General features: G+C 46.8%; 1 pseudogene; it reads right to left on the bottom strand.

Annotated features, from left to right (window-relative positions):
- Positions 1-23,650: 23,650 nt before the first annotated feature.
- On the bottom strand, positions 23,651-50,094 carry LOC144143401 (uncharacterized; annotated as a pseudogene).
- Between the last annotated feature and the right edge of the window lie 21,995 nt (positions 50,095-72,089).

A 72,089-nucleotide genomic window follows, 5' to 3' on the forward strand; every position in this document is an offset into this window, starting at 1 on the left:
CGCACTTTAGAGGTTTCAACACCAGACCGTGCTCCTCGAGACGCTGAAAGAGCTGGCGGAGGGGCTGTTCGTGCTCGATAGGAGTTCTGCTGGGCACAAAAATGTCATCCCGGTAGAGAAAGACAAAAGGAAGACCCCCGGTGATTTCATCCATGAACCTTTGAAAGGTCTTTACTGCATTTTTCAAGCCGTAGGGCATGCGGACAAACTCAAACAGGCTGAATAGAGTTATTATGGCTGTTTTTGGTATGTTCTCCAATTCGGCGGGGATTTGGTGGTATGCCGCTACGAGGTAGATCTTGCTGTATATTTTTGTACGTGCCAGCCGTGCACTAAAATAATGAATGTGTGGAAGAGGATACTGGTTCAGCGTTTATGATGTGTTCAAGGCTCTGTAGTCAACACACGGGCGCCAGTCGTCCCCGTCTTCCTAAGGCACCATGTGCAGAAGCGATGAATGGTTGTTACACGAAGGGCGAACAATTCCCAGCTGCAGCATATGCTCGAACTCACTGCGTGTAGCTTCAAGCGTGTTGCTTCACAGCCGTCGTGGCCGGGCGGTGACTGGCGGCCCGGGGGTGACGATGTGGTGAGTCACTTTATGTTTCACCGGCTGTTCCGTGTTGCGGGGCTTGGTGAGGGAAGGGAATTCGGCCAGGACGTGATGGTAGGCAGATACTGGCTGGGAGGCGCAGATTCCAGATGAGCAGATGTTTGACTCCAAACCACGTACTTTGAGGGATGTGTTGTTATCCTTGAGGCAACGGTCATGTACGCTCACATCCAGATATAAGTAGCTCCGAAAGTCTTCTCAGAGTATGGCGAAATTAACGTCCGCCACCAAGAAGACCCAGCGAAACAGGCGCCTGAGTCCGACGTCTATTGTCAGCGAGCGGAAGCCGGTCGTAGCGATGGCAGTGTTGTTCACCGCCTGCAACGACGATATGTTCTTGCTATGTCGCCGATCGTCGGAGTTTCCGGGAGAATAGAGATTTCGGCTGCTGGGTCGACTAGCCGGTGGTAGTTGCTTACGCGGTCGACTACGAAGAACAGGCGGCTGGGTGGAGGGCGGATGTCGAAAGCCGCTGTTAACGACTGACCAGAGCGTTTCCCGGAAACGAGCAAGGTTGAGTGCAGCGGCTCGCCCGCGTGCCGAAACGATGGTGGTACCAGCAAACTCCGTACTGTATATCTCGTGACTGGCTTATCTGGGAAGAGCTTGGCTGTCTTGAAGGGGATCGGTTGCGTCGTCGCTCTTCCTGTTGGGGAACGCCAGACAGCAAAAGCATGGTCTCGGTAAGTTGTTTCACTTTCTCCTCAAGGTGCGACAACCGATCTGGTTGTTCCTGTGTTCTTGCAGCAGCTATGGGAGCGAAGGTTGGAGTAGAATATTCTCTATTGCGATCGGCAAGTTGCACCAGTCGATCAAGGGACGTCTCATCTGAACCCGCTAGAACCAGACGCACCTACTGGGGCAGCCATTGCAGGAAACGTTCACGAAGAAGGGGGAGCTGGCCGTCCTAACTCGCGTGCACACCGAGTAGTTTCCGCATCCGGTGCAGCAGTTGGGAAGGTCGTTTGTCGCCCAGCTCTTGTCAACATAAGAGCTGCTGAAGTCTGCTTTTTTCAGGCACCAAGAAGCGTCCAGCACCGTCTTCTTGGTGGGTGTCGTATTCCCCTTGTGTGGGGGGTGAAACAAAAATGTCGTCGATAGCGTCGGCGATTTCTGGGTGTAGGGCTGCGACAACGTGAAGGTACTTCGTCGACTGCGAGGTGATGTGCCGGAGCTGAAAACGGGCCTTCACTTGGCTGAACTCTTGGAACCCTTAGATTTTTGGGCAAAACTTTGGTAGCTTCAGTTCTGTGGCAAAACCTGCAGGCGTGGAGGCAGCAGTGTTGCCGTCGGAGCTCATCGCGACGTGTTTGTTGAAGCGTTGTTCGGATCACCAATTTTGTAGCAGCCCGGAATATCGACTTCTGAAGGAGGCGAGAAAGCAGTCGTGGAGCTGCTTTGCAGTTTCAAGACAAGTCTGTTAATTTTCAAAAGATGCGTACGCTGAGATCGTCCCCCGACGAGGGAAAGAAGGAGAACCCCGCGTCCCTCAAGAGAAAGGAAAAGGCCCCCAAGCGAGCACTTGACAATGGCGCGAGGACTAATGCCGGGACTCGGCCAGACAACAAGTTATGCCTCCCTCGACGCCGACCGTTGAAGAGCGCGGTCTAATGACCCAAGTAGTAAGCCATTGGCGACGTCGCCAATACGCGTCTTCCACAAAAGCGCACTCTCGTCAAGCCGGCGGCCGACCGTAGAGAAAGGAAAAGTCCCGTTTCGCGGAAGCCGCTTGTGCTGGAGGGCTGAGCGGCTTCCGCTACATCTGCTCTATATTCGACGCACATCAAAACTTCTCAGGTAGCCATGCATCGCCTGTTCCAAGTCAGGCTTCACTTACCTATGGTAGAGCCTCCTAGTTTCTATGTAATACAATCGTCTCTAAGCATCCTGTCTCCCCCTACAGAACTCCTATTGGGATCGGTTGTCTGCTGATGTGCAATTTTTTCACGTTTTATCTTTCTGTCGTGCTCTATCGATTCGGTGTCATGCGTACTTCATGTGTCGTTGTTGTCTCTACGGGGGACATCTCCAGGTTTTCGGCGAAAGTTATACGGCGCTTCATCTTTCAAGGTCAAGCTTAGCATCGGATGTAACCTACAGACGCCGGCGCGCAAGGTGCACTTTTCTTTTTATGGCGCAGCCCTTTGGCGGCCGTCTCTGGGCTGAGCCGTTTCGCCGTGGTAATCGAGTGAGCGATGGCAAGACCGAATAGTGAAAGAAGGTAAAGGAGGAGAGTGTCGCCTAATTGTGAGGAGAGGGCAGGTCGCCGTGCCAGCGCGAGCTCACTGCGAAGGTGTGCGGTAGGGAAGGAAAGGGGGCAGTATGCTGTTCCCGCACGAAACGCTCGTCTGCGCGACGCTGGCAAAAACGTGAGAGGGGAGTGCGCGTGATGATGGTGTGCGTTCCCTGCCTAATACGCGGGTCCCGGTAGCTTCCTAAGACGCACTTCGCGCCGCCGATGCAGAGGCTCATCATCGCAGCCGTCGAGCGAACCGACGAGTAAGTGCTGTCTCAGCGCACTGCTGCTGCGCTCAAGTATCGCATGAGGAAGTATTGTAATCACCATCCCAGTTTTTAAATGCAGAGCATTTCTTAGCCTCGCCTCTTCCTGCGTCGGACGGCGTCCACAGCTCCGCGTCCGCAGCAGGTGCGCTTCTCCTCCTTCCCTCCTCTCTCTCAACAGCAGCTGGCGCGCGCATGCGTCGTAGTCAGCCCGTTCGCTCCGTCGTGGTATCGGCGTAACAGGTGCGTGATAGCAGTACGGTGGGGCGTGGAAGGGCGCGCGCTGCTTGCGCATGCGCGCTATCCCCCCCCCCGTACTGCTGTCCCTCTACTGCGCGCGCTGCAAATATAAAGCGGCTAGCGGTCGCTCGTGCTTCAGTCAGTGCGTTGCTCCTTCCTTCCTTGGTTGACGCTCGCTCCACCCTAACGCGACTTTACTCTCCTCTCTCTACCCCAAACCAACACCAACGCAACTACGACCAAACTACCCACCCTAACGCGACTTTACGAGGCGTTAACGACCCCCAATGCTCTGCATTTACTCGTGTTCCCCTTGCGGGAAGGCCCGGCAATTTTGTTTCTCGCTTCGCCCACTTGGAGCCGTGCCGCTGCGGTATCACGTGATAGGTGAGGTGAAATGGCTGCTGCGCTTGATCCCTCAGCGCCGGCTGGGCCATCAGTGCTTGTACTTCAGCACAAGCGAACATCCTGACTAGGCGAGTGTTTCGCTCTGCTTAGCTGGCGCTCGGTCTCTCAATATCGCCATCAAGTGGCACGCCGTCTAGGCTCTCAGTGCGTGCCCTTGAGCACACGAAAATTATAAATTCAATCATCCAAAAGGTAGATCTCCACGGCAGGCTACAAAATTTCTAGCAAAGCCAAACTATCACGCGAAACTGTGTGCAAAGTGGATGATTACGCATGTGATGAGTATGTATACAAGTATGTTTAATTTTTATTAGGAGAATAAAGGCGACAACGCTACACAGGCGATGAGGTGCGCCGCAGTGGAGAGCTCTGGATTAGTTTTGACTATCTAGATATTTTAAAAATGCGAGGAAATTTTGTACACGCGGACGTTCCCGCTTTTCGCCTCCAACTGAAAAACGGGCGCCGCGGCTTGGAATCGAAAGTTTGCAATTGTTGAACATGAGACAGTTTTTTTCCTATAACGCGTTGTTCTCAATAAAAAACTTCTTCTCCTTGGTCATCCCGGTTTTTGTACCCACACTCCTTCTTGAACGCTGGCTGGCAATAACTTGTAAACAACAACAACAAAAAGGAGACGAGCCTGAAGCAAGATCTTGGCGTGCTACAACGGCACTGGCAGCTTAGATAGGTCTTGCTCGGGCCGGCCTATATAAGCAAGTATAAATATCTTGCTAGCATTCGTGCAACGTAGTTACTTGTCTCTTCAATCATGCCTTATTGATATAACGATATCTCCATGCAGATCGTTAAGATAAGGATTCTGCATCAGTTTTGGGATTACTTCTCGCTCATGGCGTCAAGTAAGGTGGAGATTTTTAATAATATGTCCCATAAACTGCTGTGATTTTACTCAACTTCCACATTGAAACTAAGTATTTATTCAAACTCTGTTTTTCGGCAACTGTGAAGTTTGCCAGTCGCGAAAACTGGGTTACTTGCTTAGTGTTTGGCTTTATCGGGTACCGATACTAAATTGCGGGTAAAAAATACTCCATATTTGTGCAGAAGCACTTTAAGCCCTGGAATATAAGGTAAATTAGGAGATCTTTTTGAGAAGACAAGTTGTGGTGACTAGCCAATAAACGGTATCGCTAACGCGAGTGAAAATGCCGCGATATTTCCAAAGAAAATGAAAGCAGTATTTATGGACGGCAACGAAGCAAGTCAATAACAACGTTTTCGATGATAACGAACTCGTTGTGAGCTCAGCTTACTGCCGTCACAGCGGGAATACTTTCTTATTTTGGTGGGTTTCAAAACTACGCATGCGTTAGAACTCGACGGGGATTTTGGAAAGGCCTTCGGTTACCTGGCATTCACTTCCAAATATTTTTCATGTTGTTGCAGGGCTGCAGGATTTCAATTTCTCTGAGGAGAAATAAGTGCAATAAATATGAATTTCTACCATATATTATTGATCTTCTTGTCATTCGAAATGGTTCAACATGATTGCTCAGCTTGCAGTAACATCCCTGGTAAGCTCTTCGTGTGTGCTTATGGAAGTCGTTCTGCGTATAGCTTGATCGTAAAAGAAGATTTTCACAGTTTTTGATTTATCACAAGCCTTCGCTTATGCTTCCACGGCTACCGAACAAAGGAACATTCCCCCGCGCTTGTCAGCTGGTGTATTGCCTCACTCTCTTGCTCGCTCGACGCTGAAAAAACCTATCTAACGCGGAACCAAGAAACAAAATGGCCGCGCATCGGCTCGCGTCGCTACAAATGTCGTCGCTGTGAATGATACTTGAAAGCGTTGCTGATTGTTTCGACAAAAACTATCTTCTTTTTCGCCTAATGAAAGTTCTGGGACTTTTAGTAACTGCTGCATACAATTTGTTGCAGCCTTCGTTTGTGAAAAACAAAAGTTCGAAGCCAAATATTTTCGTGAATGTGCTTGAGTGACGAAACGTTTACCCAAATTTCAGTTATGTAGACGCAAGTGTAATGATCTATTTTGGTAACGTAAAAGAGATGTTTCTTACGGAGACGTTTTACTCCTAGGACGTGGGTAAAAATTTTGTTAGAATACATAGTTCTAATGAAGGTGCCCTTACAATGGTATTCATAAATAGAATGCCCCCAAAAACATTTACAAAGGTTTTGTTGAAATATATGTTTCTCTTCTAAGTTGCCCTTATAGCGGTATCCTTAACTAGGTTGCTCCCCAAAACATTTACAAACAGCATTTAGCAGGAATTCCAAATAAAACCATGCCTCCCCTGTTAGTAATAGAGGAGCCGCCTAGATTCAATGTGACGGTATTTTTAATAGAAAAAATCCATCACGATGATAACCAAAGCAAAAGCGAGGCAGCAAGTTTTGAACAACCCCCTCAGAAAGTCACAATTTAGAATTTTTCATATATGGCCTTTTTTCGTACCACGTTTGCTCTTCCACGGCAATCTCAATTATATTCAGGAGATTAAAAACAGTCCTCAGCTGAAATTGAAATAATCTTCCACATTTACGACCTGCACTACACTTTACGGGGGGCTTAAAATTTGATGAGAAATGGAACGTACCAAAATAAGGCTTCCATTTCTGTCTACCGTTCTCTACCACGAGCTGAAGTTAACCCTTTCCTAATCCGAACAATAGACACAGAAGCTTGCTCACTTCGTGGCGTGCTGACGAATATAGTGATTAATTTGACAGCAAACCTGAAATCGTACTTGTGTATTCATTATTGTACACGGTCGTGCTCTTTCAGGATACTTTTGTAAGGTATTTGAAGTATACATATTGGTTGTAGCTTTTTGTTTGCAGAACCACCTCTCTGGTAACTGCCATAGGGGTTATCTAAGTTACCATTTATATTTTTATCAAAATCCCACATCTCAAAACCATGCCTTTATGTGTGTTTTAACCTTGTGGAACACAAACACAAAAGCGCAATCACTCTTCTCTAGTTTTGGGTGTTTACATACCTGTTCTGCCAAATTTATATGACAGCTACTTTCAGGCTTGATATAAACACCACGTATTCGCTAATACGCCATCCATACCACAAAATTGGTTTATGTGGTCAAACCCTACTCCCCGTGGCATTTGTGGTTTGTTTTGTATTTGAGAGTCGCCATTTGCTTCCTGAAATGGCAACGGAAGCCTGAAGTCATCGCTGTAATAATCCTATCTTTTGCCACTGGCCACTTTAAGGCCGACGTTAAGAAATAAAAAGAAAGCTTCAAAGTATCATTGCTGCATATCTGTATTCTTTGCGGACAGCATCAGAAATGTCTCTGCCTATGATATTGCGTATATAAGTGCAACATGTCATAAACTTCGTCAGTCGCGCGGAGCACACGGTGGTGTTAATGTGCCCTAGTTTGTTTCGACCGTGATAGCGCCTTCTGCTTCACGACAACACTGTTACCCTGCTAAAGTCAATTGTAAATAGCTTAGGCTGATCGGAGTACAAAATAATTAAGGCACTGTGAAGAACTGTGTCATGCGAATAACTTTTCAGTTCGTGGACGCCGACTTCTCAGCGCAAAGGCGCTCTTTGGAGATGGCATGCGCAAATGCCACAAGGAATTACTGGCTCAGGTAGTGTTAATGCCTGCCGACAAAGTACGAAAGGTCAGAACATTTTCGTTGTCTTCTTTATGGCCTGCTTCAGTGAACACATAAAGTAAAAACACGCATGCCTAAAGCTCTAAAAGGTTGCTCGTAGTTAAGGCGGAGCTCTCGGTGCAGACTGAAAAAAAAGTAAATAAAACTTTTCGAATCCCACGAACAGTGGAAATCCACACAACGTGAGGGTTTCGTAGTTCCACCTTCGAGTTAAAAAAAAACTTGCGTATGGCATTTGTTAGAGTATTCGTCTTCTTCGGGTGTTTTCTGGTATTTATGAATGGTAAGCAGTGGCGAATGTGTCGCGATATCCAACACACAACGAGAAACGTTCGACGTCTTTCTAAAACGCCATCAGCTCTAAGCACAGAGAGCGTAATACACGCAGAAACCTACGTTTCATCAGCCGCACCCTTGGCCGCGTTACGGGAGTCCAGCGTTATCTCGTGTAACTTCGCGTGCGCCTACGAGTGGCTTTCTGGGGACCGTGAGTCCACTACACGGAGGCCAAGCGTTATCTGGTGTAAGATAAAATCGTCCGCCTCCTGCAACAACAATTTGAGCAGCAACAGCCCCCATACTTTGAGGAAAGAGCCGGGAAACCTCTGCATTAGAGCAGCTCTCAGGTGTGGTCATGGTACACACTGTAGGCAAACCTAGACCTCTCTACAAGAACAAAATGTCTATCCACAAAATTAGTAAATTCGTACGTTTCCCAACAGAACAGAAATTACGGTAAAAAAACATGGTTTTCCTCTTCGCCTGCCTGATGCGAATGTATTTAGGCATTTAGAAGGAGAAAAATGCAATCACACTTTTTCAGTACGTTAATGTTATGGACTACTAACCAACTTTTGTAGCGCATTCTAACTTCGGTTTGTGAAGGAAATGACAGCCTTAAGAAAACCCGAACAAACTCATTTTTTTATAAGTCAGTTTTATGCATTATCATCTACCTCACCCGTCTCAAGATGCTCACGACGCCCTTACATGGCGCGGACTGCAAACCGTAACTTACTTCAACGCCCCCATTCTACACCAGTGCCCTCCGAGCCAACACCCCTGCAACTGCCCTTTATGTGAAACTCCGTGCCTGACATACCACCTCGTGAGGGAAAGCCCTTATTATCCAACGCCCCTCCTTTCCACAAGTCCGGAGCGTTACTCGTGCGACTCACAACAACACGGAGTGAACTTCAATACCAGCTTGTCACACCGGCCGGACAAGAACGACGGATGGCGGCTTTTTAGAACGAGGAAACGCCATCTTCCTGGCTTTTTTTTTTGTTTTATTCGGCTTATATACAGTTTTTTCTCCCTTCCAAAAATATTTGCAAAACGAAATGCCTAAAAGGTGATAGTAATTTATTTATTAGGCAGCATATCACGCAAAAGTTGATTCCAGTGATTGATTTACTATGGAGCACTCGTCAATTCGCCGAAATACCGCAAGTGGCGATTGTATTGCGCATGTGGGTGTTTGTGTTTAATCTACTGCTTTGTAAGTCAACCAAAGCTACTATGACGATGTAGAGCGCACTTGATCTCAACTCAGATCGCCCCACAGAGGAGAATTTGGCACTTGAAGTGGTAGCCAAATAAGGGCTTCGCATTAAAAAGGAGTTCAATTGACTGCTGTGAATTGGTTATTTTGAACGTTAAAGAGGTACCGACACCAAGTTTTCAAGGCGAGATAACTTCGGAGATAGATTGCTGGAAACACGCATACTTCCTATGCAAAATATCAGTGGCAAATACAGCATAGAGCATATTTAAAAACAATTTTAAATTGTGCGAAACGCAACCGAGCCTCATCGGAGGACCTCGCGCAATCGACATCCCCAGGATTTGTAGTAAATAAACAACATCCAAACACGTCACGATTTTGTGCTCGCCGCTTTCGAGTGCCGACGCTTTTTGCCTGCTCACCGCTATAATAGGGCATCGGAGACTCTGCTCTAGAGCAGCGAACGATCCGATCGACGGTGGTAAAGCACCTTCATCGGCTTTTAGCTAGGCCGATGAAGGGGCTTTAGTTGGCGGTAGAGGTGCCGGAATTTTCTTTGCTCATCGGGTAACTGGCCGCGACTTAAGTTCTACAGCGACTCCAGGCGCTCTAGTTTAATTGTTTTCTATAATACTAGAAGCAAAAACGCGCCTCGGACACCAAAAGCACCGTGATAGAGCCGCACAGTCACTCCGCTGGCGGCAGCCACGGCAGCGAAGGTGTGCATACCGGAGCAGGTAGCTCGAGCGATGGCTTGTTACCTGGTAGCTGCATGAAATGAGACTTAACTCCCAAACCAGGCAGCACATACGAGAAAGTAGTTAATGATGGGACGGCGGTTCGCATTCAAAATTAGAAGCGGCTTAGCTCGGCTATGCAAGGATATACGTAGCGTGAGCTATGGTTCAGCTGGTTGAGCCCAGCTCAGCCACTGCTTATTCTTTTAATTAGGCGGCTGACCAGATCAGTACGTACGGGTATTCGAAAAAAACTGCTGGCGATGCGGATTCAACAGTGCAATGGCAGCTATGCCCTGTGCTATCCGTCCGACGGTCACGTGGACAGCTTTGTTTATACAAAATCTCACGTTTCCCGGCACCTCCAGAAACCGAAACTGAGACTGGCGGCATTAAAACCGCCTCTATTTAAACAACCGTCACACGCTGATGCAAATGCCTTTTCCACACAACATAAGTATGTCATTAGCTACTTATCTCAACAAAAACATACAAGATGCAACATTTTTGTGTCAGTGCCCCTATAAGAATATTGCCGTGTAAACAAGACGGTTCGAGAGATCAGCACTGATGTAAAAGATCGTGAAAGATCAATGAATACTTTTAGTCTGCACGGACACCCCGGTATCTGACCAAACAGGGTTTTCGGAACTTACAGGTTTTCGATTCAAAATAAATGTTTTCAAGGTCAACAGCCGCCATCAGAGCTGCAGTCATGCCGCTATATATTTTTTTTTCTACAGAGCAGAGAGGACGCGTGAATACGGTATTTCCTCTCACTCACTGAAAGTGAACACTACAGTAAACTGGACGCGTGGTGGCGCTGCTCTGTTCTAAAGGCCGGTTCACATCACTACTGCAAAAGATGCCTCTCTCCGAGTCCAAATCGTCGTCGGACGTCTGAAAGGAACCCTACTTGTGGATTTTTCGCCCTCGGAAACCCCTGGACCAGACTTACGTCAGAGTGAGAACGTTTTCATACTTTACCACCGGTGCGCTCAGCGCCCACCACGCTAGGCTGCATGCCTATGCCTAATAGAACAACCCCAGCCCCCTCTCTACGGCGCCGCGCGGCGGCCAGCCGACGGCAACTACGTCGGCAACCAACGCAAATCAACGCATGGCGCCCGCGTCGAACTCGGATGAAGCGACCCCGACCTCCGACATAGACACCTCGACGGCACCGTGAGACGACATCTGCCCCTCCGAAGTGACCGAAGGACGAGGCTGAATGGTCTGCTACCGTAACCGCAGTCTGCAAAAGCTTTAAGTCCTACGCGCGGTGAATCCCTCGCAGAGAACGCTGAGCCCCTCTCCGATTAAGCGAGGAACTGCTAAGCATGCACTACGTCTACCCCCCCTACCACGGCAGCACGTGAAAGTCGTTTTCCGCCCGCAAGAAGGACTCGATGTCACCAATCTAAGCGCCGCCATCCTACGCCCGGTTATCCTTGTGGCTGCTGGGCTCACCAAACCACAAGCCGCAGAAGACAGCCTCCGTCCCAACGCGGCTAGAAACATTTTTGTTATGAGTACCCCAAGCATAGAGAGGGCGAAAACATACATCATGGTGCGTCAGAGAAGCATTGCGAATCGGGCCTACAGCACCCTCGCTTATGTGGCCTCCCCGGAAGACACCTGTAAAGGAGTTGTACACAGAATTCCACCCGAGGATACACGTCAAGACATCATTGATAGCATTGTAAATTCTGCTAACCACCAGGCAATACACGCCAATGTATGCGGACGACAAACACCGCTCTCATCGCATTTGCGGACCTAAAGTTCTCCTCCTTATATACTACGGAGGAGCGGAATTTCGCTGCGACATACACAAGCAAAAATCGGAAGCATGCCTTGCAGGCGGAGCAGTGGGGCATAGGGCTGACGTGTGCCCGAATCCGACATCCAGCCGCTGCCAGGGATGTGGGCAGCCTACCTCAGAAGACCACCCACACTGGTGCACGCCTAAATTCCCCCTCTGCAAAAGAGGCCACCGTTTTGGCGACAAAAGCTGCACGCGACGCTTCAAGCCACTGCCTTTTCCAAGCAAGCCATCCAACATCCACGTACCAACTTCAAGGAAAGACGATTCCCAGCACCCATCCGCGCCCCGTTGGAAGACAACGCCGCCAGGATCCCGCAAGCGTAGGGCCGCGGCTGATCCACCTGCTAGCACGGAGGAGCCACCTGGCGCTACCCGTGCACAGGGCCCTGCGTGCGGACCTAAGCATTCCTCCCAGAAGATCAACAATTCAACATCCGCAAAGGTGAGCTGGGCGGAGATGGTAGCTTCCCGAACATCACCAGAATCACATATAGTGAGGTAGCTGAACTTAAACAGCTCCTATTTAACACCCTGGAAGAAAACGAAAAGCGTAGCGCCAAGGTAGCTGAACTACAAAAACAGATAGCCACCCTCACCGACGCAAACGGGGCCGATACCAATGGCCCCATAGATAGCGATGCCAACTCCCCCATGGAAAGCGAATTCGCTCTTCATTCAGATTCCCTCCGTAGGCCTCCCAAAGAGGAATCGGACTGTAGGTTCATCTACGTCCGAAAAGTGAAATTCATGGCAGCCAAGAGAAAATTTCTAAGGAGGTAAGGAGGCCATCAGCCCTAGCTACAAAACAATTCCAGCCCGGCTGATCTTATCTTTTCTAAATTGTCAGCCTTGGAAGCACGACAGGCAGAAATAGAATCTCGACCCTCTCTTAAGACAGCATCCAAATCATACAATTTCCCTTCATTATTCGACGAAAAAGACCATGGCGCTGAATAACATCATTATTTAACAGTGAAACTGTAGAGGATACCGCCGAAAGAGGGGCATCCTTCAGCAGGCCTTAGAAAACAAACTTGTGGGTTCGATCCCTCACGTAATTTGCCTCCAAGAAGTTGGCGCAGTAGCCAAATTAGACAGCTACAAAACTTTCATGCCTAAGTCCCAAAATCCACCTGCAACCTCCATACTTACCGTAATTGGATTGCCCAAGAACATGAGATAGACAGCGAGGTGGATCACACATTTATCGAAATTCTTACAAACGTAAATCGGAGAAACACCCTATTTGCTCTAAATATTTACAGCAGTGCGAAGGAAAAGGACTCTTGCCCTCGTCTTTCCCTAATTCATGCAGCTCTGCGTACACCGGTTAAGCTACCCATAGTCATCCTGGGCGATTTTAACGCGCAGCATTCCGCTTGGGGCTACTCAAGGGCCATAACTAAAGGGCGCCGGCTGTGGGAAGCTGCACAAAATGAACACCTAACATAACATACCGACCCCCTGTTTCCCACACGTCAAGGAAACAGCGTCTGTGCAGATACGACACCTGACCTATCATTCACCATAAACACAACAGGGGAGGTTAAATGGGCTAACACTGGGCAGGACTTTGGCAGTGATCATAGGCTCATCCAACTCGAGGTACCCGCGTACCTAAAATATTCCCAAAAAAGAAACAACACGTTCATCGACTGCGACCTCTTTCTTAAAACAACACAAGACACTACACCTACACTCGAAACTTTTTCAGAATGGGAGGAGGAGGTACGCAGCAGGGTCGCAAAAAGCCACCAAAATCATACAATCACACCTCAGCCTACCGCCGCTAAACTCGCGTCTGTCGAACCTAATCCAGGCTAGAGACAGCCTCAAAAACAGACTGATCCGCAGCAAACACAGCCGTGGCCTACGCGCAAAAATAGCTTACATCAATTGGGAGACTGAGAATCACGCATGCAGACTGGTGTCCCGAAAACTGGTATTCAGTATGGGATTCGCTAAATTACACTTTCAGTTCCAAAAAACGTGTAATATCTTACGCCACCTTCTTGATCCGACGTCTACCAAGTCGTCCCACAACCAAGCCGTGTCCCTTCTGATACACAACTATTCGGGGATGCGACACGCACTCATCACATTTTTACAGAAGTACATACCACATGGCTTTCCAACAGAACACCCGCCGTACGCCTGAGAGGCCAACGCCGCCTTAGATGTACCTTTTACAGAAGCCCAGGTCAAGGCTGTCATTTATAATCTAAACATTAGTTCGGCCCCTGGCCCTGACCAGATTACTAATGCGATTCTTCGGCAGTTGGATGACTGATCCATCACTGGAATCACGGCACTTTTTAATGAATGTTGGTCCAAGGGTGTAATTTCGGAAAAATGGTGAACGGCCAGGACCATACTCATTCTGAAGCATGGGAAACCGCCACATATCAATCATCTCAGACCAATATCCCTAACATCGTGCCTAGGGAAACTACTAGAGCATGTTGTTTTGACCCGAATCACGCAACACGCCGAAGAGACTCAGCTGTTCCTCACAAAATGCTAAATTTAGCCCTCATCTATGCACTCAGGATCTTATGTTGCAACTACATCATCACATTTTGGATTCGGCATACGCGCCAAAGCACACAACTAAGGTTATTCTGGGTTTAAATATCTCCAAAGCCTCGGACATTGTGCGACACTCGGCAATAGTAGAGATGGAGAACAAGAATGGCTTTCGAGAGCGCACGTACAACTACATCAAATCGTTCCTCTCATCTCGTATACTCACCCTTCATTTCGGAAACATCCACTTGGACCCCATTGAACTTGGTAGCCTTGAAACGCCCCAACGATCGGTACTGTCACCTTTCTTGTTTAACCTCGCCATAAGGAAACTTCCTCGCCCTTCTCTCGGACATACCCTACCTACATCATTCCTTCTATGCAGACGACATCACCCTGTGGATGCTCGAGACTCGGATGGCCAAATACAAGAAGCCCTGCAACGGGCAACTCAACCATTGAGGAGTACGCCGCCATGCGCGGCTTATCGTGTTCCCCCCAAAAATCGGACCATTTCATCTACAAACCAAATCATAAAAACCCAGCGATATTTACCTTAACCACATCCTCAGGAGCCAACATTTCCATAGTTCACACCATAAACGTTTTGGGACTCCCCCTAAATGATATTGTCCGGCATACGGATGCAATGAGGGAGATCGAGAAGGGGGTATATCAAACCACCCGACTCATCTCCAGGGTTTCGACGAGGCACGAGGGCATCGAGGAGTCCAACCTCATAAAGATGGTGCAGGCCTTCGCCATCTCGCGCGTTACAAACGCATTGCCGTTTCTCACCTTGCGGAAGACGGAGCATGAGAAAGTTGTTAGCCTCCTCCGCACGGCACACAAGCGAACGCTCCACCTCTCCCACACACATCAACTGCCAACCTACTGCACCTTGGGATACACAATACCCTCTCCGAACTTGTAGAGGCACAGCCAACCGCACAGCTAGATAGGCTCTCTCGCAGCTCTTCTGGTCGGTGTATCCTGAGGTCTTTGGGCCTGGTACCACAAACACCACACTACACGCTACTGGTTGCCATTCCCCCTCCTCTGAGGAATGTCATCAGAGTGCCTCCAATGCCTAGGCGAATGAGCCCCATCCACAAAAAGGAACGCCATGAGGCAAGAGCGAAGGCCCTGGCCAAACAACACCCACCGGGTCTCGTGTGGTACACACCGATGCCACCCGATATCAAGACAGGAACGCATCAGTAATAGCGGTGGTTGACTCCAAGGGGAGCCCCATCGCTACAGCATCTGTAAGCTGCACTTCGTGCACAGACGCAGAGGAAATCGTAATCGGTTTAGCCATAGCCTACAGCCAGTCTCCGCATCTTAGCATCATAACTGATTCTAAATCAGTCGTACTAAATTTTTAAATGGCAGGGTATCACCGAGAACCTTGGCAACCCAGTCGCAATGGCCCACACCTCATAGCCGGACCTTCCACATCATCTGGTTGCCGGCATATTCTGTCCTGATGTGGAATGAGAGAGCCAGTGAGACTGCTCGGGATATGGTTCTCCAAGAGCCTCACGAGACCCCTGAAGATATCCCGCAACCTTTCTGCTATAAGGACCGCCTCCATACTTTTGCCCATATCCTTGAACGTTTCCACCAGAATCGGGCAGTTTTTCCAGCACCGCATCCATCGCTCAGTCAAAGGCATGCAGTCCTTTTCAGGCAGTTCCAAAGATTATCATTCCCCACTCCACACCTCATGTCCATCATATATCCTGGCGAATATAAAGAAGCTTGCCCCTGCTGTTCTGTGAACGAGCATCACTTCACCACATCATTTGGTCATGTTCATTAATACCCGCATCACGTAGAAGCAATCATCCCATCCTTAATAACATATCATCCTTAACAGAGTGGGAGACTGCCATCTCTAGCCCTGCTCCCCACGTGCAAGAAGCCCTCGCCCAGTTCGCTGAAGACACCGAGCTCCGAAAATACCGGGAGCCCCGCTGTCTGGGTGACTGTGTGAACAGCTCAGTGGTGCAATCACTACAACTTTTGAGTAAAATAAAGTTACTACTACTACTGCTACTACAGTAAATTATTTGATTCCACACAGCATCTCAAAAACAGAGTAACAAAGGCGGCCCTCAAATAACTTTCATTGAAGTGAGACTTTATATGGCTTGGCGAAGGGAAATCCAGGTCGCGAGCGTACGCAAAAACCTCCTCAAACACAGCCCCATCCCCATGCGGAAAAAACCAGGTTTTAGAGGGACTAGGCTTAAGGGCAAGGAGGTTGCCTTGGTTTATTGATGGACTAGCAGCACTCTCGCAACTTCCGACGCTGGTAAGTCACAACGGCGCATCGGAGAGACCGAAAGAGTCTCCCTAGCACCAGAGGGCGCGCTCGGTGAGCTACTACGTCAAGCACTGCTGAAGTAACAATCGCGGGCTGCGGTGGTTACGGTGCTGGCGGAGCATTGTCAACGTCCATGGACAACGTTCGCTTGCAATCCTTCTTCAAGGAGAGGAATGGAAAAGTTTTTAATTTTGGAAGAAAAAAGTGTGTACTCACTTTCAATGTAGCCGAATTGACTGCCTTCGGTATTTCAGGCTTTTATCTAACTCTTCCAGCTAAATATCAGCGGACGTGTATTCGACTTTATTACCCACAGCGGTATTGCTTACGGCAGTGTAGAGATTAATGATTTGAAGTGAAGGTTTCGTAAGAAAATGGATTTGTTGCTTGAATTTGTTGCAGACGGTGTCAAGTATGCCTTGCCCAATCTTCCATTTCTAAGAGTTTCTTTAAGTCGCATTCTTTTTTGATGCGTTGAAATGAAAGCTTTAACGGAGCATATAACTTTTTTCTAGTTCTTTATTTTTTTCTGCAAGGCGGTGAATGCCTGCAAGGACGCTATCCCTGAATTGACTACCCCTATGGTGAGTTAATTTCTTTCTTCATACGTATCACTGTCTGCATGCAAACATTAAGGCAATTTTCAACTCAACATGCAATCTTCTACTCACACTCTGTATGGTTGTTTCCTCCACATCTTCCAGTTTTTTTTTTTTCAGCCATGTTTAGAAATGTACAATGTTTCGAAACAATATTGTTGAACCATGTATTTTCCCTGGACTTTTTTTTCTAAATATACCCTCCCTCTACGTATAAAGGATAACGTCTCGTAATCATCTTTCCCGCAATACTATGGACTTTTTTTTCTAAATATACCCTCCCTCTACGTATAAAGGATAACGTCTCCTAATCATCTTTCCCGCAATACTATTTGCCCGATCACTCGCAGTCCCTTTTACTGTGTAAAAAGTGCTGTCCAATTTGTATTCTCATTTTGCATAGCAGTACGTAAACAATGTCTCAGAATAAATGAATTTCAAATGTTTTTGAAACTAAGAGAAATCCCAATGAAACAAAAAATTCTAGGAAAACTAAGCCCCCTTTCTGATGCAATGAAGGCGAACGCGTTTGTATCGAATTTTCGAACGGCTCTACCGGAACATTGTCGGCCCCCATTAATAACAAGTTCTCTTGATGTAAACGGTTGAGAGTCTATCGCAACATTGACTACACCAATTAAATATGTGGAGTAAGCGTGGCGTGGATGGTTCCTGCAGTGGTTCCTGCAGTGGCGAGTGACCGGTGACATGCATTTGACCTCTCATTATCATCACCGTAATAATTTTGCCTTCGCGACGTTCTCTTCCTCTTTCGGCAACTACCACTGCGAGCTTTGAACAAACAGGCAAGTGGCGGCAACGTCCTTGCTACTCACAGGAAAGCTGCTTATGTATTTACCATGGTAACATACCGCGTGCGGGTAAATGTCGCTTAAACAAGTTATTTTCGATTCAAGATGAAACAGGCCGCTTCCCCCTTCTGCGCTCTTTGTGACGTGTGCGAGGACTTGAACCACGTTATATGGGAGTGTACGCGGCATAGAGCAGCTAAAATGAGCCTTTTAGTGTCCTTGGGTCGTCCGCTTTCTAGAGGACTAACTCTAAGTGACATGCTAGGCCCTTGGTCAAACGCTAAACGAGCATATCGAGCAACAAAAGCTCTATTGTCTTTCCTGCGAAGCGCAGGTCTTGATCCGACTCTTAAAACAGGACTCTCTTAAAGGGACACTGAAGTGATATGTAAACATTGCGGGATTACTAGCGCAAATTGTAGTCCGGAGTCCCCAGGCCATGTTTCGACCACTCTAGGCGCGTTTACGCGATTTTATTTAGTAGAAAAACTAATTCCAAAATGCTGTCCTCCTCTCTTTACGCTCGCCCATTTTCTGTGGCGTTTTCGTGTGACGTCAGGAGGGGATGAGCTGGCAATTGGCTGCGCTACTGCACGGCTCCCCGGCCTTCAGACAGAGTCAGTCGGCCCAGCGTTTCGTCCGCCGGCCGCCGGCGGGTCGTCGCAATCAAGGAGGTTAAAAAAAATTGCTTGGTCGCAATTCGTTCGCTTAGTTGAAACGAAGCCAGGACACGTTGAGGAATGAAAGAATGTGCCTTTCTTTACTTGGTTTGTTTGTACACTGTATCTAGCTCCAAGTCAAGGTCGCTTCACACAAGCGCTGCACAAGCGCACATGCGACGCTTCGCTGACTGGTACGCCAGTAGGAAAATATAAGGCCTCTTGAAGGCGGCAGAAGAGTCAGCGAAGTCAATATAGGTACTAAGGAAATAAAATCAACTGATATTTTTACTGAACAGCGTAAAACTAGGGCGCCGGAAGCACTTTTTGGCGCTGGGCGAACAAGCACAGCGGTCAGCAGCACGACTACGCATCTGCGAACGCTTTTCCGTCTACGAAATGCAATTGCTAGACGTGAGCTACTGTGGAAACTCGGGCGACGCTTACTGCACGAGCGCAGTACACCTAAGCTGCTTGAAATGACAAAACTAAATAAAAGTGTAAACTGGTTGTACAATATACACCCTATATTAGCAAAGCCTTCGCATCTCGCTGGTCTGGGGCGCTAGGTATGCCAGCGCAAGTGTTTTGCAAGTCACGAGTTCGAATCCCCGCGGGTACGTGCTTTTTCTTTTGCCAGTTAACTTTTTTGTTTTCCGCCGATGTTTTCTATATTGAGTTCACCTTTTTTTGGGCCGCAACGTTTATGGCTACACGAACTAGTTCACAAAAACGCGCGCAGGCTGGCACTGGCGCGCTAGCGAGTTCTCGTTGGCGTGCTGTTGCCATAAGCACCGACTGCTTGCAGGCAGTGGGCACAGGCCAGAATGAACAGACCCTTGGCCTGGTGCGAACACGCTTTTTACGATACAGGCATGAGGGAGGCAAGCTCCAAATATGGGGAAAAAGCGCATGACATTTGGGCGTCTGCGGGTACGCGGAGGGCGTTCATGCACTGCGTAGGTCTCGGCTAGTGAATGCTACGACTACAAGCCGTCCTGGGAGGCTTATCTTGTGCATTTTACAGCCGACAACATGGCAGAAGCGCGGTACGATGATTACTGAGATATTCAGAATGCCCATCCAACAACGCCATTGGTTATGTTTTACAGAACCGAAACCGAAACCGAAACTTGTTTGATTGCTAACCTTGGGCATCGTCCAATCACGGCGCCCCTCCTCCCAACGTCACAGCCTTAGTTGGTGCGGCCGCCGCAAACCGCGCATGGTAGTTTTTCTTCTTTCGCGCTTTGTAAAATAATTAGCGATTTGTCAACCGGATAAACGATGAAAAGTGTGCTAATTTGAGCCAGTCTACGCAGTGCAAGCAAAAACGGGAGCTTGACAAGTTCACTTGAGTGTCCCTTTAATGAGCGCGTTATCTTAATCACAGTCATTATCATCATGTGTTCATTGATTTCATTTTTTCATACATCTGGTGTAGCAAGCTAGGCGCCTCGGCCAGGCTAACCTCACCAGTACCATTAAAGACTATTCTCTCTACCTCTTTAGCCCACGCCGTTTGGCGGCCGTCTCTAGGCTGAACCGCGTTTTCAGGGTAACCGAGTGAATGATGGCACGACCAATGAGTAAAAAAAGGCGAACGATGAAAGAAAGCACAGAAGAAAAGTGTCACAAAATTGGGAGGGGAGGCCGTAGCGGCGTGGGCCACCGCTATCCGAAAGTGGGCGGTGGGGGAGAGGAGGGCATGTCTGCTGTGCCCGCACGAGGCGCTCGACGGAGCGACGCTTGGCGAAAACGTGAGGGCGGCGTGCATGTGACTACGATGTGTGTTCGCTTCAGACGCGGGTCGCGGTCCCTTCCTGAGAAGCACTTCGCGCGCCAACGCAGAGGCTCATCATCAGTGCAGTCGAGAGTACCCACGAGTGAGTGCTGCCTCAGCGCACTGCTGCTGTGCCCAAATATCGCATTAGGGAGCATCGTAATCGCCAGCCAATTTTTCGGCTGGGAGGCTGGCCAAATGAAACCCAAAAAATGGCGGCGGCTGAGCTCAGCTAACCTTGGATATGCAAAGAAACAGCTTGGCTTGGTCTGGTTTAGTCTTGGTTCCGTTGGTTAATCTTTGATTTACCTGTATTGCCGACCTTGTATCAAAGCCGTTCGTTTCCGTGCAACGCTCGCAGAACGGGACCGGGCGAACGCAGCGTTCGACGGGCGCGAGACGTGTCACGTTGCCCAAGAAAACGAAGCGCCGCATTCATGGTAGGCTTAGAGGGTGGCTGGCTGCCTCGGCCTCCGCTTCGGCGGCGACCTCTACCCGTTCGGCGCAGAACGACTGAAAACGTGGCTGTGTGCGCAGCTCCGACGACGGGCCGAACTAATCACGCGATGCGCTTCGTGGGGTGTGTCGTCGGGGGTGTCTCCGGTCCAAAGGTGACCTTGCGCATCGCTGGACGTCAATAGTAAAGCTTTGCTTTAATATCCACATGCGCGTGCTGCGGCAGGCGCACGTGCCGGCGAGTGCGTTGAACAGGTTCACGCGGAGGATATCTGTTAGTGTACGAAAGCTGCAGCGTTAGGTTTAGCCAGTGAGGGTGTGAAACACTTTACTAAACCGAGAAGACATCATTGCTATGTACAGTAAAGCAATTTATGTTAACTGCTAAGTGTTGGCCTAGAAACAACGTAGGGAAAATGAAGTGAGCGAGGATATTTTGTCATGATTTCCTTTACTAGTTTTCGAAAACAAGAACATCGAACTCCCTGTTTGGCCTTTCGTGGATAAATTGGCCTAGGCGCATAGCGGCTTACCTGGATACCATCTTATGTGTTCCTGGCGACACGCAAGACCACTGCGTCGGCGCTTGATTGCCGTTTAGGGAACCTAGCTTGGATGAATCCCGCATCTCGGATTTCGTAATTGGTAGATGTCCCAGTTGCGCAGCCTTTATTAGAAGGCTCAAAGTCATGACACACGTTAGTTCATGCACAATAAAAATCTCACCTCCTTATAAGAGTTAATACTTGAAGGCTTGTGCCGGCGTTGCAGAGAGTTCCGGACAAATAAGCGCGTCATTAGTTTTCTACCCACTTTGCCCAGAAAAAGGTGTGTGCATAATGCATCGAAAACACCCTCGGTGAGCAAGGCGCTCACCAAGGGATCTACGCTTTCGTGCTCCAAACAAAAGCGTAGAACTGTTAGCATCAGCTAGACGAGGGCTCAAAGAGGCATTTGCAGGAATCGTAGCTATCGTGTACTCCTCCATAGCACGTCATGTGCAGGAGTAATTTTTCAGGTGCTGAGGATGTTTGTTCGCAAGCCTGCGAAAACAAAACGAGTCGTTAGATGCTTTCCGAGGCTCTGAATGCAGATGGAGGTGTCGTCTTTATTTGGGGCAGCTTAAGTCGTTTGTGGTAGTTTTCAGAAAGCCCACCATCATGATGGGCGTGTATAGACCGAGGTGCGCAAATTTAAACATTTTCGACATGAAATCTGCCGTGTAAGTTCTAATCATTTATCACTTCTCTTTCACGAAAGTCCAGAGCACCTTTGTACGGAATTTGCACCTTCTAGCACCAATAGTTTTGGAGATACAGTCTAGTCCACTTATAACAATATCCAAGTGCCAAGAAAATCCCATCGTTATAACCGATAATCGTTATAAGCGGGTCGAGAAAAAAAAAGCCACAAGAGAGATCAAAATATTTTATTAGCATGCAAGTGAGGTAGTGCAACTACTCGTTTGCAGAAAAGCCATAGTCAGTCAGCTTTGACTGCTTCACGCGAAGCTGACGCACATCTTTTTCGAGAGCATCTAATTGCTCCACATAGCTGAGCGGGAGGTCCTTCGCGAAAATGAAGTCCCGTAGGGACTGTATCATTCGTTGGGCCTCGTGCGATGACGGTACCTGGGTAGGCTGCTCAGCCGCGTCGTCGTTGTCGTCGCTCTCACCGCTGTCCGCTGCACCACGCACACTCGCAACGATCGCCTCGTCACTGAGGCACTCGGACGTTTCCACACCATCGTCGGCATGGAGAAAATCGTCGAGACCCGACGCGTCTTCGTGAAGCGCCGGCCATAACTGTGGCGCCCCTTCATCGTCGGGTGCTTCCGTGGCCTCCCCTGGGATCGCTTCCTCCTCGTTTTCTGAGGGGTGGACGGGATGCAAGGCGCGTCGCGTGCTGTCGGCGCCGAGTGCCGGCGCCAGCGCCGGCGGCAGCTCGCATTTTCGACGCGCGCCGGGTAAGCGGATTCAATCGCTATATCCGATATCGCGGCTCGGGAGCATCGTAATAAGCGGGTTATTTTACCATAGAAAGCATACAAAATTGGACGGTGCAATCGTTGTCCATCGTTATATCCGATATATTGTTATAAGCGGTATCGTTATAAGTGGATTCGACTGTATAAATATATTCTTTTTTTCACAGGCGCGGGCAGGGGGCGGGGGCACGTTCCCTAGAGTCACACCTGGTCTCAAGGCAAATTAAACAGAACTACTTGGAACATTGCTGGTGCTAGGCGGGACAAGGACGAGGATTTACACACACCATAGCCTCCTTTATACTTTCTGTGCCTGCGACGTCAGTGGGAGAACAATAGGAGGGATCCGTCGCTCGAGTTGCGGAGAACCGCCGCTCGCTTTGGTGGGGGCGCAACTTACGTAGAGTACCTAGGCTGCCGAGGGCGTCGGCGCGCCGTTGGCGAGCACGCAGCAGTGCCGGCGTGCGCCCGTTAACGCACAGTTATAGAGCTCTCTTGCTTGCAGGTTGCGTGTTTTCTAACAAAAGCTGTACTTGTGGGAATACAGGAAGAGGTACAGCCATTATTCAAAGGATTCTAGTGGTGCTAAACGTAAGAGTAATATTTAACAAACACTTGGAACACTTATACGGCCGAGAATCGAAGAAACATCATGCGTAGCAGCACAACGCCTTCACAGACTGCGGTGGGCAATGTGCGGAGTTAAATTACGATTACCACGACCCAAAAAAACTATGAAAGAAGGAAAACTATCAAGTGCATATAAACGTGCTGTTACAAACAGCATCGCATTTTTTGCTGGAGAAGCCTGTGATGGATGTCGTGACGCAGATGTCTTTTTTTTCTCCAGCTAGCGGTATACTAAGTGAACCAAACGAAACCGACTGGAAAGCATTTTAAGTTAAAATGGGGTGCAAACCCAGTGGGCAGGAAACAAGACCAGGCAACTCATTCAGTGGAAACGTCCCAAAAAGCACTCAAACATTTTATTCTGGAGAATAACAGACATTGAATATAGGCTTCTTTTACAGCTTTACATACTTTCTGGAAAGAGGCTTTTTTGAAAATGACTTGTACACGTCATTTTTGTCAGTGGCTGCAGAGGCATGGTTCACAAGTAGTGGCCTGATACATTTCAGGCAGATCAGCTGTGCCAGCTCCTCGTGGTGCAGCCTTTCGCTGTGGGGGCAGCTGAGGAGGGCAGAATCAACAATGGCAGGTACAGCCGCTTCCTGAAGTGTCCTCAATGGCTTCTTTAGCTTCGGATCCTCTTTCAGGGCAGTTTCCACGAAGAGGCGCAGGATATCCAATACATAGACATGCTTATCAGAAGGGTACATTAGTCCACCTCTGTCTTGGTTCCGTGTTAATTGCTGGAGTGGCTGATCGCACAGTGGCTTCGTAGTCAGTGAACAGCCGCTGTCGCACATCACATGTTTCTTGATGACGCGGGCAATGTAGCCACCCACGTACACTGTTGCTGAAAGCTGCAGCGTTGGCAAACTTGCAGGCACCCTGGCCACCTTGAGCCGCTTGAGCACATGTGCAGCTTCAAGTGGCAGCTCACCTGAGCTGTTGCAGGCTTCGGTCGCAGTGAGCAAAAGCCCCTTGTTGGGCTCAGGCTGTTCAGTGTGCAGCACATTACTTCCTTTCGACGCTGCAGCAATCCCAGTTTTCAACAGTTTTTCCAACCCAGACATGGCCAAACGAACATCTAACTGGTCATTGCAACCCAGTGATCTTCGCAGAGTGCCGAACATAGATTCTATGGGATCACTGCTGAACGTTCTGGTGATGACAAAAAAAACTTCTCTGTAACAAGTAGGTAACGCACACACGCAGCTGTCGAGTATGTCGTCACGAGTAGAGCTTCGTATGTCTCTGTTGTCAGGAAGCCTTCTGGGGAAGCTGCGTTCTTCTTTAGCTTCTCAATGTACATCGGGAATGTCACATTGAGCCACTCTAGACGATCATCTTCGGGGCTGTCATAATGACGAGCATCAGGAAAACGCTGCTGAATATGTTGTACTTTGCTGCTGGTGTTATGCAGCGTAAACCAGGGAAAAATGTTCTTCATGAACGCAATTGTTGGCCCTGCGAATGCGAAGGAGGGGTGGCTGCCGTGCCCTGCTTGGTCCTTCAGGAATTCCAGCGCTGCGGTGACATCTGGGGAGAAAACCTCCACTGCTCTCTTCACGTTCATTTTTTCCATATTGTTCAGGTAGACATGTTTCCTTGTCAAGCTTCGCACTGGCTTAACAATCCACCCGTTCTGCAAATCGTACAGCTTCTTCACGTAGGTGGAGGACACTTCACCTTTTTGTCCTAGTTCCCGGGCAAGGAACTGGTATCGAATGTTTTTAAGCACGTGACAGTAGTCGAAGCTTAACAAAAGGAGCCTCTCAGGGTCACAAGGGTGCTCTATGCGGTAAGTGAGGAATCCACCACACAGGTGTGTCATAGCACTCACATTGACTTTGTGCTTGTCGCTAACAAAGTGCAATATGGTGAAGCCAGCTTCTTCCACTTTGTTCATTACATGGCGAGTGAGTGTAGACAAGTGTTTCCCATTTAGCCCCTTGGTAAAAAAGCAGGCAACTGGGATCCTGTACGCTGTAGAGAGGCCATTTATAATGAAGCACAGCAAGGAATTTGCACAGACAGACTCAGCCCCTGCCTCATTAGCAACACCCATGTCCACATGACCAACAAAGCAATCTCGCTGCTTATTGTATTGAAACTTAGGCTGTATCCTCATTTCATCAACCATCAGAGAGCAAACCCTCCACTGTGGCACCTTAAGCTTTTCGAGCTCTACTTTCAAGCGAGCTTGATTCAAGTCATTAAAACCAGTCTCAAAAGAACTGCTTCCAATGTAGTTCTGCAGGGTAGTTCTTCATGGCAGCTTGAGAAGCATTTAAGTTCGCACAAGCTCGTACGCTTTTGTAGAAAGGTGTCGAAGTATAATGCAGTGACAAACCACATCTTCAGACCATGCTGGCTTCTTTCGCTTGAAGTTGACGATTTCGTCCCACAAGAAAACTGCTGCGATGTGCTTCTCTTCAGCTTGTTCCCGTATGTACTGCAAGTCACCAAAATGCAGTCAGCATTCATTTTGTTCAGTTCTTCTTTGTAATGATCGACTGTTTGACGAAGCCTGTCGATTTGTTTTTTTTCAAATCTCGCTCCTTCCGTTTCCACTTGGCTCTTTCTCTTGCAAGCAAGCTGGACAGGCCAACACTAACCTGAGTTGCTTTGTCGACGACATCTTTTCGAGGGCAGTGTTGTGGGGGGTCATTTCTGATAGCCAAAATTTCGACAGCTTCTTGATCAACTCCGAATGTGCTTGAAGAACTGCTGTCTTGTATTGGCTCTTCAGCACAGCACGGTTGGTCGATGTCTCGCGTCTCCTCTTGACGGCCATCACCTTCGCAGCGCTTCCTCCGTTTCTGTGATGGCGCATTTTCCTTGTCACTGTGTTGTGGAGACGACCTTTTCCGAATGTTCTCAGAGGCCCTTTTTTTCAAAGGCTGTGGCCTCACGTACGCTGGATATTTGGGAAATACCGTCGGCACAACACCTTTTTTGAGACGGCGCCGCTTACCCTCCGTGAACTCTATCTCTGCAAAATGCCTACTGCACACTCTCGAGTAATTGGAGTTGGTGTTTGGCTCCTAGTCGTCCCTTCGTATGGCCTTTATCCACTGCTGCCGCAGTGCTTCATTGGCGGGAATGTCATGGAATGATATTCCAGAAAGCTTGCTTCTTGAATCCGACCGGCAACACGCTACACAACAGTAGGCCATGAGGACCTGCGCAGAAACAGTCCGAAAAGTAAGAACAATTCATATTAGATGTTTTAACAGATAGTCCGACAACTACGCGCGGTTTTCAACTCGGGTTAAAGTTGGCACATTATATTCACCCTCCCTATTAAATGCATCCTTGATCATACATGACCAAAATATTTACACTTGGAAACACAAAGGGCTATCAGCTTACAGTTGAAATAAAGCGTGCAGGACGTGTTGCTAGTCGACTTCTACTCTTTTCTTCCACATCCCTTCGGCGTCCGCAACGAAAGAACAATGAACTCAACAATGCAGGAACTCAACACTGCACGTGGAGGAGAAGCGACGTGCGAATCCGCAATAGAACTGGTTGCAAGCGCAGCACGCCAGCCCGCTCGGAACGGCTCGTGCGGGAACGGAGATCGGCAGTGGCAGTTGGGCAGCGCCAGCAGCGCGGCGGCAGCCCCGGCAGCCCTACGTGACTAGCGCCGCCACTCGGCGGCCGGTGGCAGTCGGCGAGCGGAGCGCCGACGGTCACTGGCGGGTCACGTCGCAGGAACAGAAATTATAAAGGAGGCTATGCAAACACAAATGAAGCGCACATCAACACGAGGCTGTACACCCGCGAAGTTAGGCGAGGAGAAACCGCTGAGAGTACAAGCTCGCCTTTCGATTTTCTTTTAGTAACTAAAGAAGAAGCTGGAAGGCTCTCAAAGCCATGAAAATAGGGAACAGTGCCAGTAACGACGACATAACGGCGGATCTTTTGAAGGAGGGAGAAGATAACGTACTGTAAAAGCTCGCTGTGCTATTTTTGAAATGCTTGAACACTCAAAAAGTACCCATAGACTGTAAAAACGTCAACTTTATTGCGATTCATAAGAAGGGGGATTCCAAGGGCCCCAAGAATTACAGAGCCAGCCACCTACTCTCAGTTGTTTACAAGCTGTTTACGAAAGTTTTATTTACCCGTTTAGGTGTTAGCCTGAATTCCCAACAATACAGAGAGCCTGCTGGGTTTAGGGAAGGGTACTCAAACATGGATCACATCTAATTCGTGAATCAAGTTATTGAAAAATCCGCAGAGTACACTGCACCCCTTTGCATGGAATTTATAGATTATGAGAAACGTTTGATTCCATACTCACTGAGGTAGTGCTAGAAGCACAAAAAGACCAGGCAATACAGGAAACGTACATAAGACTTGAAGAAGACATATATAAGGAATAGAAGGGCAGGTTAACCCTCCACAAGCAACGTACTAAATCTCCGACCCGAAAGGGAGTAGTACAGGGAGATACTATCTCGCCAAAACATTTCACAGCACACCTGGAGGGGGTATCTAGATAGCTTGACTCGGAAAACATAGCATTAGCGATAAACAGAGATAACTTGGCCATGTGATATTTGCAGACGACATGGTCTTACAGAGGGAGGCTGCAGAACATATGCATACAATTCTTGAAAACTAGGAGCAGAAATCACGGCCGTCGGACTACAAGTAAATATAATAACTCTGAAGGTATGAAGCATAAGGATGTCAAAAAATTGGCCGCGTATCGGCTCCTTTCGTTGCAAATGTCGACAAAAGACGATAGTCTCTATCGACTTTTGCCAAGTAAATGCCCCCCTTCGCTTTCCCGCTCACCTCTCATGTTGTTCCTCTTGCGTCGCGCTCCTCCCAAGGTAAAGACGCCAAAGGTTTGCTTAAATCATTTTAAATTTCCCGCCATCCACTGCTCCAAACCGGGTGGCTCGATGCCAACGCTGCCGTACGGCGAAGACGCGCGTGAATCGAGGCGCCCTACTTCAACGTTTATAGAACCGTGTTTCCCTACTCCACGGGCGTTGCAAGAAGAAAGTGGAACCTATATAGTGGAACTCCCAAACAATGAAAAGTAAGCTACCTCAGTCACTGAAAAGAAAAATCTACAAACAGCGCATACTGCCGATGATGACATTCGGAGCTGAAACTTGGCACCTTGCTATGCATCTAAAAAGCAAACTTAGGTCGGTTTTACGGGACATGAAATGAACAAATATAGGAATAACACTCAGAGCCAGGAAACAAGCTACCTGTATCAGAATACAACCTAGAATAGAAGATACAATTGTTCAAATAAAGAAAAAGAAATGGACTTCAGCTGGCCATGTAGTGAGACGAGCCGAGAACTGGAGGTCAATGAGGTGACAAAGTGAACATGAGATGGGCCTAGAAGGAGGGGAAGGCCATTAGCCCTTCAAGGCGAAAGGTGGACTCGAGCAGTGCAGGAAAGGAGCGCTTCGAGGTGAAAAATAGGCCTTCATCCTGGAGTGGCGCTGAGTAGGCTGCTGATGATGATAAAGTCGTTAGAAGTTTGGCACGGCAGGAATTATGCCACCGTCATTCTGGGTGCCGGAGTGTTCTTTGGGGTTGTTACGCCGGGTGTGGCCTGCCTAGTTTATGCCCCGAAGGAAGCATACAATGCCGAGAAAGAGAGATAAAGCACCACATGCTGCAAATATTTTTTCTCACAACAGGGCTCCACAAATCTCCGCTGCTGAAAGCTTCCGTTATTAATGTTATTAATGGTGGCAGGATATAACAGCGAAGTATGTTGGCCCTGTGCCGTGGGTGCTACTGCACTGCTTTCTGTGAAAGATTTTCCTGGTGTCTTGGTCGCCTCGTCTAGCTTGCACTAGTCCATGAGCACTGTTCAGCAGGAACTTAAAAATTGCGTTACCATCAATGCGAACTTCGCCTACCTTAGGAAGTAGGCAGTGAAACTAGTACATTTCTAGGGTACATACATTGTCGTCAAGAGTTTTCTTAAATATTGTGACGCCACATGCGGCTGCTGTCTTCATTGTCTTTGATGGCAGGACCCCGCCACTTCTTCGTCGTCCTCGTCGTCTACTGTGATGAGCTATGATTGGGCATTGGCCGCAATATCACCTTAGCCATGTCCGGAGAATGTTGTACTGCTCGGCTAGCAATTCTTTGTTCTACCCAAACTGAAATATGCATCCCTTCTAGACCTCACACCAGGCATATCTTATCGACTCGTTAGAGCCCGTTCAAAATCGTGAAGCAAGATTCATTCATTCGTCACAATATGTTACGTCAGCGTACATTTCCTAAATTAAATATCCCTCTTCCTAGCCTTCTTCTGCGTCGCAGCATTGCCCCTCGCGGCCTGTTTCTAAATTTTACCATGGTTCGCTTTGTCACCCGCCTTACACTGTTCCCCCTGCAAGTTACAAGTAGCCCGCCGCTTTTTTCACGCTTATACTTTTGCCACTTCTTTCATTACTCTAAAAGCTCCTTACTGGGATCTCCCTCTCCAAGATCTAGTATCTTTCTTCAATACAATGCAATCTACAGAATAACTAAATGCTCACCTTTCCTAAATTAAATATCCCTCTTCCTAGCCTTCTTCTGCGTCGCAGCATTGCCCCTCGCGGCCTGTTTCTAAATTTTACCATGGTTCGCTTTGTCACCCGCCTTACACTGTTCCCCCTGCAAGTTACAAGTAGCCCGCCGCTTTTTTCACGCTTATACTTTTGCCACTTCTTTCATTACTCTAAAAGCTCCTTACTGGGATCTCCCTCTCCAAGATCTCGTATCTTTCTTCAATACAATGCAATCTACAGAATAACTAAATGCTCACCTTTCAAATTGTTAACTTGTTTGCAACAGATGTATTTCTGACTGAACCCCTTTTGTAATATTCCCTAGCGGGAGCCTTTAGGGAAACAAAACTGAACTGACCTGACCTGAGCAGAACAGAGACACGTACTCGTTAACTCATTTATGAAGGGCGACGTAGATTCCTTCACGGCAGGCAACACCTGTCACTATGATGAGCATGCAGCACACCTGAACCATTTGCTCTACCCCATGAATGCATTCCAGGCGTGTTCGTGTACGTAATACTCAGGCGTTGCGACCATTATAACAGCTGCACCCTCAGAGCTCACATAAATACCAGGTGCCTGAAAGTCTGTCGTTCTACACCGTCATTGGAGCTGCGCTGGCATCGTGGCGATCACTCGTAGCCAATTCTGGTCTACGTAACAAACTACCTAAGCCTATTCATTTAAATTACTATATTGCCATGACAACAGATAAACACTCCAAGATAGCAGGCTTATTCCTGAGAATAAAAGCGTGTATATCATGCACAGCTTATGATACAAAACCTTTAATTAAAAAAAGAGTTGTTGCGTTTTCGCAGCAGCCCCTTTCCACAGGGGCGATGTCCCGTGCAAGCCCAGTGAACTTCCCAAGCGTTGTAGTCCCACACAAGGGCCGAGCGCCAGGCCTGCGAGTCGCTTGTGCTGTGGGCTAGATGGGCCTACGTACGGGATAGCAGAGGAACACGGCTAGCTTTGCTAGAGACGTTGGGCGCCAATGTTTTCTGCATGAGCACATACGGGCCTAAGTGGGATACAGGGTGTTTCCCCAGGCCTGGAAATTACCTATCCAAAATGCTCCAGAGAGGTTCGCGGCATCCACGAGGGAGACGCCGTGACGGGTTCGACTCACCGACATAGGCGACGACAGGCTCCAAAGGGCCAGGACGAACAAGGGGGTTTATTGGCCGAGTGGTACAGCACATAGTAAACGCCAAGACAAGGTTAAGAACTACACTGTGCCGACGCCCGTCCTACGGCCCCGCCCGAACGGGCACGCATGGCCGTGGTTGTAGGAAGGCCGCACGCAAGGTAGGGAGAGGCCTACCCTGCGCGTCCGAGCAAGGCCAAAAGCCGCTCCGGACGAACGACTAGGCGGGGAGGAGACGAGTTAACGTGGGACAAGCAGTGCCCCGGTTATCCGGCTCCGATCTCCTCCATTCTCCATCTCACCTATCTATGGGACAAGAGCAAGAGAGGGCGACGCAGTGGGCGCGCCACGCTTATAAGCCGCGGGGAGAGGAGGCAGGTTCCCGGTTGAGGAGGAGCAAGAGCGGCGACAGCACACGTCGGCGCGTCGGCCCGGCGCTGGCCACCATACCGGCGCGTCGCCGGCACGTCCGCCCGCGAGGTGACGTCACAGCGACGCGCTCGCGCTCGCTGTGACGTCACGCGGGAGGAGGAAAGGGGATCTAGCGGATTCCCACAGTACCTATTTTACCGGTAGGTGCCCAGCCCCATCAAGGCACACGAATGCAAATGGTACGTTCCGCAGCAACGACGGACGCTCAACTCGCAACCGCCTGTGTCAGGACATGCCGCCAGACTCCTTCACCACCGCCAATGCGGCAACGCGGCATGATGGCCGGTGGCCCCGCGAGTTGGACAATGGTCAGGGGTTCCTCTGCAAGGGTAAAGACAGCTTTCCAGGCGTGCATTCCCCTTTCAAAGGTTCGTGCTCGACCAGGGACGCCTGTGCCCATTAAAGAAGCCGGTTAGCGCCGGGCGGCACGCGGATTCGAACCTGGTACCTCCTGCATACGAGGAGAGTGCTGTACCTCTGAGCTATCGCTCCTGAGCCATTCGTGTTCGTGGATGTAGCAAGTATTATCCTTGTCACATATAACGAGTGCTTAGCACACCCTTCTAGTAGTTATTCCTACATATAACACTACCTCCAAATATAGACACCTGGTTTCACTCTCTTGGGGGTCTATTTCGCAAGCTGCGGCAGCAAGGGGGTTCTGTTTATGGTGTAACATGCCGCCTTTCCTTCTTACCTGCCTTCTCCTTTACATGTTCTATCTCGCCACATACACTGTGAGGGAAGGAAAAGCTCGAATGGAAGACTAGTTTTAGAAATAGAGTGTGGCTTGATACACGGGCTACAGTAGGAGTGTGGGTCCAGTGAGAGTTAAGTGGTTTAGGGCAGAGCGCCTGGCTCTCTTTATAATTACTCCATCACAGAATTGTAAACAGGACCTTACTGAAGAAGCCAAAACGGATTAAAAAAACCACATCCGACACCAGCGCAATCGCCGGAAAGGCACTTCTGCCCAGGGTGTCGAACCGGAACCAGAACTGAACCGGAACCGTATTTATCCCCTATTTTGTAACTCAACCCGAACCAGAGCGATTCGATGGAACCGTTCCGAACCGGTTCCGCTGCTTCAAAACTGTGATTTCTAGTTTTTCATTTCGGTACCCTACCTTGCGTCTGAAGGTATTTTTACCACTCCCCACACAGCACCACGAAACATTCTGTATTGTCTGCAGTTCCCAAGGCCCATAGGCTATCTTATTATTTCCCTCAATTTAATGTAAAGTTGTTCATATAAAGACTCAGTTTGCTTTAAGTACTGTCCATCTCACACAATCTTTTCAATTTGAAATAACTTGTAGAACGCATATTCCGAGGCAACATGGAATATTCTTCATTGTTTCCTTAGGCATGGTGTTTAAAATCCTGTAAAATTTTCAGTGTGTGTAAATTGGAACGCCTCCCTGACCGCTTGTGAAGGCCTTCAGGGACACCATCAACAAGAAATCCACATCTTCACTTACTTTAGTTTGAATGGGCAGTTATGCAGAAACAGCACTGGGATACAAACACTCACAGTACTCTAGGTCACCGCCCCTTTTTCTTGTACACTGCCGTTGTGCCCTTTGGTTACGGCTGTGAGAGAACTTGAGAATTGAAAAAAAATTGGGGACTTCTAATTTCCACATTTAACGTCGACGTGATACCATTTTCATGTTATCGTGAATCTGCCCAACCTCAAAAGTAAGGGGTTGATGGATTAAAGTCGATTAATGCGGATTAGTGGGTAAACTCCGGTGGATTAGTGAGATGAGTGAAGAGCTAATTAATCTGAATTGGTGGCACGAGTGTGTTGATTAATTTGGATCAGAGAAATTAGCGTTTCAGTTAAGAAGGATTGCAGGGTCGGAACAAACATAATATCTTAGGGGTACTTGGTGTTTGGAAATTTTGTAGCGTTCTCCTGCTCGACCAATCGGGAGATTTTGTTATTCACAAAATAGCCAGAAAGGTATGTGACGACCACCTGAATGCTATAAAAGGGCTTTCCTTATACGCCTATTGGGCTGTTATGTTGTTTTTAGTCTAAGATTGACACCTCAAACTGAAGTTAATAACTAATTTCCTAATGCACATGCTATATTCATCAAAGGGTTTTCAAAAACATGTTTATATATGAGGTAAGACAGTTGCAAGAAACTAAACTGAAAGAAAACAAACGAGAAACAATCAACTGGTTTGATGCGAAGGACACTGGATAGCGTTCTTCAATATCTTCTCTTTCTTTCTGCCATCGTTCTGCAGCCTTCCACAGGTGTAGCATCTCAACCTCGAACACACCCGCCTCCAAGCTGAGGAAGTGCTGATAGGCCGTGCGCTTAGCCAAAGCGTGGCCAAAACTTTTATAGAAGACTCTTAGAATTCGTGGCGAAACTTTGCAAATGGTCGATTGCATGTTACAACACTGCGAATGATCAATCAGAGACCACCAACGAGACGAGCCTGGATTGTATGGCCGTTAGCTCATACTGGCATCCCCGCCAAACAAGATTACCAACCTCGAGGCTTAAGATTTGACCCTCCTATTTAGCGCTGATGAAGCCGAGCCCGAGCGCATGCATACTGTAGTCACATGCGAGGAAATTACTCCGCACTAGAGGCTGTCCCGTAGAACGTATTTCTGCCAGCACAAATTGCTACCGATAAACCAGGAAATATCATTTCGCGCCCTGGGGGTTAGCACCTTCCCACACCCCATAGTAAGTTCGGGCTTCTCATTTAATAATTAAAACCGCCCGGCCACTAGATTTTCTTCGCTTGCGTTAGCTTCTTTACCTGTATGGTGTTTGTTTTCACGCCGGTCGAGCTGACTTTGGCGTGAGGGGCGTAAGGAGAAACCGCGGAGGCTTTTGATATTCGCCAAGTTTTTGTGTCTACCCGACGAGCACGCCCGCACACGACGCATACAAACGCAAGGTCGCCCCTTATTATCCGAAAGCGATGTAATCTTTCGAAGGTGGATTTCTTTGCGTTCGTTGGAGAAGCCGGCGGAAGGCGACCGTTGACATTTTAACGACCGCGATTACCGCCACAAGAATCCCCGAAGTGGACAGTAGCTGAAGGTTGGTCAAGGGGTCAAACCTTGGGTGAAACATAGGAAGAGGTCACCAGACATTCCGTCTGTGACAGTTGCATTTCTGAAAGTTACTGGGTGAAATTTCAGTTCGTCACACGTCTGAACCTGGTGACTTGGCCTTTGGGATGCGCCATTAGGTAGGCGACCAGTCTTTGTTATCCGCTCCACATGTTGACAAAGGAAAGGAATTTTGGCGGCTGGAGCACAATGATAGGCCGCACGCTATAAGCAGCCCGACAACCGATGGACGGCGAAACGTTTGCTATTGGTTGGTGGGTATTTATTTATGCTATATTTGTGTTTGGCTGAATACCTCCGGGTTTCTGTATGAGAGTTAGAGAGGTGGGTCACGTGGCTATTTTGCAGCCCCCTAGCATTGTTTGTCACGGTTGCTAATCAGTTGCCTAGTGCAGTTTAATCGATGAGCTATCCTCACTCTCAAGTTGCTACTGCCCTTTCGTGGGCAGGGTTTTGGTGGTAAAACCGAAGATTTTGATGTTTTGGGAGGATTGAACAGATTCAGGACGTTAAGTGGGAGAGCAGCGAGCCCCGCTCCCCGCGGGCCTTGCCCGACTTCTTATATGCGACAGGTGTAAATGCGTAGTGTAAATAAAGTGGGTAATAAAGCGGGCCTTGCCCGACTTCTTATATGCGAAACGTGTAAATGCGTAGTGTAAATAAAGTGGGTAATAAAGCGGGCCTTGCCCGACTTCTTATATGCGAAAGGTGTAAATGCGTTTTGTAAATAAAGTGGGTACTAAAGCGGGCCTTGCCCTACTTCTTATATGCGAAAGGTGTAAATCCGTAGTGTAAACAATCCTGCAAGTCGGCGTGGCTTCAACTGGCCACGTGTGAGGCATCTGCGGCTGCGCACAAGAGGACAAGCGGCGACAGGCGACTACAAAAGGGCATGCCGAACCGGGGAGCCGGCACTACAACGAGCGATCCAAGCTAGGAAGCACCGCTGCGGACAGCGCTAATCACTCTCCTACTCTCTTGCAGGTTTGTGAAGCACGGTTTTTTTTTTAATTTATTTATTTAGACAAGCTTGGATCGCTGGTTGTTGTAATGGCGGAGAAGGCACCCTCGTCGATAAAAGAGCTGTTGAAATTTGTTATCGACGCAAATGCGGCTTTAAGAAAAGAAATGCAAGACGAGAACGCTTCCGTCAAAAAAGAACTTGATGACGTAGTACGGGGTATGGAAAACATGAACAAGACTTTTGAAGAACTGCGCAAAACGAAGCAGGAGCTTGATTCACTGAAAAAAGAGCACGCCACACTCAAAATAGAAAAGGAAGAACTTGAGCGATACGTGAGCGACATGCAAACAGAAATGACGCAACTGAAGCAGTTCACTAGGAAGCAAAACATTGAAATAAAGGGCATCCCACAGGAACCTAAGGAATCGCTAGTAGAAATCATCCAGAGAATAGCAGACAAAGTGGAAGCGAAGCTGGAGCCGTCAGACATAGACGTAGTTCACCGCGTGCCCACGAAAGAGCCGACCAAGACTAACATAATTGTTAGGTTTGGGTCACGGTCAGCCAGAGATAAGCTACTGCAGGCCGCAAGGAAGAAAAGGCTAACGACTAGCGATATTGGTTTCTCCGAAACATGTCCAATATATGTGAACGAGCACCTGTGTCCCGAATACAAAGTTCTGCTCGGCATGGCCATCGCCAAAAAGAAAGAAAAGAAATGGAAGTTCGTATGGGTGGCTGAATCTGAGATACTTGCCAGGAAGACAGAAAACTCCAGTGTAGTTCACATTGCTACTCGGGCCGACTTAGCCAAAATAGTGTGAACACTCATTTAGCGTTAAAGGCAAACCGACAACTGCTATGGCGAACATTAGCTGCAGCACTTTAAACCTTCTTCATTGCAATGCTAGAAGCCTTAACAAAAATTTTGATTATTTAGTAACCTTAGTGTCTCGGATCACGTTTCCATGCAACATAATAGCCATAACGGAAACATGGTTGAAAGAAAAAGAATTTATCAATATGCCTAATTATAATTTCCTTTCACTACCTAGAACAGCCGATTCGAGAGGAGGTGGTGTTGCACTTTACTTGACTAATGCAATAACATTTAAGGAACTAAATGACATAACGGAAACAAAAAGTGAATACGAAATGATGTTTGTCGAGCTCGATGCAGAGATTACAATCGGTGTGATCTACAGGCCACCTGGCTCACGAATACAGGTTTTTCTAAAACGGTTTGAAGAAATATTGCAACACTTTGCTACCATGAACACAAAGGTGATAATTTGCGGTGATTTCAACATTAACACAGCAGATTGTTCAAGTACTGATTATCAAAACTTGCTCTACTCATACGGCTTTAAAAACCACATTACACGCCCTACTAGAGTGACTGACGTCTCTTCCTCGATCATCGATCACATTCTGTCTAATTTTTGTCCGGATTCAACTGAAGCGGGTGTTATTGCGGAAAATGTCGCGGACCATTATCCTACCTACATCATTGCCCCAAACAGTCGAATTTCGAGAGTTAAATCTAAAATACATAAATCACAACGATGGGACTATGTAAAAACAAGAACAATAATAGAACAAAGAAGTTTTAACGAAGATATCGATACTGATATTAACTTATTGTATGAACGTTTTTCTAAAACATTACAACAAAGCTGCATCAAAACAGCGAACAGCTCGCGTAGAGCATTGCACTTCTCAACTCCCATTTGTCCTTGGATGACAACTGACTTACTTAAAGTGATTAAAAAGAGAGATCACTGGTTGAGTAAAATGAAACAACACAATGATAATAATTATTATAAAGAACAATATAGAATTCTGCGTAACCTGTCTCTTTCACTGATACGCAAGCAGAAAAAAGATTATTATAGTAAATTAATACTAAAAAATAGCGGCAACTCAAAAGAAATCTGGGGCATCATAAACTCTGTTATAAAGCCTTCACACAAGCTTAGCACACTTCCTGATTTGAGCGTTTTAAACTGCGACCATGCTACCCTTGCTACGCAGTTCAATGATTTCTTTGTTAATATAAGCAACCAGATAACTAATACCTTCAGCGATGAACAAACCGCCATGTTACCTCCGCCGATTATTAACAGCTTCGCTTTCAGAGAGATAACCGCCTCAGAAATAATCGATGTGAGTAGAAATATGCAATCAAACAAGGCAATGGGTCATGACGAAATATCGATTAACATATTAAAACAAAACATTGACATTTTGTGCTACCCACTGGAAAAAATATTTAATAAATCTTTTTTGACTGGAGCGTACCCCGAGCAGCTAAAAATTGGGAGAGTAGTGCCCCTATATAAAGGAGGTGATCGAAACTTAATTGAAAACTACCGTCCTATAACAATTTTATCGTGTATTAATATGCTGTTTGAGAAGCTAATAGCAAAGCGGGTAATGGAATTCATTGAAAAATACAATATCTTAACAACGAAACAACACGGCTTCCGAAAAAATTACTCATCCACAACAGCAGTTAGGGAAGTTACAGAAGTAATTAACCAAGCCCTAAATAATAATCGTGTTACAATAGGCATATTTCTTGATATTAGAAAGGCTTTCGATTCCGTTGACCACAACCTTCTTTTGCAAAAACTCGACCGTTATGGGTTTCGAGGGCCAGCATTATACTTTTTTCGCAGCTACATGACGAACCGGAAACAGTTCGTGCAGATAGCTGACAGCAAATCTGACTTAAAAGCTGTCAAAGCTGGTGTACCCCAGGGGTCTGTACTCGGTCCCATATTATTTTCTCTGTTTATCAATGACTTTCCAAATTCGCTAAGACACGCCGAAACCACTATCTACGCCGATGATACAGCTTTACTCATCTCTGATCGCAATTTAAAAGAAGCCGAAACTTTAGCCAACCTAGAATTACGTAATATATTGAAGTGGTTTACCAGTAATAAGTTAGCTCTCAACATTACAAAAACAAATTTTATAGTCTTCTGCTCTAATCGAAAAAACGTAACAGTAGATTGCAAATTATTCTTGGGAAATACCGCACTTAGAAAGGTTGAGCAACATAAATATTTAGGAGTAATAATTGACAAGTCGCTAAACTGGGCACCCCATATAGAAGCACTTAGCAAAAAGTTGTCGTTTGGTTGCTACACATTAATTCAAGCACGGAAACACTTTGACAGTAAAACACTACGATTATTGTACCATAGTATTTTCCACTCTCACCTTACGTACTGTATAGAATCTTGGGGATTCACATATGCGTCATATAGTGACATTATTGCGAAACTCCAAAAGAGAGCGATTAGAATATTGACGTACGCACCTACCACTGCACCATCACCCCCGATCTTTTCAAAACTTAAAATCATGCCATTTATTGTAGCAAGAGACTTCAAGACAACATTACTGGCCCAAAAAATGCTAAACACACCTAACCGGTCATTCAATTTCATACAACCCAAATTAGATACCAGACACGCCCACCAATGCAACTTAAATTTACCAAAAATACACAATGTATATGGTCGCCGTACCATTTCCTTCTTGGGAGCCAAACTATTAAATAATATACCAGTCGAATTAAAACGAAACAGACATAGTACTCCTTCGTTAAAAAAATACTTCATGTCTGAGCTTTATGCTTCACCGTGTTAAATTTGCCCAATATATTTTTCTCGTGCACATTGTATTTTATCTTTGTAATATTGTGTTGGATTGTGTTTTTTGTGTATATTATGTTATGGATCCATTACTAGCCATGTCGGCTATGGATCCAGATGACTTCTCACCTATTTTTTGTATCTGATTTTCTTCATGAAATAAAGATTTTCTGATTCTGATTCTGAAAGTGGGCAATAAAGCCGGCCTTGCCCGACTTCTTATATGCGAAAGGTGTAAATACGTAGTGTAAATAAACTGGGTAATAAAGCGGGCATTGCCCCACTTCTTATATGCGACAGGTGTAAATGCGTAGTGTAAATAAAGTGGGTAATAAAGCGGGCCTTGTCCGACTTCTTATATGCGAAAGGTGTAAATGCGTAGTGTAAATAAAGTGTACATATTGTACATTTTGAGTTTGCTTGGAGTAGACCATCGTCGGCTATTGGCCGTCGGCCAACGAGCCAGCTAGTCGTGGTTCATCGCATCATCGCTTCAATAATCGACATATGCCGACCGATTCACTTTGAAGTTAATCTCCCCACCACACTTCACCTCTTTAACGGGACACAATTCTCTCTAGTTCGTCACTTCTGTGGAGAGCCTGGGAAATTCATGCACATAGTAGGTTGCTGCAACAGGTCTACCTTACATGCACCTACATCTACGTTTCCATAAAAATTTAGGAGAGAGCCTTGGCCAGCTCCATCATGGAAGACCAGCTGCTCTTGATGGAAACGCCTGTGGACTCGGCCCCTTGAATAGGAGTGCCTCTCTGAAACTTTTCCTTGATTTTAATTACCATTCATTTTCTCTCTCTCTACGAGTGATCATTACTGTTGCTTCTGACTTCACTAAGCTGTTGTCTTTCCTTGAGCCAAATCGCTGTCACCTGTCACTGAAGTGCCATTATCAAGTTCCCATCTCCAGTGGTTCCCTATCCAATGCCATCCTCTACACGCCGTCCCTTGAGTCATTATATCCGTTCTCTATTTCTAATGGCTCTGTTAGCAGATAAAATTGCCGACGGAAATCGCTCTAAACGCCACCTGCCACACTTGACATTCGGAGGTTGACACCAACGCCGAACTGTTTTCGACTAGTAAAGACGTGCCTTTGTAAAGATATTAAACAAATTTATTTACAATGCAAAATGTTTTGCGTCTTTGGGCGAAAATAAGGGTGCTTGTGCTCTTGACCGCATAGACATTTGATGGATCCAAAACGAGACAGCAGTTGCGCGTGCTCTCCTGACCGCTTGCCAGTAAACTTGCTCCCCGCCTGGTTGCTGCCTGCCTGCCTGCCTGCCAGGCGGAAGATTCATGCGAGGATGCCTAATTTGGGGACGAGGGGCGGACAGTCACGAGCCGCCCGGTGTAGAGGGGGGGGGGGGGGCGCGGAGACGCGCATATACCGCACCACGGCGTCACTCGAGGGTACCAGAAAGCGATGGTGGACGGATGGCGCAATAGGCCGCCTGCTGAGAAGCCCCCCTTGCCAGAAGATTCTAGCGCGGATGCAAGGAGGGAGGAGGCGTTGGAGGCTCCGAGGTCCTACCCACTGGTTAGGAGGCTACATGTTTGCCTTCCAGAAGACTGTCGCAAGGATAAATTCTTTGGAGACGATGTGCAGCCAATCATTGGTCGGCGAAGGGAGGGGATAACAGTGTGGCACAGCGGCGGCTCAGTACAGCCATGAGATAGAACGCCGCCCTTAAGCGCCCCCTTCGCTGGTTTGCCGTGGCCCCTCAGCGTCGACCTCATTTTAATCAAGAGAACGAAGACGCTACTGCAGATCGAGCGAGCAGGAAAGCGGATATTGAAAGTATAACAAAGGTGTGAGGGTGAGAGCGGAATTGTGAGACCTCGCGAGACGTGTTCCACGTTTCTCAGACAGAGCATCTATGCGCCGTCGCCGAGCAGATTACAGTTCGCTCCGCACTAATATCTCGCGTTAGCGACTATCGTGATCGTCCGCCATTTTTTTTTGTTTCCTCGAGCAAACAACTGTGGAGTCTAAAAGCGCAGTGTTATGAGCCAAGAACAAAATTAAATTACGTTACAAAAATTACCAACACTAAATTATTAAAAATAAACTTGAGGCCATAAAGAGTAGTGCGTTTACATTCATACAAATACGCAGCCCCAAGTGTACCAGCGAACCTTTTATTTCGCTTCAGTTAGTGTTGTAGTCGTTTACCTACCATACAAAACATTTTGCAGTACGTTGCATAGTAAAGGAACTTTTTACCATATTCGATAAACGCTTTCACTCTTTTCTACGCATCTGGAAGCACTGCAAAGGCTCTAGCTATTGCCAGCACAAAGCAGCAGTGCCGCATTTGCTCGTCACTGCGGATACGTCTTCAATTTCTGCATCGTTTTGCTGCTTTCTTTTCAAAGTGGCTATCAAATGCGTTCTTTGCTGATGTTTAATGAAAGCCGGCACATAGCCGCTACCCCACTGTCAAGACGTCATTCCAGCGGTAGGAGAACGTCAAGGCCAGGAAGGAGAGAAAAATTATTTAAGCAAGTTTTCAAATTATCTGATGGGGGAAGGGCAGTTTTTTAATGCTGAGGCATTTTGCGACTCCCTAATGTAAGTACCGGATGTGTTTGTGGACTTCTTTCTGCAAGCATTTAAATTTAGAAAAAAAACTTGAAGAAAGGGTTGCAGGCTCGCTTCCATTTTGCGGAGACAACACGTTTGCACAAAGAAACCAACATTATGACTTCGTTTTTATAGCGCCATGACAGAGATACAAAAACCGAGCGCAACAAATTACCAGAAAAAATGCCTGCTTTTCTTTTTCTCCGAGACCGTTTGAACCCATTGAACTGGTTCGAACCGGAAATGAATGGTGTTCCGGAACCAAACGGGAACCTAACCGAAAAGCCTTGAACCCAATCCCGAACCGAACAGCAAAAAATTACGCTTCGACAACTTGCTTCTCCTTTCTGAACCAACCTGTGGTAAGTTAGCCTCCTAAATAACTGTTGCGGAGCCGGAGCACCTTTATATGGGAAAAGTAAGATTCCCACCGTTGGATATGAACGGCAGCTACCGTGAGCAGGTCTTGGAAACTATTACCATATTTTACAGGTAATTTCAGAGACTATGAACCATACTTCTGTTGTACTCGTAGCAGTTTTAACACAATTATCAAGTGATTTCATTGTAGGTAAGAAGTGCTATTATAAAAATAGAAACAAAAATTTCTTTACTGCAGTTGGCTGAGTGTGTCGAAGACGCCGTTACAAACGAGGTAAGCCTTGAGAAGAACTTTCCATTAAGGAAAAGAATAAAAAATCAAACCCCCTATTTTGAGACAAACATTGTTAAACCCGTATCTGTTTAAACCGTGGCGGAATGCCGCATTCAAAATAACAAGTGCTTCATAACCAGAGAGACCAAGCTACGATACCGACCACGGGTAGCGTTTTCTTTATGAAGCACTTTTTGTGCCGTCGCTTATCAATATCACTGTTTTGTGTAACAATTGTGTAAGCTTGGCTTCACTGCAGTGCATTTTGGCGCAATATTGAACATCAGGAGTAATGCAGAAAAAGCTTCGTTTAAAAATTATCAGCAAAGTCTCGATACCAGCTTCGGGTTGTGTCATGTCATAAGTTTTTCGACGTATAAAACAGGTTTCTGCTCCACAAGAGCCGCATTACCATAGCGTTTCGAAGCGAACATAACACAGAAAAAAGTGGCATCGTTTCGAAGTTGTGAAGTTAGGATTATCAGGATTATTGCGCGCTTGGGATAGTTGAATCTTGAATATTCTAAACGGCCAACGGTATATTTCGGTCGAAGTTGGTTAAGCATATAGCACACAATAGTAAGTCCCTTCCTCGTGTAAATGCTGTTGCTGAGAGAGCTGTAAATTTGGCCAAGCTTGCTTCTGATTTAGCATGGTAAAGCAAGTCTCCCGCCGTGATAACCAATATTGTTCTAAGTTTGACAACGCTAAGCAAAGCCTAAGTGCGCTTATTTGTGTCCCATTTTTCTACGATGGTGGGATCGGTAGATTCCGTCGCTGCCCCTCATTTTTAGCACAGCATATCGCCGCAGGATGACGTACTGGTTACTCTTTGTATACGAATTTGACTCGGACTGTAGCAGCGTAGAAAGTGTATATGCAAAACAATAGGCGTAACGCGTGCACGAATTTCAGTGCGGCACGTCCAGCGACTGCCACAAAACCTTGGAAGACAATTCCCTACAGGAAGAGCCGAACGATTCTTTAAATATTCAGGTTTTTTCATAATAGTGAGGACTTGTCTTTTCCTTATTCCAAAGTAGCCTTTACTTGCGCCACATTATCACCAGCAAAAATCGGGGACCAATACTCTGGGAACAGTTGAAGGCCGATGAGCGGACATATTCCCAGGCATTCCGAGTTTTTTTCGCAGCAGACACCACCTAGTAAGATTCTCTTCTCTAGGATGCCACTAATGTGTACTTTGTTATAAACTTTTTATCGCCCATTACCGAATCACCTAGCTTATACAACAGGTTTCTGCTTCTTATAAGCAGTTAACTTGTCGGTCTTATCTCGTTTTCCTATTATGTGCTCGTTTGAAAAAGGTCCCTGACTATGCACTTCTGAATCTTTCGTACGAGAACCTATTCTCCGGGTCTGTATAATGAGTCAGGTGTTTGCTTTGCTGTGTTTGAAAAACATTCCTTAGAGGCATGCCTCTTAGGCATTTTTGAACGTAATGCAGCATGAGTATTTGGTGCCGTTCCTGACCTTGTTCAGTGGCTCTGAGTTCAGACAAATGTATCAAAATAAATACATAAATGGAACAGCCAACAGGAAAAGAAAGTTTTCTCCTGGAGTAGCTGCCTTACCAGAACTCTACACAGCGGGCGATTGATCAATGTCCAGTTACGAGGGTACGTTGGCATAAAGCACACAATAGGGGCCGAATTCTCTAAACCGACGGGGCGTCGCTTTGAAGCCACAGGGTAGCGGAATGCAAATGCATGTGTTCTGGGGTCGGGGCCATCGCTTTGAGGAGCTGTGCAGGGAGTGTGAGCCTGAGAAAATCACTGCGGCAAGCGCGAAGCGACATAGCTGAGCACTGTGGCAAGGGCGCGAAGTGACGTCCACTGCCCCCCGTCATTTCACTTGTCGCTTCGCGCCCTTGCCACAGTGTTCAGCTATTTCGCTTCGCGCTTGCCACAGTGCTTTTCTCAGGCTCACACTCCCTGCACAGCTCCTCAAAGCGACGGCACCGACCCCAGAACACATGCATTTGCATTCCGCTACGCTGTGGCTTCAAAGCAACGCCCCGTCGGTTTAGAGAATCCGGCACCAGGCTTCGACTGCCAAAAAACATTCTACGATGGCCATTTTGCAGTCGGAATGCAGTGAGCCGAGTTATGAGAATACTCGACGATATTATAGTATTGTGGTCTACTTAGTGTTTGAAAGGTCGGGATGTCTCATACAACCCTATTGGTTTGCTTCCTACAGAGTTCTATTTTTTACACTAAATTAAGGCTACCTCTGGAATTCGCAAAACGCGCTCCTGACTTCAAGGTAGGTGTCTGGCGAGCACTATGCTGAAAACATCGCACTTTTCTCTTTCGGTTATTTCTCAATAAAGGTTTGTGGTAACCTAGCAATAAACAAACCAACCCAGCAAGAAACCGCCCTACGAACGTGCATTTCTGCAGCAGTGCGGGGCCAGATAGCGGATTATCCAGACCTGCGGTACAGATCGGAGCGACATTTGCAGAAATGGCCGTGATTGCACGAACGATTAACGGCGGTTTATAAATGTAGCTCTAACCAGTGCAGGCTCTACTGGTTTGAATGGGAGTCTTAGCGCAAAGAAGACGAGGACCGTGGCAGACGAGACAAGCGCTTCTAACAACGGAGTTTATTTCGGAAAAGGACGAATATAACCTTGAGAGGCACACACTGAAGAAAAACAGTAAGAAAGGAAAGAGATACACTACGGATATCCCGCAGGGCGCAAAGACCAGGAAAACGTTTTCAGACGTGCACTTTCCTTATAATAGATAGAAAGCGATGGCACACTCACGCACATGGGCCCATTTCTTTTTATAAGAACTGCCTCAGCAACCTCACGTTAGCCACATCTCTGCTCCTTTCTACTACTTTTGTTTCGTCCAGGTGGTCATACCGTTTTCGCACTGAGTTCCGCAAAACATTAAGAATGTTGCTTACATGTACAACGTAGCGCTTCGCTTTTCAGCGCCATTAAAACTTGCCACGCTGTGCTGAAGAATAGCGCCAGAAATGACGCGTCCAATATCCAAAAAGAAGCATACCACTCTTTTCATCAAGTGTGCGATAGGTATTGTGTAATAAATTCCTTTCGTTTGTGGTAAAGTGTATATCAGCCAAACCGGCTGATGCATCAATGGCCGCCCAAGAGAACATGCCCTATCAATAAAAGTGGAACTGGTTCACACTTGCCGCAACATTGTGAGTATTGCGATTGTAATTGTAAATCCACCTAGACAAAAAATAATCGCAAGAACCAGAGATGTGACTGGACGTGAAGTTGCTGACACTGATGATGATGATGGTTGGTGTTTAATAGCGCAATGCCAACAAGGCAAACAGCACCAAGAACGAGTTATTTAGTGAGTGATGTTAGTAAATACTAAAACGTGTTAGTAAAAGTAACAGTAAATCGAAACGAAAGACAATCCAGATGACTGGTGTTATTGGCGAAATGATGATGCGTGACAACACAAGAGCTGCAGAAAATTCATCTCTGCAAAAAACATGAACACAGGTTGTGCAGGAAAGAGTGGTTTGTCGGCTAAAAAGTATGATGGGTGCAATGGGCTGTGTCGTCTGTAGAGTTCCGGGAAATGTCTGTGTCGTGCTGTGTCACGTGCCTTGTATGTGATTAGTATTTGGACTGCGGATAGGCCCTTTCCTCATCTGCTACACATGGGTATCGAAGATGCAGTTTGCAGATGTGAGTGCATTACATGTGTGTGGCCTATCCGTATCCAAGCGAAGGCCACTTCAGTAGGTCTGTTGTGTCAGTCAGTTGCGTATCGTCTAAGGTGAGGTTTTATTACGTGTAGTTTGTTCTGTTTGTTGAGTCCAGTGTGATTGCCATGTGTTACGAAGGAGTTTTCTTATAATGTGTCTTGAGGTCGGTGTAAGGTAGTGCTGGTATGTCGATTCTATTCATGACAGCAGTCACAGCATCAATTTGACCGGCGACCTTATTTGCGGGTATTCCGCAGCGCTTTGGTATCCAGCACATTGTTATCTCACGATTTGAGACGTAGGCTGTCATTAAAACTTTTAAAATAGGATTGATCACATGGTACTTGGAAGGCTTTTTAGAAGACAGTGCCTGTAAAACACTTAGGGAATCGGTTCACATTATAGATTTGGGAATTTTGTGTTTCATGATGTGCTTTGAAACGAGAAAGTTGACATACTTTTCTGACGTGTCAATAGCGTTATTAAAATTTATTTTTTACTAACGCTAATATTTGTAAGTGCGCTGCACAAGAGACCCTAGAAGCAGTTTTGGACATATCGCTGAAAACTTCGGCGCACCTGTACTTATCCTGGAGGATAGGAAGGGCTGCAAAATCGCACTCTGGGCTATCCACTTTTTTATACTTCCCTGAATGACACGTCGCGCGATTTAGGACGAAGATGGTATGGTGGAATATAATTATTGATGGGTGACTTGTGTGTGTCTGAAAGGGAAAGCTGGAGTTCAGAAGCCCTTTCTCACACTCTAAGAGAGAAAGGTGAAGAAATAGATGGCCTGTATAAAAAAGTTTTTTTGTGATGTGTCATTATGATGGGAACAGAAGGGCAGTTGGTGAGACAGTTTTAAATGCATGCAAATCAACGTACTCCCGCTGATGCTCTAGGCACCATTTGTTACACTCTGCGTATATACTCTCGACAGGGCTTGTGCGGAAAGCGCCACATGACAGGCGAAGCCCGAGAGGCAGCACCGGGTCTAGCTAAGGATGCCGTAATGCGAAAGCGGTGTCATAGGCTTTCTCGATGTCTAAGAGCAGCGTAAGGCAAAATTGTTTATGCGCGAAAGCATCCTTGATATATATTCAACAGCCACAAGTCGGTCGTTCGTGGATCGCCCAGTCCTGAATCCTGTTTCGCAGCACTCGGGAAGACCATTGTACTCAATGAAACACACAAGCCTGCGGTTTAGAATCTTCTCAAGGAGCTTGCACAAGCTATGGGACGGTAACGTCAGTAGGACGACGGGTCCTTCATTGTACTCAATGAAACACACAAGCCTGCGGTTTAGAATCTTCTCAAGGAGCTTGCACAAGCTATGGGACGGTAACGTCAGTAGGACGACGGGTCCTTTCCTTCCTTCAAGAAAAGCACTTGCATAGCCCCCTAAAAGAGCATGGAATGTGCCCCGAAAGCCACATTTTGTCGTAAAGGTGAAGGAGTGTTCAGCGAATGTCTCCGTGTAAGTGCTGTAGCATTGTATATGCGGTGTTGTCTGGGCCTCGAGAGGGAACCTTACACGTGCTCAGAGCAGCCCTCAGCTCAGGAAGTTATACGAAGTTGTTGATCTGCCTTTGTCATGTAAAGGCTTCTTTCGGCCGACAATTTGTGCTTTATAAAAGTGTTTGTATAGTGCGCTGAACTATACACGTGTTAAAAGTGTTGTCCAAGTGCAAGTGTGTCAGCCTGGTCTTTGAGTGTGTCCCCTGTTGTGCTGACCACAGGCAGGCTGCGTGTTTGTTGTCCCTTGAGTTTTCGTATTGGTGTCCATACTTTTCGTACGTCTGTATAGGAGTTTATTGATGTTATGAGTGAGCGACAAATATCTCGTTTTGCCTCTGGGCGCACCAATTTTCCAAACGCCTTTTCCTCTTTGAACAACAGGGGGCTACCCGACGTGGGCTACCGACGACGGATACCTCCCGCCTTGTTCTGGGCCTTTCGCGCTCACCTACACTCCTAATACCACCACGCCGTGCCCTGGTTGCGCAGGGCACCAGTGGTGTGCGGAGTGGACTTTTCGGCGGCGTCAATGGTGTGTGCCGGGAGGAGTTGGGTAGCTTCTTCCACGTGTAGGTGTCTTATGGTTACGTAGTATAGCCTAGATGCATCTGTAATTGTGTTCCAGTTTGCTCTTGCTTCAATGAATCTGTTCTTGTACAATGGACTCTTGGGCCTTTAACTATATATGTTAGTGAGGTGCGGAAGCGGTCACTTCCATATGGGTCGGTGCTCACGCCCCACTGGAGACATGGAAAGAGAACGGCGGAGCCAGTAGCCAGGTCAAAATATGAGTACGTGTTGTGTTTTAAATCATGTTATGTAGGCTGTTTTTGTTGAAAAGGCATCATCCAGTGTATGTTAGAAACCTCTCTATCACGCGCATCCGGGAGAGAAGAGCCGCAGAGAGAATTGTGCGCATTCAGGTCGCGTATGAGGATATATGGTTCGGGCAGCTCGTCAACCAGCGCCTCGAAGACAGAGCTTGAAAGTTCAGAATAAAGAGGAATGTAAATGCAACAAACCGTTAACACCAATTTAAATATTGTGCGGATCGCAACAACCTGGAGGAAAATGTTCAAAATGATAGGGTAGCATGCCAAGAATTTCCATGCGATTTTTGCCACACCACCCGAAGAGTGTGTGGAGCCATCCTTGACCTGTCTAAATACCTCATAACTATTCAGGAAGTTTGTGTGATTAGACCTTCAATCTGTTTCTTGGACACACATTACACTTGGCTGATTGGCATGCAGGATCTTGCACACATCGTCAAGATTATTGAGAAGGCCTCTGCAGTTCTATTGCGCAATATTTCCTCTTCCAATTATTAAGTGTTAGGAGCTACTGGAGTGTGACTATTTACGTAAGGGCTTTCTGGGGCTTTGACTCCTGCAAGAGTTTTTTTATTTCTCTTGGGGTTTGGATGAGGGTAACCGCTCCTTCCCCTGTGAAGCAGCTAGTAAGGGGCCTACATCAATCTCGTCATCAGATGTCAAGGGCTTTCCCGGCGGACCGGACAACCTGGTCATCGCACCGTTTCCGGTGCCCTTCGTTCGAGTCGTTACCCCTCAGGGCATGAGGAGAGTCCCCGTGTGGGACAGGGGGTGCGGCGGGGGTGGGTACTGCCGCGGGTTCATCCGTCTATATCTCGTCCGCGCCCTCGGAAGTGCTTTGTGCCGGTAGGGAGGAAACAGTGGATGCAGCGGCATCCCCAACAGACGTGGTGGCCACGCAGCCGCTGTTGGCTCAGCAAGAGGTGTAGTGTGGGACGGGCCGCAAGAGGCAACCCGAGATGGGGCGGCGGCGGGACCAGTTACGATTTGCGGTGCTGGGTCCCCGCCGAAACCAGACGCCGCTCCACCTCCCGCTGAGCTGTGTCGGTGTACTTCCCCAGGGGGAATGAGGAGAACCTATTTCGCGCTTCTGTGAAGGTGATGTGTTCGGTGGCTATGGCCTGAATTATTTTATTTTCTTGTAATTTTTCACAAGTCCAGGAGTACGCCGCATGCGGTCCCCAGCAGTAACCATAAGTGAGAGTTATGGAGTTGCAGTTCTCGGTGGGGTGATTCTTTGCGGCGCATTTGGCACAGGTTGTTTTGCCGCGGCAAGAGTTTTTATCGTGACCGAACCGCTAGCATTTAAAGCAGCCGCGCGGGTTTCGTATGTAAAGTCATACTGTACATCTCATGAAGCCCGCATTGACCGACTAGGGGAGTTTCGAGCATTGAAATATCAAGATCAACTGTTTTGTACGTATTTCAGTGTCATTTCGACGAATGGTTTTTCTTCGCACTGCCGTCACGCCCTGGTCTCGAAGGCCCTGGTCTCGAGGGCCCTGGAGCAGATCGGCCTCTGTTCCGTTCACTACGTCGGGATCGGAGATCACGCCCTGGGAGCTGTTCAGCCTGCGCTGGGGTGGGATCTTTATGTCTGTATCTACCATGTGGGTTTGTGGGAGGAGGTTGGTGGATTGCTGCCTGTTGTTCGAAGTTGTTCGAAGAGGCTCCTCGTCTTCCATCCTCCTCGTCTTCTTTGCGCTGTGTCTCATTCAGTATGTACTAACTTTGCCAGCAGCACGTTTTATTGACCTACTGATTCGTAGTGGGCGAATGCGTAGACACTAGACCGTCTGGGCCATAAGATACCAATGGGCTGGAGTCATATGTGCACGCAGTCACCCTTACTTGGCTATGCCCGAGAGCATAAAAATAACTAGTACTACACCATACATGGATGTAGCTTACCGACAACACTCGCCATGTTTGCAAATTTATAGACAGCTGATCTTTTATTTTTTCGTGAACCAAATAAAGTATTCATTATGCTACTCGGGGTGGCGGGGGGGAGAGGCATTGATCTACAGCTCGTTGGGCAACATCTAATGCGCCAGACCGGTTCACGAAGAACTTATGCTTCATTTCCTAGTGCGACCCCCAAGTGTCGAAACTCCTTTCCCTGGCTTTCTCCACTCGACTACAGCTCCTGAGGTACACCTTACGCCGACAACAGCCATACAGCGAACACTTATCACACTTTTCTCACGAATACTGGCGAATGTTAATTTTCGCATTATCAATGCTGCAGAATTTTGTTATGGGCGAACAGTTTTACCATTTCTTTGCAATCTACTGAGCAGTGATTCCTTTTTTGTTTCAGAAATGCTTGGAAAGATACAATATGACATCAATATCGATGCAACAAGCCGATGACGCGGTTGCCGTTGCCGTCAAGTTTTGGTTAACGTACGGATGGGCGTAAAAATATCCGCCTGTGAGCCGGCAGCACTACAATACCACAAGTTTTCACTCCAGATGTTCCAAGAATACACAGTCAAAATCTTGTTTTTCTCTTCGTTATCATCAATATATAGAAAGAAGGGCACATTAGCGACATGAGCGTGTTTTGATGGTTGCGCAAATGGAAACATTACAAGCTCAGATGCTTTTTTCGCATAGACAAAGTAAAAAGAAGCAAAAAATTCAATTTGTTTTCAATTCAATCAAAATTCAACTAAAATTCAGCTTCCACATTCAGGGGTATCCGTGCCTTAAGCGCCAAAAATACCAAGACGAAAGAAACTGTCCAGACCGTCACAATGGTGTCCATGCTTCATAGTATTTACTGGGCTTTAAAGACAAATGCTAACTGTCTACGAAACACACTAAAGGATATAGATAAAAGTGTTGAAGAGGTTAAAAAAACAGCGCGCCAAGACGACGACAATAAAGAACAAAGACACCACCGAGTGTTAACAAGTGATCAGCTTTGTATCATTATTCAGCGCATTGGCGTGTATTTTCTTACTTGATTGTCCTCGTCTTCACGCACTGTCAACTCTCTCAAGAGGCCATACCAACTAGGTGTGGCTTGACTTTTGTGGCTTGATATGCTTGCTCCGTAATGTGTCTTTGTGTGCGATTTCTTGTTTCAATCGTCGCGTGTTCCCACCTTTTATTGCTAGTTTTTATAGCGGTTTAAAAATATATAGCTGTTTTAGACATGCAAGACAGTCCCATGCTCTTCCTGTACCAAGGAGCGTCGGATAATAAAGCGACCCTTTCATACGGGTCTTGCAAAGCAGTCGATTCAGTCAATCTTTTCTAGGTAATGCGTTTCTATTCTCCACTGGCTAGACCCCTCAATCGAGGGGGTCTAGCCGAGGGGGTCTAGGGGGGGGGGAAGGAAACACAATGGTGTTTTCATAAAGATGAGACTGTCGTGTGCCGTCAACATCTTTATTTTAACGAAAAATTACTTTTAGCCCTTTGGGTTCTGGGAAAAACATATCTGAAGTTATTTTCCAAAATAAAAGGCCTACCGACAAAATAATTCCGATAGCAAGGCTCCGGTAGCAGGTCAGGGGCCAGAAACTTCGGCAAGTTTCCGTAGCCGAAATAAAGTGCCGCCATGACGCTGGTGCGTTGGACAAGTCGCACGGTATTCGAAAGTTTTGCGCCTGTAAACCTAAAACTATTGCGACAATTTCCGCAGTTTCTTTCTGCGGAGACTGCAATCTCCCAAAACAGTTCGCCTGTATATTTTTATTTTTCTTGTACAATTGTTTAATAAAAACTGCAATCTTTACACTTTTTCAAAAATTATCAAAATGTCGAGCCCTGTTTCTCTACAGCTAGACACAAAAGGAAGACAAGTTTGCAGATATTATTCGTCAATCCTTTTCAGTTCTTCGTCGCAATTTTAGTTTATTGTTGAAGAAGTGTCTGCATAGCCAAACCCCGTATCTGCATCGTACTTGTCATTCTAAGCAAAACTTACAGGAGTGAGTGACGTCATTTTCAGTTCCAGGGCACATCAGTACCGATGTCTGTGCCTGCGGCTTAGTTTGTGCCTGCGGCTTAATTTAAGCCCCCAAAATTACTCAAACCGTACCTACAGAAGCTCTCCTACTGGTGCCCAAACATCATCGGCTGGTTCAGTTCGGGTCAGGTTGCCGTGGCCTAGCGATATATAAGCGGAACAAGATTTACGGGTTTTGCCCTCTTCAGTCGAATTTGGGAACGTATCTTCGGGAATTTAGGGTTACCAAACTGCCTCTACCTCACCGAATTCCGCCTTCTTCGGCTGGAACTTTCGTCTTTTTTGCAGGCGTTTCGCGTCCTGGTCTTAACAGGCTAGGCCTGACTATATAAGGTGGAAGTTCCTTTCGTGTTTTTGAAAGGAGACGAAAAAGTGGCTGTGATATCTTCCGTCTTTCTCCACACGACGATTTTAATTATTATTAGATCTTAGTGATTCCCTGTCAGTGCTTCGATTGTGCTGTCAGGATTATGTACGAAAGAAGGCTCACGAAAGATAATTTAGATCTTTAAGGGCAAGGATGACCCTGCCTTGCCCATACCTTGCCCATACCTTGCCCATACCTGCCTTCTCCGAATTGTGTATATATATTGTGAATATCATTGAGGGGCTTCTATGACTTAACTTAAACAACTTTTTCAGCATGTGGCCTGTCACTATCTGTGAACGAGGTCTGTACTTGTGTCTGGTGCAGGCTAAAGGAGCTTCCTATAGCGTGTGCCATGGCTGTTGTGTCAAGCTTCGCTCTAGTGTTCAGGTCAAGTTCAGTACCTCCTATGATGGCACAATAAGTTCTGTCTACAACATTGCACTCAACCCGTCACAATGGCTGGCGTCTCCATGGTAGAGTTTTCGTCGGAATTTATTCTCATTGGCCTGTTTATTTAAGGATGGTCTGTGCTGGGAATGTTTGACTTCTTTGCTCTCGTCAACATGCATGTCACCAGGAACAGCGCGGGGCTCATTTTAGCCTCCAACTGACGGTCCAGTTTCCCGTGAGGGTTTTTTCCTTTTCGCTAGTTTTGTATTTTGGGTTGTGTTTTATGTTTTAGCCTGGTTTTCTGTCTCACACTGGCCGCCGTACGTTCATTTCGCGCATGCTAAGCAGTTTCATAAAATGTTTCAAAGAAGGCCCTTTTCAGTGTTTTTGTTGAGGTGTTGGCCACCAGGACAATTAAGAAGTATGATTTTTTTCTCTAAATAATTTGTAGAATGTGCTCTTGGTTCATTGCGCTCTGCATAAAGAGAAGACATGCGGTCTCTTGGCTTTCCAAACCCAGTAGTTTTATCATACCACCACGAATGTCGAAATACACCACGAATCTCGCCTGCTCGCACAAAAGCGCCCCCTTCCCGTATTTATTAAATATAAGGCGAGGTTTTTTTTTCCCAAAATCCGTAGTCTCAAATTAATGATCCGCCCTAAATTAGAAGGTGAGTGTAAATGTATGGCGATTTTTTTACTTTTCAAACTCTACCCTCGCCTTATTATCATGACCGCCTCATAATCAAACAAATGCGGTAATTGAAAGCCAAACGTAGCGTATTTTCATGGCCTCACATATCTTCCACTCCCAACAAAACCCTCCTACTTGCTATGTACCTGAACTCTAACTTCGTGCCTGTAGCTTGTCGCCCCAACTTCGTCCACGTACCAGATGGCGTGTAAGTTTCAGAAGACCATATCTTTTATCCCACTTCCTAACAAACCCAAGGAGCATTAGGTGGCAAAACAGGCCAGCACTGGGTTCTCACGGCAGCGTAGCTTGGTGGAGAAAGATATAGTAGCTATCGCAGACCAGGGCTTCCAGGACTAGAAAAGAAGCCCCACAGAGCCGGAGCCAAACTATAAGCATATATAAAATGTATGTGGACATAGTTCATTAGCAGACGGCAACGGCGACAGGAATAATGCCAGGAGTTGGCCGGACAACAAGTTATGCCTCCCCCGACGGCGACCATTAAAGAGCGCGGGGGAATGCCCCCGAAGTAAGCAGGCGGCGCCCTCGCCAATACACGTCTTCCACAAAGGGGCACTGTCGTCAAACCGGCGGGCGACCAGAGCGAAAAGAAAAGCCCCGTCTCGCGGGGGCTGCTTGCGCAGGGGTGCCGAGCGGCTTCCGGTACAGAGGCTCCTCCCCTAGATTGCAAAGCTTTCAAAGAAAGGCAGCAGTTACCGGCTGAATGGCGAAAGGTCAGAGTCCACTGATTATCAGTGAAAACATATGTGAGAGGCTGCATGAACAGCAACCTCAATATGAACAGCCTCGGCGCGGTCAATTGCGACGACATCTCGTTTGCCCTGCACGTCGATTGTGATGGTTTTGTTATTAGGTCCCAAAACTTTGAAAGGGCCGTCGTACGGTGGAGTGAGGGGCAGCTTCGTTGCGTCGTGTCGCGCGAACACATGGGTAGCTGCGTCCATGTAGGGAAAAGTGAAAAGCTTTCTGTTTCGGGCGATGCGAAGTGCTGTTGGCTTGAGTTGTGCAAGCCATGCGCGCAGCTTCTCGATGGGGCCGGATGCTACTGGGGCGGGAAGTGTCTGGTCGGAAAGGAATTCTCCCAGGTGGTGCATTGTTGAGTTCCCCTACGCTGAAGCCGAGGTCTTCTTTCACCATTGAGCTCAGGCCAAGAAGAACGAGCGGGAGATTTTCCACCCAGTTCTGGCGATCATGTTTCGCTGTTAGTGCAGCTTTGAGTTTACTGTCCAAGGGTTCAACCATTTCGTTGCTGACGGGAGGGTAGGCGGTTGTATGCTGCAGCCTCGTGCCGAGGGGGGTCAAAACCGCAGAAAAAAGGTTGCTCTGGAATTTCCGTCCCCGATCAGTTGTTATGCGGGCGGGGCAGCCAAAGCGAGACACCCATGTCTGGATAAAGGCCTGCACGACGTTCTCAGCTATATGTCCGCAATTGGTATAACTTCTGGCCATTGGCTGTAGCAGTCGGTGCATGTGAGCAGGTACCTGAATCCTTGGCAGGGCGGTAGCGGTCCCACCGGGTCGATGTGCATGTAGTAAAACCGCGACTCAAAAGTCCGAAATTCCTGCAGTGCAACCTGAGTGTGGCGAGTCACCTTCACTTGCTGACACGTTTCATATGTCCGAGCCCAACGTCGCACGTCCGCGTTGACTCCGGGCCAAACGAAGCGTTCTGTTATCAGCCGCTGGGTGGCGCAGAACACCACTGGGCGAAAATTCAGTGAGACGAAAGGTCGTTGGGTTGCCTGGGAGGTGTCGCAGGTTATCGTGCCCTAGACGTAGGAAAGTGCAACCTGCGAAAGCACGAGCGAAGATTCCTCACATTTCAGTCTCGTCTTCTCAGTGTCCTCCCGCTGAGCCTCGGGCATCGCCTCGAAGTCTAGGTCTTTTGTGCTGGAAGCGTTGATGCGAGACAAGGCGTCAGCTGCTTCGTTTTTGACCCCGGGAATGTGGCGGATGTCTGTAGAAAACTTAGAAATCAATGAGAGCAGAATAATTTCCCGTTCTGGGTAGTAGGAGCTGTTGTTGTTGAAAACATACACTCTAAGAAATCGAGGAGTGCTGGGCACTCTGTGTAGGAGTAAAAACTTTTGTCCCATATTTAACTCCCTTTGCGACCATTGTGCCACTTCCTCATGCACAGAGTAACGGTACTACTGCCGAGAGAACCGCAGCACTCTTCACCCGACAGCGTGCACTTACTCCTCCCGAGAGTCCCGTGAGGGCCGCCTTAAGGGGAGTCGAAGCAGTCCTCGGAGGATTTGGCTACTCCCGTCAAGTCAGAGTACCGGAAGCCCATATAAGCGTTACAGTACCATCTCAAGGCAGCGTTCCATCATTCCTTTTGACAGTGGATGAGCTCTACTTGCTGCGGCGTTACTGAATGCCGCAGAAGAGTGCTACTAAGCCCTCTAGGACAGCATTGGGTTACGCCACAAAAGAGTTCTGCTAATAACCGCGAGGCAGCGTTTCTGCACTCCACCTAGCTGCTACACCTCCACTTGCCCTTGACCATAATGCATTGTGGGGTTTTCTTGCTTTTTAGCAGCTTTACCTTTCGGGATTTACCAACAGCAAGGCATAAGTAATTTAAAACAATAAGGCCACAAGACAAATTAACTCATTTTATTTTTCTTGAAATATCACAACATCGATTCTTTCCGCACTTTCACGCAAAAAATACAGGCATTAAAATCTCACAGAATAAAAAAACTGCTGCAATTCCATGCAGAAAGGACACGTACCCTTTTTTAACACAAATCTAAGGAACAATTCACAAAAAACTGCCGCAAAACAAGAATTGGCGGCAACTAATGATATTGAAAATATAACATTGCGAGATGGCATCTACACACAATTAAAAAGGGACAGAAAATGGCAATATCTTGAAGAAGATAAAAAGGTATTAAAGTTAAACTCTGGCAAGTAAAGGAAAAGAATCAAGCAAAGCAACGATTCGCAAATAACTGACACAAAACATGAGTTGGTAAATAAAAATTGAGACTGGAACATTAAAAGATGGCATTAACACACAAATAAAAAGGGATAGAAAATAGCACCAATACAAATAAGATAGACATTGAAATTAAACTCTAGTACAACACAAAACAGCAGAAAACATTCCCAGTTTTTTTTTACTGGTTAAAAAAAATTTAAGCTAATTGTTTCAAAATATTTGTGGCGGCCGTTACAACAGTTGGGACGAGGGCACTAGCCTTCAGCCCAAGAAGCATTTCTATTAGCAGGCAAGTGCGCTTCGCCTTCGGGGCGTACTGGACGCTGAAAGCCCAGTACACTGACAGCAACAGTGCAAAACCGTTTATGATGTCAAGGGCCGTCAGGTGCAAACTCTCAAACACTACGGACAATCCAGCAGACGTCTCAGGTCTCTCCCCAGAAAATAGAAGCTTTGAATATGGAGTGTCTGCTGCAGGTTCCTGCATGGGCAGAAATGGAAAAAAAATGGAAAGATAAAACAATGACAACAAAAAGAATTGGCCCCAATCCATGTTGTGAAGGTGGTTAGAAAGCAAAGCTTTAAACGACACCCACAACAATTGCCCATGCGACGTCACTTGAATTCACACATGTGGCTCTGCAAAGGGTCAAACGAGAGATTCTGCCAGCCGTTACTTCGAATTCACAAGATGGCGTCCCAACGCAGCAGCGTCGGCCACGGCCGGGCTAGAGCGGTGGATGCCACCGCCGTAGCCCGGCCGTGCGTCAGCAGAAAGAAAACTGAGAGGAGCGTCTTTCGAAGTGTGAGACAGCGGAACTTAGCCATCCTGATGTTCTAGCTAGGGGCTACACCACCGCACGACACAAGCACAGCCACTGCTACAATTCGGTATGTGAACTTAGTGATTCCCATTTATACCGATTTAAACTAGTTAGTTTGTAATTTTGAGAATTACGAGAAAGCTGAGGGAACTTTTATAATCATTATTTATCAGAACCAGTCGCTCCTACCACCTTTTGTAGTACCTCTTAAAGCACAACTGAATTGGTAATCATCAATTTAGAAAACAAAGCCCGATTCGTGGCAAGCAGTGCGCAAAAAGTATCGTTTCTCTAGCGGCCAGATGTCTGTATGTGGTTTGTATATTTTGTGTTGCCGCCCTTCAAACCAATCCTAACGTATCTTTGCCGTACAACCACTTAGTTCCGTCGGGTCCGGGTCACACAGGAGGTGCTGCCCAACAAGTTATTCAAGCCATGCAGAGGAACGCGCAATGGGCCCGAATTAGGGTTGCCACCTGCCCGGTTTTGGACCTGCCCGACCGCTTTTTTAAACAGCGGGCCGACTGCCGGTCCATAATTGAAACCGACCATCATTGGCGGGTTTTTTGGCCTTGCGTCGTGATTATGCCCGCTTTGGCGTTTTTCAAGCGTAAATTCAACAACTAAGACGATAAATATGTGTCGAAAAGCTGCGCAAAGACACGCGAGCAGAAAAAATACGCGGGTAAGCGCGCTGCCTGACATAGAGGGGGACCTAAGGGAGGGAAAAACAACGAAATGCTGCCGCCGCGGTCAGCAATTGCCGTTACATTTCAGTGAAGCACATACAGAGCAATAACCTAGCTCTGAATCACTTTCAGTACTAAGGTTATGTTGATTCCTCTCTAAGAAAACGCTACAATAAATGTCACTAGATGTCAAAAACATGGCGTCTTTTTTTCAACACGAAGTAAACATCCTTCATCACCCCCCCCCCCCCCCCAAAGGGCCGGTTTTTTGTTTAGGGAAAAGGTTGCAACCCTAACGCGAAGCTGCACCAAAATAGGCCCAAAACAACCATCGCTAAAGCAGACGGCAAAGCCGCAACGCAGACACGCCCGCCGAAGAGCAGGCACGTCAGTGCGGGGAACACCTGGCAAATTCGCCGCACCATCTACACTATGCTCCGTAGCCTGCCCACTTGGCCCACTCTTTGACAGAACACGCATGTTGCAATGTGTGCCATGGGCAGTGGCTTCTACTGTTTTTTGCAGCCTATGCCCAAGAACAAGAATTAACCAGCAGCACAGGGTATGGCCCAATCCAGTAGCTAGCGCAATGAAATATCCAGGGTGGCCCAATCATTCATGACTATTGTTTAGATTACTTTAAATGCAGCTATCAAAACTCTACGTTTGCCATACAAAAACATTTGTCCCCGGTTAATCATGGCTACAAATGTTCTCAGGCCAATTTTGAACTAAGCCGAAACGTACGCCAAGTTGAACACCAAATCTGACCAAAATCAGACAGCATGATAAACAAGAACAGATTTTTTACAACGTCCATATTACGTGATTCAGCACAATTGACAGGGCTGCTGTTCATAACACTGCCCTTGGAGTTATGTGCAAACTGCTTTGTGAATTCAAAATGTAAAGTTAACATTAGCACTGCCTGCCTAAAGAGATTTTACTAGACCAAAACTTAACTGGGGTATGCAACCTTGCTTTTGGTTACGAGCTAATGGTAATCATACTCACTGAAAAAAAATCATGATTTAAACCGTGACCTGCAAAATACAACTAAAGCACTTCACCCCTTAATTAACAGGCCGGACAAGACAGCTGACCAAAATTCTGGCAGTGATAATGCTTGTTTCTCACGCATCACTAATACTACAAGCAAAGGAGCCAGAGACCCAAACTAAACTTTCAAAGTTCTCATATCACCAATATCCCTGAAGCAAACCATGTTTCAAACAGAAATAGCTGGCATTTAATTTGTCTTAAAGACGTCAAGTGCTGAAGAAAAATGACCCCAAACCACAACACTGAAAACACTTGGGTGCTGCCGTATACTGCTGTGCTTGCTGACCACACTTCCAGCGTCTACGCTAATATCAACACGGAAAGTCAGTGAAGAGAGCACCCGCTCCAGTCGCAACAGTGGAGGTATAAGTCGCCACTAGTTGCTTTGTGTACATTATAGTGTTTCTTTGTCTTTTATTAAAGCATCTTCCTGTTTAGCATTATTTTTTCTGTAGGACAGCGGGACCGAATATACAGCGCCTTCAATGCAATGTACAAAGTCCTTGACGAAGCAAGACTAAAAATGAACTAAAAAAAAGAACGGTGCAATTTTGCTCCGTCAAGCACGTACACCGTTTTGCACTGTGTTACAGGGGCCACATTATTTGTCCTACGGGAAAAATTAAGGCCATACTGGAAGAAATTGTAACAAAATAATACCAAATCATCACTACAATGTACACATAGCACGTAGTGACCACTTAGGCCTCTATTGTTGCAATTGGAGTGGCTACTCCCCCCTTTTTCACGAAACAAAGGTTGTTGCCAAAGACAAAGAGATTAACGAGATAAATCATTGACACCGCAAAATAGAGTTCCAAAAAAAATCCCTCTTCCAAACAAATTAATTTTCTGGCCCACAGGTAGCAGTGGACGTGTGGACATATGGCAGAGTGTAACAACTGCATGGATTATCGGTAGCAATTCCTAGTCCTGTTTTTTCATTATTTTTTTACTTATGTGTTATGGCAAAAAATAAAAATCAGCTGTAAGTTGGTGCTTCTGCTTGGCCTTTTCATCTCTTACATTGTTCAATTTGCGCTGTTCCTCTCTTTGTCAAAGATGACCCAACTCGCCCAAACTTCATCATCCATAGCAGGATCAGTAGACACTTTTCTACTCGATATTAAAAAAAAATTGGGGTTAATGTTTTGCGCTGGTTATCACCACCTGGGGAGTTAATATGTGCCGAAATTGTGACACCCAGGCCTGCATCTGAAAGCAGCATTTGCAGCCATTACCAATGCTACTCGAGAGACAACACATTTGAAGGTCACGTATTTTAGCGCGAGACAGGTGTTATTCTGTAATTTTTGACCAGTGAGTGATTGGTAGGGGCAGTGCTATCATTACTCTAATGCGGGCATCAGGATGACCAACAATGCAGCATTGGCGTTGCACATTGCATGAATCTGCACAAAAAAGAAGAAAACCTTATGCTTACCAGCTGCGAAAGTACGGCAGCAGGCTGCTCCTTCACGGGGCGGGGCAAGCTCTTCAGGACAGCTACAGCGTAACCATCTGAAATAAAAGAATAAACAAAAACAAGGGCTAAATGCAATACTAAAAAAATAAACAATGGTAATCGACTGTGTAAGCAACAAACTAAAGAAATGTCATAAAGTCAAAGGAAGTATTGCAGAAATTCTAATAGGTGATAAACCTCCAAACTGAGACACGAAAGTTTACTCAATTTACTCCCATGTATACTCAGTACTGAGGCATTTTTTTTACCTTTTCATTTTTTTGCAAACTAGAAGCAGTTCAATTCACTGAACATTAGAGGGGCACTAAATGAAATTTCTTTTTAACTGAAACGTCTGAAGCATCATACACAGAGGTGTGAGCACTTGCACTCATCGGTGTTGTCCCCGTTTTCTCGAGACCCCGTTCTTCTTCCTTCCAGTGCCAGGCTAAGTATGCGGTCTCCATGCTTTTTAATGACCGCAAGCAGGCCCTCCCTCACATTGATGCCCGTTAGCCTTAGAAACTCCTCGTACAACTGAGGCAAAAAAATCATAATATGAAGAAATTTGAGCATTCAGGCAGCACCTGCACTGCAACGACACAGCTGTGAGGTATGCTCGGGTAAAATTCAATGCTAATGACTCGTGGCCCATTTAAAACCTCGAACTTTTTTGTTATGAAGAAATGCTTATGGCTGATGACAAGTTAACAACCTAAAAAATTTGTGTGGCTGGTTCTGAGAAAACGGTCGAAGCAGATCAATGAAGCTTGAACCTGCAGCATCGTGTAAACCTGAGTTTGCTATTGATTATGCAGTAGTTAAATGCTATGGGGGCTGGCAAAAGGCAGCCCGTGTCTAGGGCTGTTGGAGTATTCACAGGAAATATACAAGGCATACATTGAAACCTCACTTCTCCGCCACATCATTGTTCATTCTTGTTCTGTCTGTTCTAGCGGAAGTTCTAGTTAGCTTTAAAGCTGTATAAAGCAACTCCCCTCGTAATCCATGTCCCGCAGCAGTGAACCTTTTACTCAGTTCTTGTGGGCTTACTATCGCGATGCTTTATTTCATAATGCTACAGGTTACAGCATTTGCTCCACCACCCCCTAAAATTGCAAGTGTGATTTGAAATGGCCAAGTATCGTTCAATAAAACGTGCTGTTAGGCTTTTATTTTTTTTTTACACTAAACCCCCTATTCACTAAGTATGGTTCTTAGGCCGAAGATAACAGCACATGCACTTCCAGGTTTACAACAATCCTGATGCCAAAATAAAGCTTCACCTGGCTTTCTTCTTTCATGGCTGGGTAGATGTCCAGCAGGTGCTGGAGTGACAGCTGGTTTTCAATGAAGGCCCTTCGGCTTTTGAAAGTCTTGCTCATAGATTCTGCAACTCTTTCTATGCTGCCCCCCCGCTTTTTAAAGTCCCTCTTCATGATTTCTACGTGGCCAGCGAGTTTTTTCGTCTTCGCCTTCATCAAATGCAGCATGCCAAACCAAAGTCTAGAAAAAAGAAAGAAAGAAAGAAAGAAAGAAACTAAGGAAGAAAGAAAGAAAAGCATGTTCAACTATTACACTGGTAGCACATGAATTATAATTTGAAACAAACCTAGGTGCTGCATCAAAATGTTGAACAATTAGCAAAGATGCCTAGAATGCTTAAAGGGACCCTAAATATGGCTCCAAAGGGTGCGATTTTACATGCGCAATTGCTGGAGTACTATCCAAGGATTGTCCGGCTGCAAAAATGGTTTAAAAGCGTTAAGTATTAGCCGAGTTACCGTTCCTTAAAGGATTCAGCAATAAGGCCTGAGTTTTCACCCTTTCCTCGCGCCACCAAAGGGCTGTGAAAGCAACGAGTTCACCAACCCAGCACAAGACCAACTAAAGAAAGAAGACAAGGCCCTTCTTGCTTCAAGATACATGCAGCCAATGACTCTGCTCAGCGGTACATCACGGTTTTTTTACCAGCCAATACGCATGCTTCACCCAATACTCTGCAAGCGAGGACCGCGGTACCGGTGAGCCAACAAGTGACAGTGTCTCACAACCATGGTGTCGAAACGAAACGAAAACCGGAAACGAAAAACGAGAAGAAAAACGATATTTTTGGCTGGAACGAAAATGAAAACGTAACAATATTAATCATTTCGTTCAGAAGCGAAACCGAAAACATTTCGTTTCAGTTTTTGGTTTGAGTGGCAATTTCAGATATTTCAGGATTCATTTCTATTTCCATTCAGCGAGATGGACAATTGCGTTGATTCTCTGGCATAAAATTGTCTTTCGTCTTTCTGGCACCCACTCTCCTTCGGAAGGCTTGCTGCCTGCTCCCATACTCTCTCCGTTTGTTCCGATAGGTGCAGTGCTGAGCTCCACGCGTGATTGCCACGCTCATCTGGCTGCGATGCAGACGTCACGGCCGTATTTATTTATTTATTTGGTTGGTTTAATAAAATACCTACATTAGCCCTACGTTGTTTAGGGGGGGATACATGCATAGTAAACATTAATATTCTAACACAGGACATAAAAGCAATGAGGAAAACTACAACCTTTGGTGTGAACATACACACATACTAGAGCGCTGCAGGGGCCCGGGCTGGCCCGAAAGCCCGGGCCTGAAGTCGACTATCGGAGGGCCCGGGCCGGGCTCGGGCCTTAAAATGAGGCCCGTGCAGTGTTCTAACCCATACCAACGCGAAAAGCAGATTACATCCACACTGTATGCATCAAGCTAAACTCATGTTCCACTTGTACGCAAGTGCTGCGAAAGTGCAGTGGAAAACATTTCATAAGCAGCGGAAGCGACAGTTTTGGGCAGGGCAGTAATATCTCTAATAGTTTTTTTAGAATACGCTTCTAATGCGGATGTGCGACATTAGATAAATAGAAGTAACTTTATTTAGTCGCCTGCAGAGCGACACCAGCATTAAATGGCGCCGCGACGCGGGCCCTTACGTCTTCTCAGCGGGTGGTCTTTACTTAAATACTCCGCGTGCTACTCCCGCGTTCGGTCGCCCTTGGGGGCAACGTCCCGGCGGTTTCACTCGGCCTTTGTCTTCCAAGAGCCGCCGAGACCTCCTGAAAGCCCCAGGTTTGGATTTCTTGGTCATAGCACTTCGCCGCAGCCGCGAGCCGCGGCGGAATCGTTGTAGTTGTCGACACTTTGTTGGGGAACTTGGTGAAGTCCCATAGGATGTGCGTTAGGGTGGCCCTCTCCCGCCGGCACACGCGGCACACATCACTCGCACACACTTGCGGGTACACATATTTCATCAACACTGGTGTGGGTAAGGACCCAGTCTGCAGTTGTCTGAACAGCACCGCCTCCGCTCGGCTCAGCCCCGGGTGCGGGGGTGGGAGAGTCCTTCGAGCCAAGTGGTGTAACTGTGTAAGTTCATTGAACGTCGTCATACGGTCCTTGGTGCTACACCACAGTGGACGGTCGGTTGCATCGGCGCGGTTGGTTAGCGCTCGCGCCACTGCGTGTGCTGTCTCGTTGTGGTTGTCATGCTTGTCCGACGCATCGTTGACCGCGTGCACCGGGAACCACTTTATTTTAACACACCTGTTCTCTCGTTGGTGGGCGGCCGAGTCCACAACGCGCAAAGCCTCACCACCCACTTTGCCCTTGGCATATTTCAGCACTGCACTCCTGAAATCGCACAACACTGTCTGGCACCCGGGGTCGGCAATGGCCAGGGCAATGGCCCCCTCATCCGCCTGGCACGGCTCAAGGACCCGAACGCTCGCCGCCGCCCTCGTCGCGCCGGACGACGCCTCGATGACGGTAGCCATGAATGCCTCGCTGTGTCCCTGGTATTCATACCTCGGAAAAGTTGGCGCGCCTCACTCAAACTCACTCGCAATTTTTTTTTTCGAATCACCACTCACTCAAACTCAGACTCAATGGTGAGCAGCACATCTGCGCTCACTCAAACTCAAACTCACATTGAGCGCAAAACTCAGAACTTACTCGGACTCAAAACTCAAAATGTACTCAAAACTCAAAATGTGCTCAAACTCAAAATGTAATCAAAACTCAAAATGTACTCAAACTCAAAATGTACTCAAACTCAATATGGACTCAAAGCTCAAAATGTACTCAAAACTCAAAATGTACTCGAACTCAAGGTGAACTCAAAACTTAAATGTACTCAAAACTCAAAATGTACTCAAACTCAAAATGTAATCAAAACTCAAAATGTACTCAAACTCAAAATGTACTCAAACTCAATATGGACTCAAAACTCAAAATGTACTCAAAACTCAACATGTACTCGAACTCAAAGTGAACTCAAAACTTAAATATACTCAAAACTCAAAATGTACTCAAACTCAAAATGTACTCAAAACTAAAAATGTACTCAAACTCAAAATGAACTCAGAACTCAAAATGGGCTGAGAACTCAAAATGAATTCAGAACTCAAATGGCCTCACAGAGATTGAGACAGTGAGAGCGTGAGAGTGTGAGAGCGAGAGTGAGTGTAAGTGTGAGAGTATGAGAGTGCGAGTGTGAGTGTGAGTGAGAGTGCGAGTTGAGTGTGAGTGTGAGTGTGAGTGAGAGTGAGAGTTAGAGTGTGAGTGGAGTGAGAGTGTGAGTGTGAGTGTGAGTGAGAGTGTGGGTGTGAGTGTGTGATTGTGAGTGTGAGTGTGAGCGTGAGTGAGAGTGTGAGTGAGGTGAGAGTGAGAGTGAGAGTGAGAGTGTGAGTGTGAGTAAGAGTGAGAGTAAGAGTGAGAGTGAGAGTGTGAGAGATAGTGTTAGTGAGAGTGTGAGTGAGAGTGAGAGTGAGAGTGAGAACGTGAGTGTGAGTGTGAGTGAGAGTGAGAGTGTGAGTGTGAGTGTGAGTGTGAGTGAGAGTGAGAGTGAGAGTGAGATTGTGAGTGTGAGTGTGAGTGTGAGTGAGAGTGAGGGTGAGAGTGTGAGTGAGAGTGAGAATGAGAGTGAGAGTGTGAATGTGAGTGTGAGTGTGAGAGTATGATTGTGAGTGTGAGTGTGAGTGTGAGAGTGTGAGTGAGAGTGTGAGTGTGAGTGTGAGTGGATAAGTGTGAGTGAGTGTGAGTGAGTGAGTGTGGGTGACTGAGTGAACGTGTGAGTGTGTACCTTTTGCTATATACCTTTTGCGATATCCTCCTAATTATAACCGGAAAGCATTTTTATATTTGTCCCACGTGATCACCCTCGACGAGACCTTGATTTTATACCCCACACATCCTAGCAGGGTCATATGGAATTCATACCAGTCAAAATACCCATGACTATCATGAATGTAACCAGGACGCATTATTTAGGTGTCCGACGTGATTCCCCTAACTGGAACCTTCAATTTGACGCCCCACATGCTTCAGCGGCCTCACCTTGAATTTAACCCAATCTATGACTCATAATGACTATCTCATGATTTGAACTACGAAGCCTTTTTTATTTGTACCAGGTGATTCTCCTCGTCAAGATCGTAAATTTGATACCCTACACGCCCTAGCGGGTCACTTCGAATTTTACACCAATATAAGACTCGCCATGACAATCTAATAGTCATAACCAGGAAACATTTTTGTATTTCTCCCACGTGATTCCGCTCATCAAGACCATTAATTTGATACCCATCACAACCTAGCGGAATCATCTTGAAATTAAACCAATCAATGAATAACGATGACTATCTCATGATATAGGCCGACCACATTTTTGTCCCACGTGATTTCCCTTATCGGAACCTCCAATTTGATGCCCCAGACACCCAGTGGCGTCATTGTGAATTTTAACCTAATGTATGACCGATTTTGACTACGTCATGATAATAATCAGGAAGCACGTGATTACCCTCATCGAGACCTTTAATTTGATACGCCACACGCCCTAGCGTCATGAACTTGAATTTTAACCGAACCTATGACTTACCATGACTACGTAATGATATATCCATAACTCATTTTCGTCCCGAATGATTCCCCACATCGAGACATTGAATTTGATTCCCCACATGCCCTCGAAGCGTCATTTTGAATTTTAACCCAATCTATGACTCATTATGACTGCCTGATGACTACAACCAGTAAGCATTTTTTTATTTACCCCGCTTGCGTCCGTTATTCCGGACCTTTCATTTGATACCTTACATGCCTTAGCCTCATCAGTTTCACTTTTCACCCAATCTAATCTGGTCATTATTCTGTCTTAAGGGGCGCTGCCCAGTCATTTCAGGTAATTCATTTGAAACAGCAGAAAAGACAGCCCCCGCCCCCATTTCCCCCGGCTCTCACCTCTTCCTTTGTGACCCCTAGTATATCAAGCCGTTAACAGTACCAGGCGAACAACCAGCACGCCAGCGCTGCCGTGTGCTTTTCCACCACCCTTTCCCACGCTCTTAGTGGATCCGTCCAGAGGAAAAGTTAAGACAACCCTTTTTTATGACCTCACCAGTCAATTATCACTCACGCGCCCAGCCGCGAAAATTAGGTATACAGCAAGTGCTTGTGGCCATAAAAATTCAACAAGAAACTAAAAAAAATCAGATACCCCTCCTTCCCAACCAATCATGCCGATCGCGATTGGTGCCGTACCCGAAGTGAACATGAATTCCGAGCCCACAGTGACGCATGAAACTTAACAGCCAACCATAGCTGCCTGCTATGCTACTCATATGTACTGAAACTCAAAATGGACTCAAAACTCCTTTGTACTCAAAACTCAAAATGTACTCAAAACTCAATATGTAATCAAACTCAAAATATACTCAAACTAAAAGTGTACTCAGAACTCAAAATGGACTCAAACTCAAAATTTACTAAGAACTCAAAATGGACTCAAACTCAAAATGGACTCAAACTGAAAATGTACTCAGAACTGAAAATAGACTCAAACTCAAATTGTACTCAGAACTGAAAATGGACTCAAACTCAAAATGGACTCAAACTCAAAATGCACTCAGAACTGAAAATGGACTCAAACTCAAAATGTACTCAGAACTCAAAATGGACTTAAACTCAAAATGTACTCAGAACTCAAAATGGACTCAAACTCAAAACGTACTCCGAACTCAAAATGGACTCAAACTCAAAATGTACTCAGAACTCAAAATGGACTCAGAATTCACTAGGTCTCCGGCGTACTCAAACTCAATCGGACTCAAACTCAGTCGGGATCACTCGGCTCACACTCACTCAAGCTCAAACTCACCATGCCACACTAGCCTCGCGCTCACTCAAACTCAAACTCACGCGTGAGTTTGAGTCCAATGAGTCTGAGTGAGTGGACTCATGAGTGAGTTCGCCGACCTCTGCTGGTATTCGGCCGCGTCCACGAACCTTGCGTGCTCGTCCTGGCGTACAAGTCGATGAGGGCCTTGGCCCTCGCCGCGCTCTTCTCCCATTGTCAAACTCCGGATTCATGTTCCTCAGGATGAGGTCTACCCGAATCCGGCGCCGGGTCTCGTCCGGGACAGGAGCGTCGCTGCTCGCCTTCTTCGCCGGAGGTGTGAAGGCCAAGTCTTGCAGTATGCGCCTACCGGTCTCGGTCATAGAGAGCCGCTCCAGCTGGGCGGATCGTTGCGCTTCAGCAATTTCCTCGAGGGTATTGTGTACCCCAGGCTCCAGAGCTTGTCGGTGCTTGTGCACTCGAACAGCCCGAGCGCCGCCTTGCACGCTCGGCGTATCAGGGAGTTGATCTTATTCTTTTCGCACTGCATCCAATTGTGGAAGGCTGCAACGTAAGCGACGTGGCTGATTACGAAGGAATGCACAAGCCGAATCAAGCTCTCCTGCTTCATCCCGGCCTTGCGGTTGGCGACCCGTCTGATGAGACGCACTGCGTTGGTGATCTTGGCTGTAAGCGGGAAACGGTTTGGCCGTTGCCGGGACGCTTGTGTATAATCATTCCGAGAACCCGTATCTTGCCGCCCTCTGGCATCACCATGCCGCTCCTCGTCACGATCTTTATCGCGTCGTAATTCCTGGGCTCGCTCTTGTTTCGCTTTACGTATTTCGGTCTTAACACCAGCATCTCCGACTTGCTCAATGAGCAGATCAAGCCGGATCCGTTTAGCTGGTCTTCGACTGCCTCTTGCAGCTTGCTCTCCATGTGACCATCGCTGCTTCCCGTAACCCACAGAGTGACGTCATCGGCGTAGATGGTGTGCCTGACCCCCTCAACTCCAGAGAGCCGCTCGGCAAACCCGATCGTAACGAGATTGAATAACAATGGCGAGATGACCGAGCCTAAGAGGGTCCCCACACTGACGAGCCACTTCTCTTGGAGTCGCAAATAGCCGGCGCAGAGCTCTGTGGTCCGGCCTGTCAGAAAGTTCTTGATATAGTTATAGGTTCTTGCGCCCATGTTCAGTCTGGACACCTGGGCTAGGATCGCCGAGTGCTTCACTTTGTCGAAGGCGTTCTGCAGGTCCAGCCCCAGAATGGCTTTGTTGTCTTTCGTTAGGTTGCCGTCAATGACCTCATTCTTCAACAGAATCATCGCGTTATTATTCACCAATTTTCGTGCTGTTATGCCTTCATTTGGATATATAACAGTGGGGAGGGGGGGGTGTGTTGCAGAAGGTACTCATACAACATTCTCATACAACATTTTTCAAGATTAAAAACAGGAGTTTTAAAGCGTTCCATGAGACAGACCATTTTAAACTTTTAACAATATCACAACTATATGTGTTCATCAGAAATTATATTTTTCAATAACATATTAGGCATAACTGCACCTTTTTAAACGAAATTTCATAATTCTCAATCTTTTCAACAATTTCACAAATCTAAATTTTTTTGCGCAAACACGAACCGTTATGAACACTTACGAACCATTTTTTTTGTTCCGGAGCTAAAACCGAACTGAACTTTTATTTATGGAATGAAACAGAAACCGGAGCGGAAAACATTTCGTTTTAACACCCTGCTCCCAACAGACAAGCCCATTTACGACAATAATGAACAGTCACAATAGCCAGAATTGTACCAATCTTCATCTTCGGCATGCACTGAATGTTTCATGCAGTACCACACTTACTATTGAGGCTGTACTAATCTCAACATAAAAACAGTAAATTACGCCATAGAAATGACTGTTTCTACTGTTCCCTACCTTTCTGGAGCAGAACTTTGAAGGTTCCTTTGCTTTTTGTGTGGCTATTTTTTCTTTCCTCCCTTTGGCATTCTGTCGCTGGCCATCCAGGAGCTGGCCATCCAGAAGCGACCTCCTCGAGATCTTTGCTTTGAACCCCAAGGAGGTCTGCCATGTGTACTGCAACACATCAACGTGAAACCCCACGATATACAAGAATAAAGACCAATATGCGAAAGTTTTCATTACTGCTTCCGAAACATTACGGCCATGGAACAGGGTGCAATCACAAGATGAGAAGAGCAACTGAACTTATAATTTTTCTGACATTTCTCTCTTCGAACCCTCTAGTTTTTGCCAATGGTGGTCCGACCCTACATTGCTCAAACGTGGAGTGAGAAACACCATTTTTGTCATAAATGCATGCAGCGAACCACTCTGCAAAAATGAGCACACAGAAGAAATTTAAATGCTTCGTGCATGTACCAATGATTTTAGGTATGAGAAATCAAAAGTCACGCTTTATTTTAATAACTAATGGGCTTACTGCTAGCCATTCTATTAAGAGGGCACACTGGTTAAGAATAGAAAAAAATATATGCAAAAGAAAAATTCCTGAAACGCCTAAATAGATACTACTACTAAAATGTAGAGACTGCATTGTTCGAAGCAGTATTTGTCTGGCAATCACATGCAAGTTTCACCAATTCTAGCTTCAAGGTATGCCTGCTAATTTTAAATAACACTAATAAAAATTGAAACATGAAATGCAACAATAGTTTGCGGTATTACAAAGCTTACTCAGTAAGCCTTACGGTGAAAATTACACCATCTTCCCGTGGGGAACACTGATAAGGATGCGAAGCATCGTGGCGGTTCCGTGTGGTTCCATTGTATTGCCGTTATGTTGAGTGATCTGGTTTTTACTAGCGCCAGAGGGAATTCCGTGTCCGGGTCCACACCGGTGGCAAAGGCACGCAAGTGCTGTTGTGTTACGGTGAATAGGCGGTGGTTCTCGAGGCGCCGAAACTCGTCCATCATGTTCTTGTCGATGTTGTCTCTGTGGTAGAATCGGTAGTCTCCGTCAGCTTTGGTGAGGTAAAGGTTGTTGTCATTGGTGCACCGGCTGAGAGCAATGTACACGCCCTCCTCTTCGCAGCTTTGTCTTCTCGTTCTTCTTCAGCGGTTCCCCTACGGGAAGATGACGACGGTGGTTGAACGCGAACCTATCTCGTGATGGACTTTTGGTTGGCCAATCCCTAGTGGCATCCTGCCACAATCAGCATTAGAGGCGCTGCGGACGGGGCTGGTTGAGCTGCAAGGCGCGTGGCGCTTCCCGCCACAGCTTTCCCACGGGAAATTCAGCATCCCCCTCTAAAGTTTCCAGTTCGTCGTTTCCGTTGACGTTCAGCTTCGCGTGCCTTCGTTGTATCAGTAGCTTCTTGACGTAGTTTGAATGAGTCAAGGACATAAGGCGCGTTCGTAGCACTTGCTCCTGTCCCGGATTTGTAGCGTAGTGGGAAGAGCAACGCGTACCTACCGTTGTGGCCGGAGAGTCGTGGGATCGAAACCGGGCGCCGCTAACTATTTCTTTTTTTATAGTGTAGTATCGCGGAGCTGTGGGTGTAAGGAAGATAGTTGTGCATGCGCAGTGAGCGTGTGGACGGCACCGCCATCAACGACGGAAGACCAGGCGAGCCTAAGAAATGCTCCGCATTTAAAACAAATGACCGTTCTCGCTGCACTACAAGCTGGGATGTATTTCTTAAGAATTTCCTATCACTGCGATACCACGCGTGGTGCAGAAATTGGGAATTACGGAAAAATTATTCTGGCATTAGAATCCCATCAAAGGTGAACCTGTGGGGCCTTTATAAGTACTTGGTTCGTTCAAGTGCAGACTTTTCTAAGGAAAAACTGTAAACCGAGAGAATTTCCCAAATCGCCAAAATTTTCTTGTGGTTTGCACTGTGAATAAGTATATTTAGGTTGTCATTTCCAGGGGTCGAAATTTTTAGTGCAGAAGACTTTTAAAAGTTTGTGCAGGTATATTTATATCTACATGTAGACCT

The sequence above is a fragment of the Haemaphysalis longicornis genome, unplaced genomic scaffold, assembly GCF_048455015.1.
Source record: "Haemaphysalis longicornis isolate Haplotype H1 unplaced genomic scaffold, Haemaphysalis longicornis Haplotype H1 scaffold_6, whole genome shotgun sequence".
Classification (NCBI taxonomy): domain Eukaryota; kingdom Metazoa; phylum Arthropoda; class Arachnida; order Ixodida; family Ixodidae; genus Haemaphysalis; species Haemaphysalis longicornis.